Source organism: Humulus lupulus, chromosome 8 (genome assembly GCF_963169125.1).
Source record: "Humulus lupulus chromosome 8, drHumLupu1.1, whole genome shotgun sequence".
Taxonomy (NCBI): domain Eukaryota; kingdom Viridiplantae; phylum Streptophyta; class Magnoliopsida; order Rosales; family Cannabaceae; genus Humulus; species Humulus lupulus.
Genome location: NC_084800.1, coordinates 9,438,088 through 9,510,176, shown reverse-complemented (window position 1 = coordinate 9,510,176; position 72,089 = coordinate 9,438,088). Strand labels below are relative to the sequence as shown.

At 34.4% G+C, this 72,089-nt stretch overlaps 2 protein-coding genes across 2 annotated transcripts; one reads left to right on the top strand and one right to left on the bottom strand.

Moving 5' to 3' along the window:
• The first annotated feature begins 28,730 nt into the window (after window positions 1–28,730).
• On the top strand, window positions 28,731–36,230 carry LOC133794989 (IQ domain-containing protein IQM1-like). The gene is made up of 11 exons (XM_062232442.1): window positions 28,731–29,034; window positions 30,280–30,336; window positions 30,529–30,676; window positions 33,697–33,972; window positions 34,106–34,220; window positions 34,304–34,369; window positions 34,470–34,558; window positions 34,714–34,801; window positions 35,206–35,436; window positions 35,537–35,638; window positions 35,913–36,230. The coding sequence occupies exons 1-11, from the start codon at window positions 28,731–28,733 to the stop codon at window positions 36,150–36,152; spliced, it is 1,716 nt and encodes a 571-aa protein (XP_062088426.1). The 3' UTR covers window positions 36,153–36,230.
• Window positions 36,231–40,552: 4,322 nt separating this feature from the next.
• Window positions 40,553–43,713, bottom strand: LOC133794988 (uncharacterized). Its single transcript, XM_062232441.1, has 4 exons — window positions 43,638–43,713; window positions 41,806–43,171; window positions 40,794–41,391; window positions 40,553–40,684 (listed from the first exon to the last, which is right to left on the bottom strand). The coding sequence occupies exons 1-4, from the start codon at window positions 43,711–43,713 to the stop codon at window positions 40,553–40,555; spliced, it is 2,172 nt and encodes a 723-aa protein (XP_062088425.1).
• Between the last annotated feature and the right edge of the window lie 28,376 nt (window positions 43,714–72,089).

Below are 72,089 nucleotides of genomic sequence, written 5' to 3'. Positions count from 1 at the left end.
AAAAAAATTAAATTTAATATTTGTTAGTTTTAATCATTATTAAAATTAAAAATAAAAAATATGTTTTTAATAATATTTGTTAGTTGTTTTTAATTTTTCTGTATTTTTTTTATTTTTTTTTTCAATTTTTGAATAATTTATGTTTTTTTTATATAAATAATATATTTTAAAATTAAGATTAAAAAAAATTAACATTAACATTATGCAACTAAATTTTAATAAAAATAAAAATTAATTAAATAATTTAAGTAATAATTAAATCCTAAAGTAATTAAATAAATTTTAAACAAATCTTAGAAATTTTGTTTAAATTAATAAAATTATTCAATAAAGCATAACTAAAATATGTAATTTAATAAATACTAAATTAATATGTCAAATTTAAATAATTTTAATAATATTTACACTGAAATATATTATAGTTAGATATCATAAAACAAAATAATTAACTTCAAAGAGCATAAGACATTAAAAAAACATATTTAATTTTATTTGCTTTTTTCTTTGGTAATAAGAAATTATTACCAAAGATATAATAGTGTTATTATCACCTAGTGATAATATTATATTTTTTTAGTGTTCATCACAAGAAGCCTTAGACCCGTTTAGAGAGGGTGAGCCATTGAAGACTCTTACATTTGCCTCTCTCTGAATTAGGACACACACAAATTGATTGTAAGTTTGATGATTAGTGTTCCGTGCAGTGCTACATTCATACAATGTCGATCGACAAGAGCTGGATTAATTTGACAGATCGATTATCCGATGAGTATGAGACTGGTGTGATGGATTTTCTCCAGAGAGCTCGGCAGTGCGTTGACTCAAGGGGATTGGTGAAATGTCCGTGTAGGAGGTGTGTCAACGTTGAATTTCAGACGATTGATGTATTAGAAAATCATCTTTTTGTAAATGGTTTTCTACGGAAATATACCAATTGGCATTGGCATGGAGAGGATGAAATAATACCAATGAGAGCTCGGATAGATCAAAATGATGAAGATGAAATGATGGATGTTCTCAATGATCTTATGCAAAATGACAATGACGAACAATCGGAGAATGAGCGCGGTCAAGAGATACCTACAACAGACTACAGGGGTGGGCAACATTATAACGATTTGTTTGCTGAGATCGAGGCTCCATTATTCCCCGGGTGTCAAAATTACACATCATTGAATTTCCTAGTGAAGTCAATGCATTTCAAAGTGTTGGGGAAAATTTCCAACAAAATATTTGATGGAATGCTGGAGTTGTTACATGATGCATTTCCAGCCCCAAATAAGCTTCCAAAATCGCATTATGCAGCGAAAAGGTTGTTGCGGAAACTTGGATTGGGCTACGAGTCAATCCATGTCTGCAAGCATGATTGCGCATTGTTTTGGAAAGAACATGCTGGAAAAAGCAAATGTCCTGTTTGTGGGGAGGATCGATGGGTGGATAAGAACACCAAGGGAAAGAAAGTGCCTCATGAAGTGATGCGTTATTTTCCTTTAACCCCTAGGTTAATGCGAAAATATGCATAGGTTAATGCGAAAATATGCATTGAGGCACATTGCTCAACATATGAGATGGCATCACGAGCAACGTATAAAAGAAGATGGTGTATTGCGTCATCCTGCTGATGGGAATGCTTGGAAGGACTTTGACCGAAATAATCCAACATTTGCAATGGAACCCAGGAATGTGCGGCTTGGATTGGCTGCAGATGGATTCAATCCCTTTGGTAATATGAGTCTTTCTTATAGTATGTGGCCGGTAGTGTTGACGACATATAACTTGCCACCATGGTTGTGCATGAGAGAAACTAATTTCATGTTGAGTTTATTAATTCCGGGACCTCATTCGCCAGGAAAAGATTTTGATGTTTTCTTAAGACCATTGATTGATGAGTTAAAAGAATTATGGGTGACTGGTGTACAGACTCGAGATGCAGTCGATGGCAGTTTCTTCACTCTTCGGGCAGCTTTGATGTGGACTATAAACGATTACCCAGCAAGGAATAGTCTTTCTGGATGGACTGGCCAAGGTTATCATGCTTGCTCTACTTGCAATGTGGCAACACCATCTATTCGTTTACAAAAGAAGGTTGCTTTTTATGGTCATAGACATTTTTTACCAATCAAACATGCCATTAGAAGGGACAAGAAGACATATGGTGTCGTTGAAAAAAGATTACCACTAAAGCCATTAACCATGCAAGAAATGTTCACACAAATGAGTTTTATACTTGATTCTCTTCCTGGTAAGCATGTCAGTTATGGCGGCCAAAAAAGAAAGCGTACAAAAGAGCAAGTTGGTTGGCGGAAAAAAAGTATATTTTTTGAGCTCCCATATTGGACCAACATAATGTTGCGACACAATCTAGATGTTAATGCATGTTGAGAAAAATGTGTGCGACAGTTTAGTAGGCACAGTAGTTGGGCTGGAGAATAAGACCAAAGACACAGTTAGTGCCAGAGTAGACTTGGAGAAGATGAAGATGAGACCAGAGTTACAGCTGAGGAAGTTGAATGGTCGGATACAAAAGCCTGCGGCCAAATTCACTTTCACTGTTGAAGATCGCCAAAAGTTTTGTCGATTTCTTAAATCAGTGAAGTTTCCAGATGGTTTTGGATCTAACCTAAGGAAAAATGTGATTGATAATGACAATAAGATCACTGGTTTGAAATCGCATGATTGTCACATCATTATGCAACGCCTTTTGCCAGTTGGTGTGCATGCATTCCTAGAGAAATCGATGAGTACAACTATTATTGAGTTATGCACTTTCTTGAAGCTCATTTGTGCGAGAACTCTAAAAGTCTCAGATTTAGAAAAAGTCAAAACTTCAATTGTTGAGATTGTTTGCAAGTTAGAAAATATTTTCCCACCTGCTTTTTTCGATATCATGGTCCATCTACTAATACATTTACCGGAAGAAGCAATACTTGGAGGACCGGTTCACATGAGGTGGATGTATCCTTTTGAAAGGTATATGAAAAAATTGAAGAATTATGTCCGTAATAAAGCACGTCCAGAGGGGTCAATAGCAGAAGGATATGTGGTTGATGAGGCATTAACATTTTGATCCATGTACTTGAAAGGTGTTGAGACAAAGTTCAATCGTCCAGACCAAAATGTAGATGTTGGTCAATCACTTAAAAATATGTTGGTCTTTCGATCTCAGGGTCGTCCAATTGGTAAGAAATCATTGACAATTTTGGAAGATGAAGTGAAGAAAATAGCGGATTGGTATATTCAAAACAACTGCAATGAGATCTTGCCATATCTTCGGTAAGTAATTAAAGTAGTTCATCAATTCATTGCATGTTTATTATAACACTTATTAGTAGCTCTTAAATTAGTTGTTTTTGTTTGTTGCAGAGAGCATAGGGAAATTCTACAGACTAGAGGTGTTGAAAACCTAGACCAATTACATAGAGAGGAATTTCCTAATTGGTTTTATAATAAGATTTATCATCTTCGACAAACAGGATCCTTGGAAGTACATGGAGAATTAATCTCTTTAGCAAACGATTCTTCAACTCGTGTTGCGTCGTACCCTGGGTGTGTTGTAAATGGAGTAAGATTTTGGTGTTATGACAGGGACAAGAATCGCAAAACTCAAAATAGTGGAGTCTCTGTAGCGGGTGTCGAAAATAGTACTTATTACGGCCAGTTGGAATAAGTTTTAGTGATGTCATATCTTTCTGGTTGTTCTGTTGTATTATTTAAGTGCAAATGGTTTGACACTAATCGGTCTTGAGGATTAAAGTTTGAGCAAAATATAACGAGTATCAAAACCAGTTCGGAGGCCTTCAAAGATGATAAATTTATCTTAGCAACTCAGGCTAACCAAGTTTTCTACATTGAAGACCTTAAAAATAAATCTCATTGGAAAGTCGTCCAAGAAGTGCATCACAGAAATGTGTGGGACATCCCACTAGTTGAAGAACAAGCAGAGGATGTAGAAGTAGATGTTATGCACGACACTAGGTCCTCTAATTTCCAATTATTCGTTGATCTTGGACCGTTGCCACAAATCAGCTTTGAACGTATGGGGGCTCCATTACAATTTGTTGAGATAGATAATGTTGCAATTGAGGAGGAGAGGGAGGAGGAAATGGAAGAAGAAGAGGAGGAGGAGGAAGAGGAAGTGGAGGAGGAGGAGGAGGAGGAGGAGGAGGTTGAATATGAAGATGATGAAGAGGAAGATGAACACATAGAAACTGATGATGATAGTGAAGATTATTATAGTGATAATTAAGTGGTAATTTTATAATATGTTGAAGTAATTATTTTTAACAATAAATAATTTTATATAGTCATTTTTAACCGATAAATGTAATTTTAATATCGATTAATTTGACAGACATGGCTGATGTTATTGCTCAATCTCACGGGGGTGATGGTGGAGGATGCGATCCTCCACGTGGACCGTCAGATATCCCAACTGATTGTGAACGAAGTCATACTTTACACATTGATATACTCCTTAAAATTTAACAATTAATCCATATTAATTTTAAAATATTGAATTTGCATACAATAGCGCCTCCAAATAAACGTGGACGCCATAAAGGATTGAACACGCGGGAAAAGAGGGAACAGTTGGGGCGTCCTCTCCCTCTCGAGTGGGATGTGCGAGGGAGAACATATAAAGAGATCAGAGAGTACAACTCAAATTTCTCAAGAGAGCTCGGATTACTTGTTTGATAGTACACAGATCCGGACTGTCCTCAATGGTCAAAAGTACCAAATGCCTCGAAAGAAAGAATACTTGCACATTTGGAAGTAAGTAGTTTATGTATTTTTATGTTAATTCTCATTTTATGTTATATATCATATTTACTAATAAATGTTTGTAAATAAGGATGATTTGTTTGATATTGGGCGTACTAGATATGGAGAATGGCATATGCCTGGGATCTTGAGAGGCATTAATACTTTGTGTGCTAAAAAGTATTCTGACTGGAAGTACGATATTAAAGAGCATTTAACGATTAATGGGCCACAAAATCGTTATGGTCGTTGCACGGATACGCAGTGGCAAAAAGCTATTGAATTTTTCCGACGCCCAGAAATTACGGTATTAATTTCTTGCTAAACTTAACTATCTTAATTAAATATATTACTAACGATAACTTTTTGCAGAAACGTTCTGTGGTCAACAAGGAAAATAGAAGGAAACTGAAAGAGCTTAGCTATGGAGGTTCTCAGTCAATCCCAGCCCTGCGCTATAAAAAAGTTAGTTAATAATTATTTTTTAGTTTATTTTTCTTATTTATGTTTAATTATTAATTTTATAAAAATATATGTACGTGACAGCGCAATTTAGAGACTGGGCAACTTGAGTCCATCCCGGATAGCTGGATGGATACTCACCATAAATCAGGCACACGGTGGGTGACAGAGACAGCAAAAAATACTTGGGTACGTTAAGTTTTTTTAAACATTTTTCAAAATTTTAATTGTTTCAAAATTTTAATTACATTATACATTGTATCATAGGAGGAATTGCGTGCATACCGCGACACACAGCAGACACAGGCAACTGATACTGAGAGTTCCACACCAGTTTCGAGTGCGCCTGAAGATGAAGACATATCTTTGGTACAAACTGTCTTTGGAAAACGACGGGGCCACCAGAAAGGATATGGACGTATCCTTAACATAAGGGACCGAACTCCATTTGATTTTCGTCCTTCACAAACTAGAGATGAAGATTTGTCCGAGATGAGAGAGCGTCTTCGACAGTTAGAGGAGCACGTCCGGACTCATTGTATCACCCCGGGATCTCAATCTGCCCCACCACCACCCGATGATCCCGATGTTGGAGCACCGACTCAGTATGACTTATGTATGAATTTTATTACAATTGACTATTACATTATCATGTTTAACACAACTCTTTATTTTGATTCAGCGAACATACTCTTATGTTTTTATTTATATGTTTAATATAAGTGTTTTAATGTTATTCTATTTTTTTATATTTAATTCAAATTAAATAAATAAATAAATATTACAAATATAAAAAAAAATTCGGGAAAAGTCTATACCGAGGACATTGTCCTCGGTATATACCAGCAAGATGTCGGTATATACCAGTACGATGACAAATTGGGGTTGGTTGTACCGAGGACATTTGTCACTTTCTACCGAGGACATTGTCCTCGGTAAAACCTATACTGAGAACATTTTTAATGTCGTCGGTAGAAGTTTTGTTTTACCGACGCGGCTGTACCGATAACTTTCTACTGACGACATTGTCTCGGTAGAGGGTATACCGAGGACATTTCGGCTTATACCGAGGACATTTGTTCTCGGTATAGGCCTTGTTTTTTGTAGTGATGTATAAGTATTATATATAGAGAGAGAAAGATACACACTAAGTGATTGGATATTTGTATGCAAAAGAGATTGGGGCTGAACCTCAAATAAGATTGTGCTACTCAGTACTCGGTACGACAATACTCTAGAAATAATCATATACGTACAGTCAGGGCCGGCCCTGGGCATAGGCGGGCTAGGCCCGTGCCTAGGGTCCACCCCTACCCAGGGCCCAAAAATTGGAATGTATTTATATTACTAAATATTAGTTTAATTTTATTTAAAATTACTTAAAAATATTACATATACAAAAGGGCCCATTTTTTTTCAAATTTATTAAAACCGTCTTAGGCCCACTTTTTTTCAGGGCCGGCCCTGCGTACAGTCAAGCATATGCACTAGCTTTTTTTTTTTTCTTAAATGAAACACACCTTCGTATATTAAAACAAAGGATGGGAACCACGGAGGGGTCTACCTTTGGAAAACAAAGGGCCTATTGGGTATTGTTTTATATTTTTGTTTTTAAAATTGTGTTTTCAGAAATAAGAACAGAAAACAGTTTTTGTAGTTTTCAAGAAACAATAGGTGTTTGGTTAATGTTTTCTAAAAATAATTTTTTAGTTTTATTTATTTTTTAAAAAATCTTCAGTAAAAAATTAATAAATATATTTACAAAAAGAATTCTTTTTTAAAAATTTGTAATAAATAATGAGAAACAGTAATGTGAACGAAAAAATGATGAAAAATAATGAGAAAGAAAGTAAGGATATAAATTTTGAGGAAGAAAAATTGAGAAGAGAGAAATTAATGCATGAAAAAAATGAGAGAAAAAGTGATGAGAGAGAAAATGGTAAGAGAAAAAATGAAAAGAGAGAAAATGAGGATATAAGAAGAGATAAGAGAGAAAATAATGAGATAATAAGTGATGAGAGAGAAAATAAGGAGATTAAAAGTGATGTTAGAGAAAGTGATAAGATAAAAAGTGAGAAGAGATAAATTAATGAGACTGAAAGTGATGTGAGATGATGATAATAATATAAAAAAGGCTATGTGAGAAAAAAAATTTGAGAACAATTGAAAACAATTTTTTGTTGTTCTCAAAATTTTCAGTTTTTTGTTAATTTATTTTTAAAAATTATTTTATGAAAACAATACCAAACACCCTATTTGTTTTCAGAAAACAACTTTTAACTTTTAAAAACAAAAAAACATTTTTTTAGTTAACGAGCTAAACACCCTCAAAATTATTATGACTAGAAACTAGCATTTTTGTCAAACTCTCTGCTAAAGTATTGTCTGATCTACTAACATAATCAAAACAACAAACCTTAAATCAACATGTTAATTTTAAAACCTCCAATAAAATCTCCACAGATATGCCCGTTACTTCGGAGGACAAAATCACTTGTCAAAAGCTTGCAACTCTCTTAGCCAACCTTGCTCCAAAACCCAACTTAATGCCATATGAATAAGCATACACACTTTCCAATTTATTATGGAAAATTTGATTTTGGATGCATAATAGGGGTGATATGTCAAAATAGTATCTAGCTAAAAAAAACATCACATTTTTATCTTAGTATTCCCTTTCATACCAGAAATGCCCCTCACATAAGTTTCCCCATTTTTTCTCCTATTTTTTTCTCCCTCTCTACCTCTCACGTTTTCCTTCTCTATCTATCTCTAAGCTCTCATGCACAAAGGCAGCCACCATTATCTTAATCTATTCTAATTTTCAATGTCATTTTGTATTTCAGATTTAGGAGCAAGTTGTGAATCTTTTAAAGCCAAGAAACTTTATTTTGGTTTCTCTTTTGAATCTAGGGGCAAAGATCGTATGGGTAATATATTTGTTATATGTAGTGAGGAAACTTGTTTATCTACATTGCTTGTGCTATTTCAAACAGATCTGTGTATGCCTTCATGTTTTATTGTAATTTTACACTGTCGGAATAGATTTTCGTTCCTTTCTTGGTTTTTTTCTGGGTTTTTTGTCTGCCTCGATAAGACTCGATGATCATCGATGGACTTCGATAAAACCATCATATGTTTATGTCAATTGGCTACCTCGATATGCCTCGATGAGACTCGATGGACCTCGATAAAACCCTCATATGCTTAGCACTACAACAAAAAGGTTTTTTACAGGCAAAAATACTACCGGCGGAGAAAGTCCGCCGGTAATAATACCATCGTTACCGGCGGAAAACGAAGTCCGCCGGCATTAATCAGTTTTTTATTTTTATTTTTTAAAATTATTTAATTATTACCGGCAGACAAACCGCCGGTAATAATCAGAATTTATTATCGCGGCAAAACTACCGCCCAATTAATATTTCGGTTATTACCGGCGGGCTCCGCCGGTAATAATAATTAAATATAACTGTTATATATTATTGCTGGCGGAATTATTATTGCCGGCGGAGAGGTCCGCCAATAATAATCTATATATTTCTGCAACCCGATTCCCCTCCCCCATTTCCTTCTCCTCCATTTTTTTTTCTTCCAATTCTCTCCTGCATCCGCCGAGTGCTCTCTGCTCGTGGTGTTTTCCGGCGTTCCAGAAGCTATTCCGGTGGCCGGCAACTGCAATAGCGAAGGGGGTACGTCTATATATTGTTCTGTTATAGTTTTATATAAAGAAAATGATTATGTTATTGTTTATATAAAAAAAAACTCCATTTTCTTTTATTATTATTTTTTTAGCCATTCGGATTCCTCTCTGCCCATCTCAGTGGACTCCGCTCTTCCTAAGTTTTTTCCGGCATTCGGCAATTTCGGTGACCGGCAATTAATGTTAGTAATGTTATTGTTATATTAGTAATATATGTTATTTTATAATAATATTGTTAGGTTATTAGGTTAATATGTTAGTAATATTGTTAATGTAAATCTATACAAAAAATGATTATATAGTAATATATGTTATTTTATAATAATATTTTGTTTGATAGATTGATAATATATTGTTTTTTTTATTGTTAAGTTGTTAGAATATTAAAATATTGTTAGATATTATTAATGGATAATTTTTTATTATTGTTAAATTGTTATTATATTGTTAGAATGTTATAATGTATTTTTGTTATAGTTTAATTAAAATTATTTTAATATTGTGAAGTTTAGATTTTAATAAATTTGTTATTAATTATTAAAAAAAAATAGTTTAATGGTAGAGAAATAAAATATTAATAAATAATATAATAAATATTAAATTATAGAAAAAAGTTATTTTAATAACTTAGATAGTAATTGATATGAGAATACTAAAAATTAAATAATTAAAAATTTATTTATTAAAAAGTAATTATTAAATAATATATATAAACAATTATTAAGTAATTATATAAAAGAGTAGTTATAGGATTAATTAAATAAAAATAATTTCTATTAATTACATATTAATTATTAAGTTTTTAAAATAGTTATAATTAAATATGTTAAATAAATAAATAAATAATTTATTAATTAATTAATTTATTATTAATTAATAATTAATTAAATAATTAGGAAAGATTTAAATTAATAATATGATAAATAATTAAATGAATATTAAATAAATAAATAAATAATTAAGTATTAATTAAATAATTAATTTTTTAGTAAAGGAAAAATTAGATAATAGATAATTAATTAATTAAATAATTAATTAAGTATAAATTAAATAATTAGTAAACATTAGATAATAATAATTTATTTAAATAAAGGAAAAATTAGATAATGTTGACACCGTTTTTCGTCAACAGTGAAAGAAGAGCACATAAACAACAAACAGTGATGGTCAATATAAATATGATAATACAAAACGCGATTTTTACGTGGCTCAGCAGTTAAATCTGCCTAGTCCACGAGTCTTTGTTATTAAACTCAAGATTATCTCTGAAAATTCTTCAAGTATGAATTCTTCAGAGTTTTCTCTCAAGATTCAGAGATTCGGTCCTTTACAATGGTGCATGTCCTCTCTATTTATAGAGAAGATTTCATAATACTATCCCACACATTTTGGGTAGTTACTCTTTCTATGCAAATAAATCAAATGGCCTTTGTTGACGCCGTTTTTCGTCAACAGATAAAAGAAGAGCACAAAAACAATGGATGACGATGGCCAAATGGAACAAACAAATCAAACACACGATTTTTTACGTGGTTCAGCAGTTAATTCTGCCTAGTCCACGAGTCTCTGTTATTAATCTTAAGATTATCTCTGAACAATTCTTTAGCATGAATTCTCCAGAGTTTTCTCTCAAGGATCAGAATTTCGGTCCCTTACAATGGTGCATGGCTTCTCTATTTATAGAGAAGGATGCAGAATACTATCCCACATATTTTGGGTAGTTACTCTTTTGTGAATAAAATAAATGGCTTTAAATGCCTTTAATCAGATAAAAAAGGAAACGTCCCTGAAGACCAGGGGACGCATAACTGACTAAATAATATCCCACGATTCTTGGGGATTTACATCAATAAATGAGGATTACATCTCATGTCTACAATACTTGTAGATATTCAAGGTGGTTATAGCATATCTCCAAGGCTTCAGCATCTCAGGTTTCATGTCATTGTGCGAGCCACTGACATCTCCTGAGCTAACATTGCTTTCGAGGTAGTACATCGAGCTCAAGACCCATGCTCCGAAGTTCCTGAAGATGAAGGTGTTCTCGGAGCTACCTTTCGAGATCGAGATCATTTCGAGGTCATCGCATTCGAGATCATATATCATACTTTGCATGCTCGATTTACCATCCTAGAGCTTACCCTAACCCTCACGAGATCATTTAATGCGAACTCAGCTTTCGAGGTCATACTTACTATGGCTCGAAATCTGGGTATAACATCTTGCCCCCTCAAAAGTATTTGTTCGAATCCTAAGAGAAGGAAACTTTTGAACTACTTTCTCTGGGAACCGTACCGTCATACGCTCTTGAAAACGGACACGTGCCAGATGGGTATTGCTCACTTTAGGTACTTGAGTACCTTGGGAACACGCCCACGATCGTCCGTCTGACAACTTTTCGGCGCCATCTTGTCATTGATCCTCATCCGTTTGATCTAGTGAAAATTCCATTCGACGCTCCTGATTAATTCCATTTTCCCTCCTATATATACAAGACCCCCTCTTCGTCTTCTTCTTTACGTTTGTTCATCGTAAACCAGAAAGAAAAAGAAAAACAAGAAAACCAGAGACTTTCTCAAGAAGCTTCCGTCCCGTGCATGTTTTCTCGACCCAAGAAACAAAGAAATCCTGGTCTGTTCGAGTCAGTGAGTTCTTTCTTGCAACCTCTCCTCCAATCGACGATTTCGCTGCAATCACCATCACTGTGTAAGTATGCCATTTTTGTTTTCAGCTTTTTACCCATACTATTCTTGTTGTGTATGCTAGTTTACGTTCTTAGAATGATGCGATAGGAAGTTTTGAACCAATGGGCTTTTATGCCTTCTAGATTTTCATTTTGGATGTTCGTCTCTGGTTTGTACCCAGTTTTGTCGTTTGAACGAAGTCTCAAATTTCTGGGTTTTGAAAATTTTAGGCCATATTTCTTGTATATTAAGTTTTCGGGTAAAAACCCTTGTTCTTGACAATTGCACGAAACCCAAAAATGCCCTTTCCTGGCTAACCACCACCTTTCTTTCCCTTGAATTTCAGGATTTTCAAAAAATCATCCACGCTCCTTTTCTTTCCTGTGGAACACACGCTCTGACTCTTTAGTAAGGGTCTTAATACTTAGTTTCTTGTCTTTAAATCTCTGAGTTCATCCCATCGAGCTCATGATTCTTGCATGCATGACCCTCACCATTTTTTCTTTCTCGTTAGATGTCACAGAATCTGGAAAGACGGTGGGGGTCATTACGAGCAATCCCTTACGAGCCCAAATCTTCGAGCCCGGAATCGATCTTTGCCCGGAACCAACGTCGGATTAAAGAATACGAGATCGCACGCGAGCAAGAAGACATTCGAGCCCACTATCGTCGCCAGATAGACGAGGTTATTGAAAAGAAGAGAAGAGTTCTTCGGGAAGCCATCTATCCGGAGCCCAGCCCAGGACCTAGGCCAGTTCCCCTCGACCCTGCGTTAAAAGTCACGGTTGCATACCAACCAGGGGAACTCCAGTTTTCCTTAATGGCGGAGCCTTCGTCTTCGCAGCCTAGGAGGGAGACGTTTGAAGCCGAGTTCTACCAGAGCTCGGTTACCACCAGCGATCAAATAACTGATATCTTGGCCCTCCATGGCCTTAGTTCGTTGGACACACTGAAGTGTCGAGCTCCGACTAGGCATGAACGGAGCTGTTTCGCCCCTGGGGGCCGCGATTCCAGTGTAAAATATGCGGCTTGGAGCCAAGAACATATAAGGGCAGGAGCTTTACTGCCCCTGAAGTCCTTTTTCAGAGACTTCATTGATTTCGTTGGGCTGGCTCCATTCCAACTCAACACCAATTCATACAGGGTGCTGTCTGCCCTGAGGTCCTTGTTCCACGAGCTGGAGTGGACAGGGCCTTCACCCCAAGAGATTTTATATCTCTTTTGTTTGAAGAGTAATCCCTCCCGAGCTCGGGGAGGAGATGGTTTTTACTATCTTTCGAGCTACCCCAAAGAGACGAAGATCTTTGAAGATCTTCCGAACCACCCTCCTGACTTCAAGAAGGATTTTTTCTGGACAGACGGTCTGTCCCCGTCTCGACATCGTTCGTTTAGGCGGATTCGTAAGTATTCTCGTTACCTTCTATTTTTGAGCTCGGAATTTTAGCCTTTAAATCCATATTTTGTTGAAGTGTATCTCGCCTTTCAGCTAACTTCCAGCGTCCCACCCCTGACAAGACAATGAAGGGGCACAGAGAGACCTTGCTCCGGCTCCCTTACGGCAGGAGATCTCTCTCATTTCTACTACATGAGGACAAGCTACGAGCTTGTGGGTTGTTGGGATAGGGCCAGTCAACCTCTGACTGGTCGAGTAAAAAATATGAACGCTAGGAGGAAGTGCCACTGCCCACAGCCATCCTTCCTCCAAGGAGAGAAAGGAGGGCACCTCTCCCAATTCGCTCGAGAAGTCTGCGGTCGGGGAACGAGGCCAATGACGAAGCCTCGAGTTCGGACTCAGATGGAGGTAAAACCCTTCCTACTTCGCGAATGTGGTCCCCCACTTTATTAAAACACAGGCCCAATAGACTAGTCTCGTGCCCACAGGATAGATACCACTTCTACATATGGAGTTGGGTAGACGACTGTGTCCATAGGTTTGATAGTGGGCTCGAGAAATAAGATACCATGTACACCACAGACGAGGTGTGGAATGGGATAGCGGTGTAGTACAGGACCAATGACTATAGGGACCTCTCGAGGTTATCCCCTACTTATAGGGAAGGCACTCCCCCCGCCTCTTCTGAAGACGGAGGAATTTCATGGTCCCCAAGCTCGAGCTCGGGGGAGAGTTCCAGTTAGGTTTTTTCTTCAACTGGTTTCCATCTTTTTTCAAAGTTATTATTATTGTTTAACTCACTGTCATTGTGCAGGTCCATGAATCCCGACCTCGACGCCGTGCTTTTTAGCGACGGGGGAGCTGGCGCCCAAAATAGTAAACGCCCGAGGATACCAAAGAGATCCGACCGACCGTCCAAGGTACCTAAACATCGCGAGACGACTCCCACGACCCAGACCACTGCGAACACCTCCAAGTAACCAACTGCCCAGATTGATGGGTCAGGCCCGACTGCATCCATCTCGCTACTTCCCACCGAAACCCAGTTAACAGTTGTTCGGCCCTCGAAGAAACCTTCTACCTCAACGGTTCAGCTGCCAACGGCTCGAACCCACACTGATGAGTATGTACTTGATGGTGCCGCTGGGACAGAAGGGGCTTTACTCAGCTCGGACGTCCTTTCTCGGGTAGGTCAGAGCTTTTCTGGCTTCGGCGCCGACCACTGGGATCTCGTGCGCAAGACTTCGGACTGCAACACTCTTTATGAGAAGAGTATCGAACTCACCGCCGCGGTAGCCTTCTCAACTCTATTTTAAGTATTTATGCCTTAATTCACAATTCTGATTCGTTCTTTGTTTTTCAGGCCCTTGTTGTTTCAGTACAGCTCAACTATAAACTGACCAACGAGGTGCAAACGAGCTTGACTCTGGCTCAGAAGTCGAAGGATCTCGAGCTTAAGATGATTGACGAGCTCAAAGACTCGAAGTCTGAACTTGAAAAACTGAAGACCAGTCTCGAAGAGTTGGAAAAGTCAAATGCTGAGCTCGAGAAGGCCAATGCCAAGCTCGAAGAGGAGAAATCTGCTACCCTCGACCTCATGGAGAGCGAGAAGGTCCGCCTCCTGAACGATTCTAAGGAGCAGAAGGAGAAAGCGGTTGACCAGGCCATGTACAAGCTTTGGGCCGACAATGCTGACCTCGACACCAGCTTCCTGGGTCCTCTCGAAGCCACATATGTTGAGCGGTGGAATGCCCATCTCGAGGCAAGTGTAGCTGCTCGAGAGGCAGCCCAGCAGGATAGCCATGCTATTCATCCTGGAGGGTCTGGTGATACTGATGCTGAGAGCGCCAAGGATACTCCTTTTCCTTAAATCCGATCTCGGAGAAATCAGTCATCGGGAAGAAATCAGTTATCGGGGCTGCGTCCCCTTATTTCTGTAACTATTTAAATTTGTGCCCACGGGGCTGACACAATTTCTTTAACTATTCCTTTTATATGCTTTACATTTCTTGGCTCGAAATATTTTGCATATTCTTATATTGATGAGCTAGTTATGTTTATTTAATTCATACAAACACATTTTGGATTTAGGCTCGAAATTCGATGCATTCATGCATAGTTTATTCGAATTATCCGCTTCCGACCTCGTTATTTATCAAGGTCGGATATTACTTTAACCATGAACTAAAAAGTACTTGTATGGTATGTAATATGAATGATTTGGTTATCTTTTTAGTCACTTTTCCTCATCCTCAGTATTTTGGCTCCGAGGTTAAGAGTTCGAAACTATTTTTCTAAGATATTCCAGCCTCGATTTTGACTTATCTCGCAATAGGTTTAGGCTCCCATTTATCATCGATCGATAATTTGGCTGGTTTGTTCCAAACCTGTTAAGCTTGCACATCTGGTTAACACCAAACGTTTTAGGTTTTTGGTAGTTCGGTTATGTCCGAACTATCCCAGCCCGCGTACTTGGTTATTTCCAAATACTTAATGTTTTTGATAACTCGGTTAAGTCCGAACTATCTAAGCTCGTTCGGTTAAGTCCGAACTATCTAAGCTCGTGTATTTGGTTATATCCAAATACTTAATGTTTTTGATAACTCGGTTAAGTCCGAACTATCTAAGCTCGTTCGGTTAAGTCCGAACTATCTAAGCTCGTGTATTTGGTTATATCCAAATACTTTATATATTTTTGTCCGAACTATCTAAGCTCGTTCGGTTAAGTCCGAACTATCTAAGCTCGTGTATTTGGTTATATCCAAATACTTTATATATTTTTATTTTTTATTTTTTAAGCTGGTGGTATGTATACCAATGATGCCCCCTTAATATCCTATGAGTGTGACCATAGGTTATTAAATTAAGAGAGATTGCAAAAATAAAAATAAATTACATGTGAAACAAAGTAGACCCTTTATTTGATGAAATGCAAAAATAAATTAATATAAATAGAAAATCATGGTTACAGGCGACACTTTTTACACTATTGATAATATGGTCTAAGGTATTCGCCATTCCATGCTCGAGGTATCAGGCTCCCATCTAATCTCGCAAGTTTGTATACGCCAGGTCGGATGACTGATTCTATCTGGTATGGTCCTTCCCAGTTCGGCCCGAGCACCCCAGCTGCTGGATCTCGGGTTGCCAAGAATACTCGTCGCAAAATCAGGTCTTCCACTCCGAACTTTCGATCTCGAACCCTCTTATTGAAATATCTCGTGGTTCGTTGCTGGTAAGTAGCATTTCTCAGCTGAGCCTCTTCTCTTTTTTCTTCAATCAAGTCTAGGGTTTCCTCGAGCTGAGTATGATTGGAACTTTGATCGTAAATCTGAGTTTGGATCGTCGTAATTTCGACCTCGATGGGCAACATCGCCTCGCAGCCGTACGCTAGAGAGAACGGAGTATGTCCTGTCGATGTCCGAGCTGTAGTTCTATATCCCCAAAGGACTTGGGGTAATTCCTCGGGCCATCGTCCCTTTGCCTCCTCCAACTTTTTCTTTAGAGAACTCTTGAGAGTTTTGTTAACGGCCTCGACCTGACCATTCGCCTGAGGGTGAGCCACTGACGAAAAACTCTTTATTATACCGTTCTTGTTACAAAAGTTGGTGAATAAGTCGTAATCGAACTGGGTTCCGTTATCAGATACGATCTTTCTTGGTACTCCATATCGGCATACGATGTTCTTTATCACGAAATCAAGGATCTTTTTCGAAGTTATGGTCGCCAATGGCTCAGCCTCCGTCCACTTTGTGAAGTAATCAACGGCGACCACAGCATATTTAACTCCGCCTTTGCCAGTTGGGAGTGATCCTATGAGGTCGATGCCCCATATCGCGAAAGGCCATGGGGATGCCATCATGGTCAGTTCGGAAGGTGGAGCTCGGGGTATCGTGGCGAATCTCTGACATTTGCCGCACTTTTTCACGTACTCGAAGGAGTCCGTTTTAATGGTTGGCCAGAAATATCCTTGGCGTATAATCTTCTTGGATAGGCTATGCCCCCCGGTATGGTCTCCGCAGAACCCTTCATGAATTTCTTCAATGATCTTCTTAGCCTCGGGAGGAGTTACACATCTAAGCAGCGGCATGGAGTACCCTCTTCTGTATAACTTTCCATCCAAAATGGTGTAACGAGGAAGTTGATACATCAACCTTTGAGCTTGATTTCGATCTCTCGGAAGAATCCCATTTTCGAGATAATCGACTATCGGACTCATCCAGGTTGGTTCTGTTTCAATCATACACATATCTTCCTCGTCTGGCTCAGTAATGCTGGGTGCTGATAGGTGTTCTACGGGTATAACATTCAGCTCTTCATTTTCGGCGGAAGTGGCGAGCCGAGCTAAGGCATCTACATTTGAGTTTTGTTCTCGGGGAACCTGTTCGATTGCATAAAACTCGAAATACTCCAATGCAGATTTTGCCTTCTCCAGATAAGCTGCCATTTTTGTGCCACGAGCCTGGTATTCTCCCAAGATTTGATTAACCACGAGCTGGGATTCGTTGTAGCAATGTATAGCTTTGGCCTTGATCTCTTTTGCTATTCGTAGTCCCGCAAGTAGAGCCTCATACTCAGCTTCATTATTAAATGCCTTGAAGCCAAATCTTAAAGCAGAGTGAAATTTGCTCCCTGCAGGAGTGATCAGAATAACTCCTGCCCCCGCTCCATTTTCATTTGACGAGTCGTCGACGTAGAGTTTCCACAGCTCGTGGGCCGTGGTTATTACCTCATCGTCGGCTATTCCAGTGCACTCCACTATAAAGTCTGCCAAGGCTTGTGCCTTAATGGTCGTTCTCGGATGGTAGGTGATCTCGAACTGTCCGAGCTCAACAGCCCATTTAAGGAGTCGACCAGACGCCTCTGGTTTAGACAAGACTTGCCTTAGTGGTTGATCTGTTAGTACATGGATAGGATGTGCCTGAAAGTAAGGGCGGAGCTTGCGAGATGAGTAGATTAGACTGAGGGCGAGCTTCTCCATCAGTGGGTATCTTGACTCTGCCCCCAGTAATCTTTTACTGATATAGTAGACGGGTTTCTGTACTCTCTCTTCTTCTCGAACGAGCACCGCGCTTATCGCGTGTTCGGTAGTTGAGAGGTATAGGAATAGCACTTCTCCCGTCTCAGGCTTCGATAGGATGGGCGGTTCAGCTAAGTGCTTTTTGAGCTCTTGAAAGGCTAGCTCGCACTCGTCTGTCCATTCAAACTTCTTACTTCCTTTCAATAAGTTGAAGAATGGGAGACCGCGGTCCGTTGACTTCGAGATGAACCTGCTCAGAGCTGCCATCCTGCCAGTCAAGCTTTGAACATCTTTATGCTTCCGAGGCGAAGGCATATCGATCAGGGCCTTTATTTTGTCGGGATTAGCCTCGATCCCACGAGAGTTGACAATGAAACCCAGAAATTTTCCTGAAGACACCCCAAAAGTGCACTTCTGAGGATTCAACTTCATGTTGTACTTTCTGAGCACGCCAAAGCACTCTTCGAGGTCATCAACATGGTTCTTGTTAAGTTGACACTTTACAAGCATGTCATCAACATAAACTTCCATGTTGTTCCCTATTTGCTATGAGAACATCATGTTTACGAGCTGCTGGTACGTGGCTCCGGCATTCTTGAGTCCGAATGGCATGACATTGTAGCAGTAGAGCCCTTTATCTGTGATGAAGCTCGTATGCTCTTGGTCGGGGGCGTGCATGGGAATCTGGTTATATCCAGAATAGGCATCCATGAACGACATCAGGCCATGCCCCGCCGTGGCATCCACGAGCTGGTCAATTCTTGGCAGCGGAAAACAGTCTTTCGGGCAGGCCTTGTTGAGGTCCGAGTAGTCAATGAAGGTTCTCCACGTCCCATTGGGCTTCGGGACCAACACTGGATTGGCTACCCAGTCAGGGTAAAAAGCGTCCCTGATGAAATTGTTTGCTTTCAGCCTGTCAACTTCCTCCTTTAGTGCTTTCTTTCTATCCTCGTCCAGCTGTCTTCGCTTTTGTTGCTTCGGGGGAAAGCTTTTGTCTATATTCAATTCATGGCTCGCAACATTTGGGCTTATCCCCACCATGTCTGAGTGTGACCATGCGAAGACATCCTGGTTTTTCTTGAGGAAGCAAATTAATTGCTATTTAACTTCGTCTTGGAGGTGTTTTTCGACCTTTACCTTCTTCGAGGGTTCAGCATCGTCGAGCTGAACTTCTTCGAGCTCTTCCAATGGTTCGAGGTCAACCTTCTCCTCGATCCTTGGATCGATTTCCTCGTCAATTTCTAAAACCGTCACATCCTTATTTTGTATGATAACGAGCGCTTGAGCGCTCGCTTGTTTCTTTCCTCTCAAAGAGATACTGTAACACTCTCTCCCTGCCAATTGATCTCCTTTCAATGTTCCGACCCCGCTCGGAGTTGGGAATTTAAGGGCTAGGTGCCTTACAGATGAAACTGCCCCCAGCCTGACCAGGGCGGGTCTCTCGAGCAGTGCATTGTAGGCAGATGGTAACTCTACTACCACGAACTCCATCATCTTGGTCACCGAGACTGGATAGTCTCCCAAGGTCACAGGGAGTTCGATGGACCCCATACAGGCGGTTCCTTCTCCAGAAAAGCCGTACAAAGTGGTTGCACAAGCCTTCAGGTCGCGAAGGGAGAGTCCCATTTTCTCTAGTGTTGCTTTATAAAGAATGTTAACTGAGCTCCCATTGTCTATGAGAACTCGGCGCACTCTTTTGTTGGAAAGCTGCAGGGTGATGACTAGTGGATCGTGATGAGGGAACTGGACATGGGAGGCATCTTCCTCGGTGAAGGTTATCGGTTGAGTTTCAACCCTTTGGCTTTTTGGTGCCCTTGGTTCGGGTTCATAAGGAGACCCGTCCCCCGTCTTCAACTCATTCACGTATCGCTTTTGAGCATTTCTACCCCCTCCTGCGAGATGAGGTCCTCCCGAGATGGTTATTACATCCTCTCCATCAATCGGTGGGGGCCTGTCATCTTCCCGAGACCGGGTGTTATTATTCTGTGCCGCCGGAGGCGCGACTATTCTCTGGCTTGCAGTGGTCTGTCCAGTATTCTGGTTTTTGACATACTGCCTGAAATAACCTCTCGAGATCAACCCTTCGATCTCGTCCTTCAGCTGTCGGCACTCATCAGTTGTGTGTCCGGTATCTCTATGAAACCGGCAATACTTACTAGAATCCCTCTTGGACTTTTGATTCCTCATTGGGTCCGGACGCCTGAAGGGGACCTGGTTTTCATTAGCCAGGTATATGTTTTCCCGAGACTCGTTGAGCTCGGTGTGCACTTTATATACGGAGAAATACCTTTCTCCTTTCTTCTTCTTTCCTCCATCAGCCTCGGGGTTATTCCCCTCGCTCTTTTTCCTCTTGGAGGGATTCTCTGAGGTAGGCTGTGGAGCTGCTGGGTCAGCCGAGGTTGAGGCGGAGTTAATGTTTATCGTTGTAGTTTCGGTCTGTGAGGTCGCCTTGAGCGTTGACCTCGCCTCCTCTACATTGACAAATCTCTGCGCCCGTCTGTTAAACTCGGTTATCGACCTCACCGGTTTCCCTTGCATGTCATCCCAAAGGGCACTCCCGGGTAAAACACCAGCTCGGATAGCCATTAGGTGCCCACTGTCATCCACATCTCGAGCTCGGGCGACCTCAAGATTAAATCTTGTCAGATAGCTTTTCAGTGTTTCGCCCGGCTGTTGTCGGACGTTGGTCAAAGTGGATGCCTCTGGTCTGACTCCCATCATAGCCCGGAACTGCTTCTTGAAGTCCCTAGACAATTGATCCCATGAGGTTATCGAGTGTCTCTTGTACTTCTCGAACCAACTCTTGGCAGGTCCGGCCAATGATGTTGGAAACAACATGCACCTGAGCTCGTAACCCACGTTACTAGCTCTCATAATAGTGTTGAATGTGCTCAGGTGGCTACATGGGTCGGTTTTTCCCTCAAACGCTGGGACGTGAGGGATCCGGAACCCTTGGGGAAACTGAGTGTTAGAAATATTGGGAGCAAACGGCTCGAGCTCCTCATGAGAGTCCTCATATCGACCGTTCCCTCGTTCATTCTTTAAAAGCCTAAAGGCTTTTTCGAGCTGATCAATCCTCTCTTGGACTGGGTCCTTAGGCGGTGTCTGGAATTGCCAGTCATTGATTATGATCCCAGGCTCGCGTCTCCGTGAGGGATCTCTACGCCCGTTTAGGTGATTCCTTAGGTCCGGATTCGTTTGATCTCCCTTCCCCCTGCTCTGATTCAGATGATTCCGCAGGTCGGGACGGGTCTTTCGGCTTCCAGTATTTTTACGACCTCGGTCGCATTTACTGACGGACCTGGTTTCTCCGGACTCGTCACTGGTGAAACTTATTGATCGGTCATTTCGAGATGGGTTCTTCCCATGTTGCCTTGTCTCCGCAGTGCGAGACCGGGACGTCTGACTTCTCTCAGATTGTGCGCCTCTCCGCTCCTGGAAAGTCTCCCTGTGTTCTTGCCTATCCCCCGTACGCCCTTGATCCTGATTCTGAACAGGTTGAGCGTTTCTGCGGGGAGGTGAAGGATATCTTACGGGAGATGGAGGGAACCGTATAGGTGACGATGGCTGCCTCCCTTGCTTCGGCCTAGAGGGTCCAGAATTTGCCCGAGATGGGCCAGTCGCGTTCGGTGCGCTACCAGGAACCTGAGTCCGAGCCTCGATAGGAGCTCGGTTATTCTCAGTCCCTGCAGGTGCTTCCGCAGGTGGGTTAGGCGTGACCCGAGCTCGGGTACCCCTCTGGGGCCTAGGAGGAGCGGATTGCTCTGCTGGTGCCGGAGGTTGAGTCGGCCTCCTCGTGGCAGCATCTTTTCGTGGTCTTCCACGGGGCCTCCGGGGAGAAACATGCACGTCCCTTGGAGGAGGGACTTGGTTTTCGCGCGAAGGCGGGGGCTGAGCCACCTGCGCCTCCGCGGCTATCCTAGTCAACTCCTCATTACGTTTGTTGGCTTCTGCCAACAACTGTTTCAGCTGCCGATTCTCCAATTCTACAATAGGGACATAACGCTCAGGATTGTAGTACATGTCCTCATCCCTTGGTTGTGGAGGTGGTCCCCGGGAATTAGAGGACCCACTTCTTTCATCAGACTCCGGGTTCTCCATTGGTTGTTTTCCAGGACGTCTTGGGTAATTTTCTTCAGGAGTGTTCTGATTGTTTGCAGCCATGAATCTCTCAGGGATGAATGCTTAAGGCTCTCAATGAAAGCACCAAACTGTTGACGCCGTTTTTCATCAACAGATAAAAGAAGAGCACAAAAACAATGGATGATGATGGCCAAATGGAACAAACAAATCAAACACACGATTTTTTACGTGGTTCAGCAGTTAATTCTGCCTAGTCCACGAGTCTCTGTTATTAATCTTAAGATTATCTCTGAACAATTCTTTAGCATGAATTCTCCAGAGTTTTCTCTCAAGGATCAGAATTTCGGTCCCTTACAATGGTGCATGGCTTCTCTATTTATAGAGAAGGATGCAGAATACTATCCCACATATTTTGGGTAGTTACTCTTTTGTGAATAAAATAAATGGCTTTAAATGCCTTTAATCAGATAAAAAAGGAAACGTCCCTGAAGACCAGGGGACGCATAACTGACTAAATAATATCCCACGATTCTTGGGGATTTACATCAATAAATGAGGATTACATCTCATGTCTACAATACTTGTAGATATTCAAGGTGGTTATAGCGTATCTCCAAGGTTTCAGCATCTCAGGTTTCATGTCATTGTGCGAGCCACTGACATCTCCCGAGCTAACATTGCTTTCGAGGTAGTACATCGAGCTCAAGACCCATGCTCCGAAGTTCCTGAAGATGAAGGTGTTCTCGGAGCTACCTTTCGAGATCGAGATCATTTCGAGGTCATCACATTCGAGATCATATATCATACTTTGCATGCTCGATTTACCATCCTAGAGCTTACCCTAACCCTCACGAGATCATTTAATGCGAACTCAGCTTTCGAGGTCATACTTACTATGGCTCGAAATCTGGGTATAACAGCCTTAAATGCCTGTAATCCGATATAAAAGGAAACGCCCCCTGAAGACCAGGGGGTGTATAACTAATCAAATAATATCCCATGATTTTAGGGGATTTACAGTAATAAATGTAGACCACGTCTCTTACAGACGACACTTTAAGATATTCAAGGTTATTATCATATATCACCTAGGCCTTATTCTCCCAGGTCTCACATCAGCTTTCGAGCTAATAACATCTCCCGAGGTTACAAGGCTTTCGAGATCGTACGCGCGTCAAGCTCGGAACCCATGATCCGAGGTCATCCCTGAGGACAGATGCATCTCGGGAGCTACTCTTCGAGATCGTGTGGATTTCGAGGCCACCATATTCGAAGTCGTCTCAACTTTGCAGGCTCGATGTCTAGTCTTGAAACATACTTCAGACTTTACGAGTTCATTCGTTGCGAATCCAGCTTTCGAGGTCACATTTATCATGGCTCGAAATCTGGGTATAACAGATAATAATTAACTAATTAATTAAATAATAAGTAAACATTTAAATTAATAATATGATTAATAAATTGATAAATAAATAATTAAGTATTAATTAAATAATTAATTTTTTAGTAAAGGAAAAATTAGATAATAGATAACTAATTAATTAATTAATTAAGTATAAATTAAATAATTAGTAAACATTAGATAATAATAATTGATTTAAATAAAGGAAAAATTAGATAATAATTAAATAATAAGTAAACATTTAAATTAATAATATGATAAATAAATAAACATTTAAGTATTAATTAAATAATTAATTTTTTAGTAAAGGAAAAATTAGATGATAGATAACTAATTAATTAAATAAATAAATAATCAATTAATTAAGTATAAATTAAATAATTAGTAAACATTAGATAATAATAATTTATTAAATAAAGGAAAAATTAGATAATAATTAACTAATTAATTAAATAATAAGTAAACATTTAAATTAATAATATGATAAATAATTAAATAAATAAACAATTAAGTATTAATTAAATAATTAATTTTTTAGTAAAGGAAAAATTAGATGATAGATAACTAATTAATTAAGTATTAATTAAATAATTAATTTTTTAGTAAAGGAAAAATTAGATAATAAATAACTAATTAATTAAATAATTAATTATTTACTAATTAAATAAATAATTTTAGAATAAATTAGATAAAATAGAATAAAATAGCATAAAATATTATGATAAACATAAAATAGCATAAAATTATTAAATGTGTTATAATATAATATAAAATTATTAAATGTTTTATAATATAATATAACAAATATATTATAAAAACATTATAAAGTAGCATAAAACTATTAAATGTTTTATAATATAATATAACTGTTAGCCAAGATTTTCGGCAACTCTATTAATAACTAATATTTACTGATAATTATAATGAAAGCAGAATATTAACACGGGGTTTTTACGTGGTTGGGGCGTTAACTAGCCTTCGTCCACGAGTCTATATTATTAGAGCTTGAAGAACCTTTTACAATTGAGTTTTCCCTCTATATTTTGACAGAGTTCCTGTCTTTTTGGTGAAAGGAGACCCCTTTTACAGTGTTCTGTAGCTTATATTTATAGGCTTATGGGAACACCGGGTCTAGGCCGGGTCCGACCCAGGCCCATCGGAGAAATGGATATATGTGGCCTTTCTAGTGGAGGCCCAATACAAAAGGTGCAAAATACATGAATTCCAAGCCAGCTAAGGCCCAACAGGTTGACCTTAGAGCTACGTCTCGCCCGACAAAACGACGCTTTTGGTCTGGTCACTTCGAGTCACAAGGCAGATTCAGGAGACAAGACCAGTCAGAGTACTTGGCTGCGCACACCTGACACATCGGCGTGCAATCCCGAGGTGGCCTTTTCTGCAGGTGAAAAGTGGGGACAACGCCCACGTGGAGTGAGGCGGCTTCAGGGTCCTGGACGCTTGGCCCCTTCAACCGGGGGTGAGGTGATCCGGGTCCGTTTACCCTTGTCCCGCTTCGTTTACCATAGGCCCGGACCGTATCAGGGTCTGGGATCGGGACGCGTAGGCCGCGGGGGTCCGAACGCTCTGTACACCGCCCGGACTATCGTCGTGGAGGACGGACCCAGAGGGACATTCCGGACCCCTCCAATGGGCCCAGACATGAATCCCCGGTCCATACCCTTCCCCTTGGACACTCTCCATACCAAGAGGCCTTGGGCCGAGCCTGCGTGCTTACATGGCCCCTGATAATGGGCCTAGACGAAGGCCCCGAGCCCATGCAGGAATTAGGGATAACAGTTTGTTAGGCACAATTTTGGATAATGATAAATCCAAGGACACCACTAATGCAAGACATGATTTGAAAAAATTTGGAGTAAGGGAATCGTTGTGGATATATGAAGATGACAGCGGAAAGTTAATGAAGCCTCATGCCTCTTATGTTCTCACATCTGATCAAAGAATGCAGTTTTGTAAATTTATTCGAGATGTGAAATTTCCAGATAATTTTTGTTCCAATTTAAAGAAGAAAGTAAATGCTGATTTAACAAATATCAGCGGTTTAAAGTCCCACGACAGTCATGTAATAATGGAACGATTACTATCAGTGGGTGTTCGCAAGTTTCTTTCAAAGAGTATATCGACTACCATTTTTGAGTTATGTAACTTTTTCAGGCAAATTTGTGCAAGAACTATAAAGGTTGGCGATATGGAGGAAGCACAAAAAGATCTTATTCTAATATTATGTAAAATGGAACTCATATTTCCTCCAGCCTTTTTGATATAATGGTGCATTTGATTTTACATTTGCCTAAAGAAGCAATTCTGGGTGGACCAGTATTTATGCGTTGGATGTATCCTTTTGAAAGATACATGAAAAAATTAAAGAATTACGTTGGAAATAAAGCTCGTCCTGAAGGGTCGATAGCCGAGGGTTATGTTGCAGATGAGGCTTTGACATTTTGTTCGATGTATTTCAAAGGTGTTGAAACAAGATTTAATCGTCTTGATCGCAATGAAGATGAGGTGACACCAATAAATCTTTTTGTATTTCAATCGCAATGTCGACCTATAACAAAAGAAACTCTAAAGCCTCTTGATCGTGCGACTTGTGAACAAGCAGAGTGGTACATATACAACAATTCACCTGAAATTCAGAAATATTTGGAGTAAGTTTCTTCCCAAAAGTTGCTTTTATTTCATTGAAAATGCTTTCAACTGATTCAAAATTTTTGTTCTTATTTATAGTGAACACTTAGAAGAAATCAAACAGAAATATCAGGATGGAGATCATAACATTTTACATAAGAAATATTTTCAGCGATGGTTTCACAAGAAGGTGAACAAAAAACCTACCCTATATTCTTTCATCCTTTTAAGTATTGTTTTCAATTCTCTAATAATTTTATTTATTCTTTTAGATATACGACTTACAAAAGCTTGGATCGTTAGAGAATGGTGACGAGTTGCTAGCTTTAGCATCTGGATCAGATCATTTAGGAGCTTATTACGAAGGTTGTATAGTGAATGGTGTTCGATTTATGTCAACCAAACGAGATTTAAAGAGGAGCACTCAAAACAGTGGAGTATTTGTTGCTGGAACGGAAGATTTTAACTATTATGGAATACTTGAAGAAGTATTAAAGTTAACATTTATTGGCTCATATTCTGTGACATTGTTCAAGTGTAAGTGGTTTAATACAGATCCAAGAAGGAAAAAAATAATTATAGAGAATAATATTACTAGTATAAACACTAGCGGGGAATGGTACAAGGATGACCCATATATACTTGCAAATCAAGCGAAGCAAGTATTTTATCTCGATGATTTACTTAGAGGAAATCAGTGGAAAATTGCTGAGGGTGTAAACCATCGACAAATTTGGGACGTCGAGAATTGTGAAGCTAATTCAGACGTTGATGTGGTACATGATATTAGCTCATCAAATTTTGTGTTGACTGTGGATCTCGACGAGTTGGTTATGCTACCTACTCAAAATTCGATTGACATTAGTACAGTACAAAATTTAAATGTTAATCAAGAGGATCACGAGTTAGGCGATGAAGAAGCAGATGAAGAATTAGATGAAGAAGATGAGTTATTAATTGATTTTTGTGAAGATGATGTTAATGCTAATTTAGTTAATGATGAAAGTGATAGTGATTATTAGTTTTATGTAATGATTACCTTTGTAACAAACACAACAATTTGAATTTGATTTGTATTTTCCAATTTATGTTGATATTGATTTTGTTTAATGTTATTTCATTACTTAATTAAATTTGATGGTATTAAATCTTAAATTTGATATCTATTCTTATTATTAAATCTTAAATATTTATGAATACAAGAGAAATGTCAGCTGATATATTATCATATCACGGTGGAGATGGTGGTGGTGAAGACCCCACAGATCCTAGCAGGATACCCTCAACTTGCGAGTCAGGTTAATATCTAAATTTTAGTTATGTGATATATTTTAATCGTAATCTGTTTAAATGTTTAAGATTTACTAATATTTTTATTTTTATGTATTAAACAAATTAATAGATCGACCTGCAAGAAGGAGGGGACGTGGCCCTGCTAGTAATATTAATATTGAAAAACGAAGGCGGGATGCTGGCAAACCACTTGAATTGCAACTTGATCCAGCGACAGACAAAGTGGTTGGTACTGAGCACCAAGCTTTTGTTCGTCAATTGAGTACTGAAGTTACATTACTATTGCCGGGACATTATTTAGATTTTAAAGATGTTCCTCAGCAATATAAAGACCAGGTCGTTCAAAAGATTAAGGTAAAAAAAAATATCTAATTTTTTTATATTATACATTTTAGTCTATAAAAATGTAAACTAACAATTTTTTTTTTAGTATTACTATAATATCGATGGGCATCCAGAACCTGAAAGAGTTATGGGAACTCTGTATACGGAGATGCGCAAAAGATATTCAGAGAGAAAGAATATTAGGCATACTCATTTCCTAAAATATTATTCTGGAAATCCGAATGATTTGGATAGTGCTCTCAATGCTATTTCTGACTTGTGCTCGAAGGAGAGCTAGAAAGAAATCGTCGATTTGTTTGTGAGCCCAAAGTTTATAGCGCGATCTACGCAGAACAAGAAAAATAGAAAGGAAATGAAGTATTTGTCGACGCAAGGCTCTAAATCAATGGCAGCGATCCGTAACGAATATGTAAGTAAAATACTTAACTTTATTTGATATTATTTTATTATTAATTAAACTAACACTATTATTTTGTAGGATGAACCTGATGAGCATGCTATTGATGCTTGGAGAGTTACTCATATAAAAAAATCTACGAAGACTTGGGTTAGCGAAACTTGCAAAGAACTACATGTAAGTTAAAGTTTTTTTCTTTCTTTATTGATCTTAAATTATAGTAATATTAGTTTTTTAACATTTTCTTTTGGCAGGAACAAATGACCCAAGAGATGCAGAGGCAAAATATTCAAAGTAGTCGGTCAGGTTCTGAATCTGCTTCTAGTGAAGGTTCTACTGCTAAATCAATACAATATCAGGTTAGGGATAAAGTTCTTGGCTCGAGGTCTGATTATCAAAGAGGAGTGGGATACAGGCCTAAAGGCAAAGGGAAGAAATCAGCATCTAGCTCCACAAGTTGAAGTCCAAGCCAAACTCAGTCACAAGTTCCTACTAATGTGACTTCAGAGATGATGGGAGTTTGGTTGAGATGTGGGTTAAGATGTGTGATAAGGTTGAGTCAGGAAATTTTCAGACTGATTCTTCCCTCTATGACCCACGCTATGAAAGTTTATTGCAGCAGTTCTTACCTTCTCAACAACAAGGTAGTACATCTAATCAAAGCCCGGGGACGTCGTCGATGCCACAACAACCACAACAAAATTCTCCAAACATATCTGGTGGTTCCTCTCAGTCGCCACTTTTTAATTATATGTTTGGACTTTCTTCCCAGTCTCCTCAGACACAACCTATGGGAAGTCAGTTTGGAGGATTACCGCAGCAGCAGCAACAACAACCTATGTATGGTCAATTTGGGTCGTTCATGTAGCAGCAGCCGGTATATCCTCATTATGGAGGATCAACACAGCAGCCCGTTTATAATCAGCAGTACTACACTTCTCCGAATCAACAACAGCAGCAGTCTCCTTTGATTCGCCCACAACCTCGGCCATATTATCCTTCGCCGCCAGTACCACAGTCTCATGAAGGTTTGAGTCGAAGCGCGAATGTTGAAGATTTTTTAAATGAATCTTTTGATGAAGACAATAATAATTAGTTTAGGTTTTATTATTTATTATTAAATTTAAGTGTATGTTTTTTTTATTTTGAAAAGACAATTTTAGTATTTTAAAGTTGTATTTTTAATTTAGATATTAATTTAAATAATATTGATTTTATTTCTAAATTTTATTAATGTTTTTTTAATTATAAGTTTAGTTATTTAATATTAATTCAATATAATTTATAAAAATTAATTATTTTTTTTAAATATGTTTTACAATTACCGGCGGATTATTACCGGCGGAAACCGCCGGTAATAATGTGTCAGACATGAATTCTGACCAAATTATTGCCGGCGGGCTCTGCCGATAATAATCTTATTACCGGCGGGAGGCTAGTTCCGCCAGCAATAACGACCTTTACCGACCAGTTTTACCGGCAGAGCCCGCTAGTAAAAAGTATTGCCGGCGGCTTTCCTGACTATTGCCGGCGGTTTTCTCCGCCGGTAATAACCGTTTTTGTTGTAGTGTAGGGAAATTGGCAACCTCGATATGACTCGATGGACCTTGATAGAGGCATATAACTTAATGTATGTAGTATGTGCCTCGATGGGTTCATAAAAAAAAAAAATTGGGTAGTCTGCCTTAATGTACCTCTATTGTACTCAATAGACCTCAATAGGCTGACCTTGATAGGCCTCGACGTATCTCGATAGAAATCGATTTTTTGCTGTTTTATGTTATAGTTTTCATTTTTTACCTATTTTTTTGTTATTTCGATACAGCTTCGACTGTTTCCATATTTTTTTGCATTCAATGATGTTTGGGAACTGGAAAATAGGGATTGGATTTTCAGGATGCTGAAAATCAAGTTTTGCCTTTCGAGAAGGGTGTGACGTATGAGCAACTGCTTGACATTCTGTACGATGAGCTTGAAGTGGATAATTGTGTGTATGACTTGAAAATTGAGGTCCTGTACACAGGCCTCTCACAATTTGTCACCTACAATTATAAAAAATGATAGGCATGTGCGTTTATTCATTGGGTTAGCATCTAAATCTGTGGAGAAGTTGATTCCTCTACGTGTGACATTGGTTAAGAAGGGAGGTATAAGAAATGCATCGGCCTCTCCTAGTATTAATAAAGAAGTTCGATTTGAAGATAACATTTCTCCCCCCATGTCATGGTTTCAAAGGAACTCAAAGTGAGGTTGGGACATTTGTTCCCGAGACCAATCAAGACGTTATATAGTTCATGATGATATTCCTGTTAGAGATTCGCCATATTTTCATGACACAGCGGAGTACGATCCCTATGGCTACAATCTTTTTGTCAACGACGATCCCGTTGTTAATGCAACATATGTTGTTGGGCCAGATATTATGGCAGATTTGCCAACACATAGTTCAGATGCTATGGTAGTTGAGGAGCGCAGAATAGAAGATCGGCAAACACATGGGACCAGCAGTAGTTGTCCAGGTCCAAGTAGAACCGATGATAGTTTTAGATGAAGTTATCCATTGGACTTAGGTGAAGATCGTAGAACATGGAGAGCTCCCATGTTCACCAAAGAGAATATAGGCCTCACATAAACATCATTCCTTAACTAGCAAAGCTTCGGGAGAATTACACCTTGGCAAGTTCTTTCAGAACAAGCTTGAATTGAAAACCAAATCATCCATATTTGCGATGAAGAATAATTTTGAGTTTATGGTGAAGAAATCTAGTACTGATGTGTGGTTGGAAATTGAGGGGAAAGAAAAAAATGTGATTTGAAATGTTCGAGATTACTGTATACAACAAAGTACACACTTGCTCACAAGAAATTCGAGATAAAGACCACCGTCAAGCATCACCGCGGGTTGTCGATCACCTAATAAAGAGGAAATTTGCTACCGATGGTACTCGGTACATGGCAAACAACATAAGTGAGGACATAAAGCACCATTTTGGGGTCTAAATGAACTATGAGAAGTCATGGAAATACAGAGAAAAACTCTTATGTATGTGAGAGGGACACCTGAGGAATCATACTCCAAGTTACCTGGATACCTGTGTTAGTTGGAGCATAAGAACTCATGTACAATTAATGATTTTGTAGCAGAAGATGATCGTTTCTTGTGTTGCTTCTTTTCCCTCTATGTTTGTAGGTGTGGATTCCAGTATTATTGTCCTATTATTTGTGTGGATGACATATTTTCTAAGAATAAGTATGGTGGCCACATACTCTATGTTATTACGTTGGAAGCAAACAACTAGTTATTTTCAATTGCATTTGCATTGGTAGAAAGTGAGAACCATAACTCTTAGACTTATTTCATGAGAAAATTGAATGAATACGTAAAAACTTTGATCATGGAGATGGGTGGGATCCACTGAAAATTAAAGTCAGTCGGAACGCTTTTACAGGAATGAATAACATTTTTGTTGTGTAAAATATGATAAAAAACACGTGTCCTTTTTTATATTAATGTAGACTGTTCGAAAGGAGGAACTTGTTCCCTCTTTACTATGCAACATCTTTTCTTTTCAGCACAGTATTGAGTAACGATACTGAAAGCGACGAGTTTAATTTATCAACACAAATACATTGTATTCATCCATTTTCAAAAATAAAATTAATTATAAATATATATAGGTGCACGGTTACTATATATATATATATATACTAGATACAATTCCTTAATTTTATTTATATATATATATAGGTGTACGTATATTTCCTTAATTTTATTTATAAAATTTATTAATTATAGAATTTATTAATTATTTTTATTAAATTTATATTAATATCATATAAATTTTAAATAAATATTATATTTTAATTAAATAATTTATTTATTTTTGTTTAAGTTTATGTAGTTCTAATTTTTTTAATTTGAGAGTGACAACAAGATATTATATATTATATATTTAAAATAATATTAAATATTATACATGGATTTTAAATATAAGAGGGCGTTTGGCTCCTTAACTAAAAAACAGTTTTTTGTTTTTTAAAGCTAAAAACTGTTTTTTGAAAACAAGTTGGAGTGTTTGTCGTTGTTTTCATAAAACAATTTTTAAAAACAAAGTTACAAAAAAAAGAAAATTTTGAGAACAACAAAAAGTTGTTTTATGTTGTTCTCAAATTTTTTTGTCTATATTTTTTTTTTCACATAATTTTTTTAATTATTATTATCTAACATAATTTATTGTCACATCATTTTATCTCTCATTAGTTTCTCCATCTTCACTTTCTCTCACATCATTTTATCTCTCATCACTTTTTCTCTCCTTATTTTCTCTCTCATCACTTTCTCTCTCCTTACATTTTCTCTCTTCACTTTCTCTCTTGCTATTTTCTTTTTCATAATTTTCTATCTCCTTATTTTCTCTTGCATCATTTACTATATCCTCACTTTCTCTCTCATCACTTAATATTTTCTTATTTTTTTTCTCATCATTTTTTCTCTCTCGTCATTTCCTCTCTCTCTACTCACTTCTCTCTCTTCACTTTCTTTCTCATTACATTCTCTCTTATTTTTTCTTGCATCGATCAATTTCTCTTTTCTCAATTTCTATTTCTTCAAATTTTCTCTCCTTACTTTCTCACTCCTTATTTTTCATCATTTTTCTTTCAAATTATTTTATCTCATTATTTATTACAAACTTTTAAAAGATTTTTATCTTTGTAAATATATTTGTTAATTTTTTATTTAAAATTAAAAAAAACTAAAAAATTATTTTTAGAAAACATTAACCAAACATCTCTTGTTTTTTTAAAACTATAAAAACTGGTTTTTGTTCTCAATTCTGATAACACAACTTTGAAAACAGAAAACATGCTAATTTAAAAAAAAAAAACAATTTATTGTTAATTTTTTTAATTTGAGAGTGACAACAATTTAAGTGTTTACAAACTACTATTAAATATAAGAATATTCTGTTAAATATAATAATATTCCGTTAAAGTTAACATTATAAAACCGTTAAAACTAAGAATTTCCGTTAACTACACACTTATCGTATAGAAGAGATATATATAAATTTGAGGGTGTCATTGATAGGGAAATGAAATTTGAGGGAGGCATATATAAAGTAAAAAAAATGGAAATTTATTGTTGAAATTTTAGAAGTATTAGCAAAAAAAATATATTTATATATAAACACATATATGCATTTGAAGGTATATCTTCTTTTTTGCTAACACGTGTCTTTCTTGTCCAGCACACTTACAGATTTTTTAACGTCTCTATAAAAAGAAGCAGGGACATATATATGATATGATGGTATTATTATATATGTCTCACATAATCACTGTTGTAAATGAGATAGAGAGAAGACCACACTATACTTATATTGCAGGTCAGATATAGATACCTTAATATATTCTATCTCTTTAGCTTCTGTACTTAGGATTTGCTTTGCTTATTAATGCATGCATATTGTATTTATATGCACATATATTCTTTGATTTCAGTACAGATACAGACAGATGCCAAGTATTCAATCGAGTCGCGGAAGCTCTGGAAAATATGGGAGTTGTTATGTTAATAGTGTCAAAGAAGTATTACAAACCAAGAATAATTGTACGAATAATGTTTTAACTAATGATGATTATGATGGAAAATGCTTTTCTCCAAGAGCAAGTACAGATGAGGCGGCCATGGATGCAGCTGCAACGAAGGTGCGGAAAGTTTACAAGAGCTACAGAACAAGAAGAAGCCTTGCAGATTGTGCTGTCGTTGTTGAGGAATCATGGTTGGGTTTTGCTTCTTCGTTGCATGTCGATCATTTTTACATATTTGTTATATATATATATATATATATGTATATATGAACTAATTTGAGTTATTCTCTTATTTGTTTAAATATTATTAATTGGTTATTGAAGGTGCAAGGCATTAGAATTTGCTGCTCTTAGGAGGAGTTCTGTGTCATTTTTCGACTCAAATAGGTCAGAAACTGCAATTTCTAGATGGTCAAGAGCTAGGATAAGGGCTGCCAAGGTCATAATCTTTCTTCTATACATATATATATATATATTAATTGTGAATAACATTATTTGGTTGTACGTAATACGTATACGTAGGTTGGAAAAGGTTTGAGCGAGTACGAGAAGGCTCAGAAATTAGCCCTAAAACACTGGCTTGAAGCTGTACGTAAGCCCTACATTTGATTTTCCAATGTTATTTTAATTTATGATTGTTTTTGTTAACTAATCACAATTATATATATCCAAAATTTTTCGCGAACAGATTGATCCACGTCATCGTTACGGACACAATCTACACATATATTATGGTGTTTGGTTTCAAAGCAAGAGCTCTCAACCTTTCTTCTACTGGTAAAAAAATCATAAAAATTCATTCTGCATCTTTTTCATGTTTATAACTTTTTTATTTGGGATCTGCATTTTAATAAATTATATAAACAAAAATAGTAAAATCCCATAATTAAAGTGCTTATTACTTTTCTTATCCGTGAAAACTACTAATGAAGGTTGGACGTAGGAGATGGGAAAGAAATCACTCTTGAGAAATGTCCAAGAACTGTTCTTAATCTTCAGTGCATAAAATACCTCGGACCAGTAAGAATTTTTTTTTTTTTTTAAACTAACTATTATTTTTAGTAAGTTTTATATATAGATGGAATATTTTTACAAACTAGTCTCTTCTTAAATGATGATATATTTGTATACTATATATATTATGTTAATAAAGTTCTACAGGAAAAACATTCTTTATACAATACACGATATGTACGTACATGTACGATAATAATATGAAAATATATGTATATATATAATCATAAATTTATGTACCATTTAATTTTGTCACTTGATCAATACATTATATCTTACCTTATTCAATCAATGGTACAAACATATATATATATATATATTAAATTTATGCGTCCTTTGCCTAACAAATTTTGTCAAAATCAGAAACAAATAGAAGGATTGATATAGTTAAATTATTATTTGTTTTGCAGACAGAGAGAAAAGCCTATGAAGTGGTTGTGGAAAGTGGAAAGCTTCTCTACATGGAAAATGGATGCCACGTGGAGACTCCTAAGGGCACCAAGTGGATATTTGTGCTGAGCACATCAAGAAAATTGTACGTGGCAGAGAAGATTAAGGGCACATTCCAACACTCTAGCTTTCTAGCCGGTGGTGCCACCATTGCAGCTGGAAGATTGGTTACCCATGATGGGATTCTTGAGGTATATAATATATAATTAATACATATATATCTATGTATTCATCACATAAATATATACTTTTTGGGCATGATCTTTTAATTAATTAAGCTACTTTTTTCAGGGTATATGGCCTTATAGTGGTCATTATTGCCCAACAGAGGAGAATTTCAAGGAGTTTATTAACTTCTTAGAGCAACATCATGTGGACTTAACAAATGTCAAAGTAAATATATGTAAATTTATAGTCTCAACTTTAGTTATTACATGTATATATTTAAAGAGTAATGTTATATGGATCAAAATATGCACACAAGCATTATAAGTAGTGATGTGACACTATTTTTTAAAACAGTAAATCTCAATTTTGATAAATGTGGTTGATTAAACTAATCTGTCAAATCTCACTATGTGTAATATTTATGTGCATATTTTTGTACACATATCATTACTCATATTTAATTATACTCATCTCAACCCACCTATTTGGTTTGATGCAGAAATATCCTATGGATGAAGACGTTCAACCAAGTAAAAAAAATCTGAAGAGTTCAACAGAGTCTGAAAGTGGCACTAGCCCAAGTCTCGAAGCCCTAAATGATCCAAATCGTGTTGAAGAAAATTTAAAACACACCGGTGACACTAGAATGGGTATGGGTTTATCTTCATGCAAATGGTCCACCAGGACTAGCCTCGTATTAGCTGCGCATGAGAGAGTACCCTTCACAGTTCCAATTTGAAGCTTTTGAACATGTCACTTTATCACCAAGGACTAGGCCCAATTTACTCCTATTCCTTTCCATTCTTGTAGCTAGAAATTACATTAAATATAGGTTTTATTTTTACTAGTTTGAAAAGTTTAGAGATTTTAAATTTGTGCATTTTTTATGGCTTTTTCTAATTTTCTTTTAACATTTGTATGAGTTCTTTTCCTCATATTTTGGTCATATTACTTACCGATTACGAATGTCAAATGAGTTATTTTAAAAGTTGATGTAGTAGCAAGCGGTTATCACTATCAAAATAGTAGTTTCTTTGTTGTGGTAGTAATAACCGGTTACTACTATTAAATTAGACTTTATATTTTTAGTGATGTGGTAGTAACCAGTTACCACTATCAAAATAGCATATTACGCTAATAACAATCAGATTTAACACTTGAATAGAAAGCAAGTTATTTAAGTTAAATTGATCTCAGTGGATGATAACTGATTAACTTAGCCAGAATTGAAGAAAAAAAAGGTTTGAAAAACAAAATCTGATCCTTAAACAACCAAGAAGAAGATCAATCATGTTAACTCGTTACTTTGCAAAATCTAGGAAGAAAAAAAAAACAAATGTGAAAAATATAATCAAATCTAAAAACAACCAAGAAGAGAAGAAGAAGCAGAGACAAGGAAAAGTTATTGTTGTTGTTGGCGTCGTTAGGAGTTGGATGACGTTCACTACAGGAAAAAGGGATATTAGCGACGACTTTTTTTGTCGCGGGGATTTGTCGTCGCTGGAGGCTCCAGCGACGACATGGTCGTCGCTAGTTGTAGTCGCTAGAACCCGGTCGCTAATTGGTTTTTATTAGCGACGATTCCAGAATTGTCGTCGCTAGAGCCTCTAGCGACGACCAATGTTGTCGCTAGAACCTGTTAAAATTCGTCGCTGGATGGCTTCTTATTTCCGTATTTTCGTTTTCTCTAGCGACAACTTCTTCCCGAAGTCATCGCTAGAGCCCTCAGATGTCGTCGCTAGAGATTTTACTTTTTTTTTTATTTGCTTTTTTTTCTATAATTATTACATATTTGATTTGAATTTTTTTTATTGAAACATAAATAAATCTAATGGAATTTAATAATCATAAAATTTTATAAATATAATGTTCCAATAAAAAAAAGTAAGTCTAAATAAAGTAGAATGTGATATATAATATTTTCCTAAAGTCATATTACATAAAGTATAAAGTCATAAATAATGTTCTCCAGCATCCTATTAAGTAGGAGGTGTCGGATCCTGACCATCACCTGGCTGAGAAGATCTAGAACCTGAGGCTCCACCAAGTCTAGCCATGTACTCCTCAACGATTCGGAGACGTTGGACCACATCCCGCATCTCTTGTGCAGTAGGGGGTGGTGACGGTGGTTGAAGTGTGTCAGTCACTTCACGTTTCGCACTCGAGCGAATCCTACGACTGATAACTCTATGATTTAGAGTTATTTTTATTAACTTTGAACTTGAATTTTGGGTGAAAAGAGTAATGAGTGTGATGTTATTTGTAAGTTTGTTTAGTTTTTACCTTTCTTTTCTAGTTAGTGTGTCAATTCAAGAGTCTTGTGATTTGTTGGTAGTAATTGTAAATATTTATGTAAATATGTGTGTTTTGTTATCTAGGAAAGGAACCTTAAACTCGCCAAGGGAATCAAAAGAAAAAGGGGATAGAAAGTTGGAATTGCTGCTCGAATGTTGTAGGCCAAAATGTTAGCAAATCTGGAAAATGAAGACTGACGTGGACAAAAGCCAGCTGCATTTATTTACTGATCTCAGCGCCTATGTGGCACCCATTTAAAGAATTAAGTCAGCTGGCTGAGGTGGCAAGGAGTAATGGACCAAAGATGGAAATGGGCTTTCTAATTAGGGTAAGGTGAAAAGGAAAGTACCCTAAGAAGAAGAGGACAGCCGAAATAGAAGGGGGGAGGACACAGTACGTTGATGACTATCATTTTCAGCAAGAAGAGTACAGAGAAAAACAGAGAGATACACAGAAGGGAAAGATCAAAGAAGCTCACGGCTAGGAAGGAAGAGGGTTTTGGCACAAGACTTTACTACTCTCTCTTTCTTCTACATTCCCTCTTTTGTAGTGTATACTCTTATTTAGATTAATCTGTGAACTGTTGTTACCATGGATGGACTATTTTTACATGGGATTGTAATTTTCAGTTTAGACATGAACTAATCATTTTGAGATTTGGATGGCTATGAACCTTATGTTATGACTTATTAATGAAATGCATGAGTTTAGTAACTTGCCTTTGTTCATTCAAGTGAGATGAATGTTAAATGATTGTTAATTACTGGCCATGACTAACAATTTAATTAGCTAGATCTGATTTTGGGAAGAATCTATCTAGTGGAGTTAACTTGAATGATACAAGAGGAATACCATGTTTAGGTAGTTCTTAGTGAGTGAAATAGGAATATTTTACTACCTTGTATAACCTGAGATTTGGTATGTAATTGCTTGTTTTACAACCTGGTTTAATATAGGAATGTATTGAATTACGTTGTGGAATTACCTTAGTGGGTTTTGGAAAAATCTCACTGGCTTATTTAGAAATCTGTTAAATCTATGCATAATTGCTGAACGATTGCTATAACAACTGGGTAGATCAACATAGGGGGAAATAGCCATTGAGATCCATTAGTCCATAGACACTTTTCTCGAATTAAATTTTGCTGACATCTTAGCTACATTTTAATTAGAATTAATTGCAACCATTTAATTTCAGATCCATATTACATTCATTCTCATAATTCCTTTTTCTTTTACTTTTAAATTGTTAATTAGTTGGTTTTGCATTTGCATAATTTGAAATCTCTGTGGAGACGATACTCACTTACTACTATATTACTCGTTGCCGACTGTGTATACTTGCACATTTTAACGACCAAGTCCTGTTTGATGGCCCCGACGGCGTCCAAAGACTGTCTCAACAAGGGCAATGTCGTCCGCCTTAGTTGTGGCAGTACTCGCACTGGAAGTGGTCGTAGAAGATTGTGTCTGCTCAGTTTGACGTACCTCCAGCAACTTTTCCTGTATTATTGAATTTTTAATACAACTATTGCAAATTTACAAAGTAAGAAAAATATAAAAGATATACAATTACTTACATAGTTATCACGCGCTACTTGACTGACCCAACCTCTCCCTTCTTTATATTTAGTATCCATCCAAGTTTCTGGAACGCCTGAGAGATGGCCAGTTTGCATATTGCGCTAATATACAAAAATTATTTAGAAATTTAATAAAAATATATGAATTTTTTTTAAAATTTAATAAGAAAAAATACCTTCTTATAACGAAGAGCTGGCGTAGACTGCGATCCTTGGAAGCTATTTTGTTTTTGTTTTGCTCGATTCGTAGCATTAATCTCAGAGCGCCTCTACAAAATGACATTGTGTTAATTATATATATGTTATATTAACAAAACTAAATTAAAAAGAAATTTTACCTTCACTTCAGGTCGATCAAAATAATCAAGCGCCTTCTTCCATTTTTCTTCTACCAAACCATCAGGAGCATGTCTCCGACCATGCTTCTTTATGTGAGTAGATATATCATTCTTCCATTCTGAGTAACGATCAGCGCAAGATCGTTGAATGCCGAGAAGAATGCCACTTCGGTGTTCTGCCCCATACCGAGTGAGACCAATATCGAATAAATCATCCTAAATTAAAATAAATTAAGTTAATTAGTCAAATTTAACATTAAATTCAACAAAATACAAAAGATAAGAAATAAATTACCTGTAGACGAGGAATATTCGATCCCTAACTTCCTTTGGTACTTTATCCCATCGATCATAGTCGGGATCGACATATTGTCGAATGAGAAGGCCGATCTCCCGAGACAAATGGTGAGAATATTCACCAATTTCCTTGTACGTCTTTCCTCGAACATCCCACTCAAGGGGTAATGGTCTACCTAAGGCAGCCCTAGCCTCTCGGGTTGATATCCCTTTGTTGATGCCACACCTTTTTATTGCAGGCACTATTATTTTACAATTGCATAATATTAAATTATACATCTATAGTTATAAGGTTAATTTATGAATAAAAACAGTAGATAGTGCATGAATTACCTCTCTCACAGTCAGCCTCTATATGTGTTGGATCTCGAGGAGGATCTGCCCCGCCATCACCTCCGTGATGTCGCATTACCGCAGAAGACATATCTAATAAATTTAAATATAATGATATATATATATATATGTGTGCATATAATAAAATGTTGACAAATAAAGATAAACATAAATAATATGGTTATCCATAAATAATAAGTGCAAACAATCTTTGAATGTAAAAATTACAACTTAATCATCACTATAATATTCATTATCACTATCATTCTCATTTTCTTCTACATTATCTTCTTCTAAGTCCATCTCCTCCTCTTCCTCTTCCTCTTCCTCTTCCTCTTCCTTTTCATCGACCATCTCCTCTTCCTCTTCATCGACCATTTCCTCTTCCTCTTCCTCTTCATCTTCCTCTTGATCAACAGGAGTATCTACATTGACAATAGATGGCGGTTGATCTCTACGACAAAAATTGATTTCTGGCAACGGACCAAGATCGACAAACAATTGGAAATCAGATGATATTGTGTCATGCCTAACATCTATTTCAATGGGATCCAACTGTTCATCAGCTGCTGAGGTGTCCCACACATTTCTATGATGAACTTCTTCAACAATTTTCCAATCCCGGTCATTTTTCAAATCATCAAGATAGAAAATTTGTTTTGCCTGAGTTGCCAAGATAAACTTGTCATCTTTGTACCACTCGAACTTAGTAAATATACTAGTTATATTATTTTCATGCTTCATCCTACTCTTGGTAGGATCTGTATCAAACCATTTACACTTGAATAATACAACAGAACAACCAGCAAGGTATGACACCACTATAACCTCTTCTAATTGCCCATAGAAATTTTTGTTGTCTACTCCGGGTACTAAGACACCACTGTTTTGAGTTTTCAAATTTTTATCTTTATCATAGCACAAAAATCGAACTCCATTGACAATACACCCAGTGTATGAAGAAACAAGATTAGAGGAGCCGCTTGCTAAGGAGAATAACTCTTCAGAAGCTTCTGCAGATCCCGCTTGTCGAAGATTGTAAAGCTTATTGTAAAACCACATGGGGAACTCCTTTTTCTGTAATTGATCTAGGTTTTCAGCACCACTAGATAAAAGGATCTGCTTGTGCTCTCTTCACATATAAAATATGAAAGACTTAAAAAAATTGAAAGATAAATGGAAGAGTAGATAAATACATTGTTACTGTGATCAAAGTACTTATTGAATATATGGGAGAATCTCAATGCAATTGTTGAGAATGTACCACTCAGCAGTTTTTTTAAGTTCATCGTCCAAAGTTGTTAATGTCTTCTTACCGATCGGACGACCTTGAGATTGAAACACAGACAACTTCTTTGGTGATGGAATTGCATCAACATTTCTATCTGGATGATTAAACCTTGTTTCCACCCCTTTGAAGTACATAGAACAGAATGTCAATGCTTCATCGACAACATAACCCTCAGCTATAGACCCCTCAGGACGAGCTTTATTACGCACATAATGTTTCAATTTTTTCATGTATCTCTCAAAGGGATACATCCACCTCATGTGTACTGGACCTCCATCTATTGCTTCTTGAGGCAAATGTATCATTAGGTGAACCATAACATCAAAAAACGCTGGCGGAAAAATGATTTCTAGTCTGCAAAGAATTTCAACAATTGATGTTTTCACTTTCTCCAAATCAGAAACAATAAGAGTTCTAGCACAAATAATCTTGAAGAAAGTGCACAAGTCAATAATGGTCTTGGCAATAGGTTTTTCTAGAAATGAATGAACACCAATTGGCAAAAGACGTTGCAATATGACATGACAATCGTGGGATTTCAACCCAGTAATCTTATTGTCATTTTCAATCACATTCTTCCTTAGATTAGATGCAAACCCATCTGGAAATTTGACTGATTTCAAAAATCGACAAAACTTATGCCGATTTTCAGGAATAAATGTGTATTTCCTTGCCAGCTTTTCCATTCGACCATTTACCATTCCCAAATGCAATTCTGGCCTTATCTTCATCTTCTCCAAATCTACTCTAGCGTTAATTGTATCTTTGATCTTATTTTCCAACCCGACTATTGTGCCAACTAAGCTGTCGCATACATTTTTCTCAACATGCATGACGTCTAGGTTGTGTCGCAACTTCATATTGGCCCAATATGGGAGCTCAAAGAAAATGCTTTTTTTACGCCAACCAACTTGCTCTTTTGTGCGTTTCCTTTTTTGTCCACCGTAGCTAACATGCTTACCAGGAAGAGATTCAGGCATAAAATTCATTTGTGTGAAAATAGCTTCAGTGCTAAATTCCTCTGGAGGTGGTCTTTTCTCAACTGAACCATATAACTTCTTCTTTTTTCTAATTTGGTGTCCCATTGGTAAAAAATGTCTGTGACCGTAAAATGCAACCTTATTTTGCAAACGAACTGATGGTGTTGATACATTGCAAGTAGGACAAGCAGTGTAACCTTGACCACTCCATCCAGAAAGACTACTCCTCGCTAGAAAATCATTTATAGTCCACAATAAAGCTGCTCGAAGCTTAAAAAAACTACCATCAACAACATCGCGAGTCTGAACACCGTTCACCCATAATTCCTTCAACTCATCAACCAATGGCCTTAAGAAAACATCAAAATCTTTTCCATGTGAATGTGGACCAGGAATTAATAAAGTCAACATAAAGTTAGTCTCTTTCATGCATAACCACGGTGGCAAGTTGTAAGTCGTTAACACAACCGGCCACATGCTATAAGACAAACTCATATTTCTAAAAGGATTGAATCCATCAGCAGCCAATCCAAGACGCACATTCCTAGGTTCCATTGCAAACGCTGGATTGCTACGGTCAAAATCCTTCCATGCTTTCCCATCTGCAGGATGACGCATGATACCATCTTCTTTAACACGCCCTTCATGATGCTATCTCATATGTTAAGAAATGTGCATTGATGCGTATTTTCGCATCAACCGAGGGGTCAATGGAAAATAACGCATAACTTTTTGGGCCACTTTCTTCCCCTTGGTATTTTTATCCACCCAACGATCCTCCCAACAAATTGGACACTTGTGTTTTCCTACATTTTCCTTCCAAAACAATGCACAATCATGCTTACAACACATGGATTGACTCGTAACCCAAACCCAATTTCCTCATCAACCTCTTCGCCGTATAATGTGACTTTGGTATCTTATTTGGAGATGGGAATGCATCTTCTAACAACTCCAAGATTCCATCAAAAAATTTGTTAGAAATTTTTCCCAACACTTTGAAATGCATCAACTTAGCTGCGAAATTTAAAGATGTGTATTTTTCACACCCTGGGAATAACGGAGACTCCATCTCGACAAATAAGTCATTATAGTATTGGCTAGTACCTCTGCATTCTGATGCTGGTGGTATCTCATCATCTTCACAATTGTTAGGTTGTGCTATATCATTAAGAACATCCATCATCTCATCCTCGTGACATTGGTGGACCACTCTATTGGTCGGTATTATTTCCTCCTCTCCATGTCAGTACCAATTTGTATAACTTCGTAGAAAACCATTCTCAAAAAGATGACTTTCTAGCACACCAATCGTTTGCAATTCGATATTAAGACATTTGTTATAAGGACACTTCACTAGTCCCCTTGTATCCACAAATTGTTGAGCTCTCTCAACAAATGCAAACGCTCCAGCAACATACTCATCAAAAAATTTATTTGAATTATTAATCCAAGTCTTGTCGATCGACATTCTATAGGACACTGCACAGTGTAAGAAATTATTATTTGAATTATTAATTATTACACTGCACAGTGTAAGAAATTATTATTTGAATTATTATTTTTTCAATGAATTATCATGTTTTACAAATAAATCATCAATAACTTATTAGATTAAAGTTTATTAATTAATAAATTAAGTGAGTAATTAATAATCAATTTAATTTCAATTTTATATATAATTTAGTAATTACTTTTATTTGATTTAATTATTTGTTTTATTATACTTATTTTATTAATTATTACCTTTATTGGTTATTAAATTTAGTAAAAAATTTATAAGTTTATGCATATCGACCATTTATAAAATATTTATGAAAGAAAAAACCACAAAATGAATAACATAAATCTTATGATTATTATTTATTGTATAATTTTATTGATTCACTCATTATTACTTTTTTCTTTCTATTTTTTTTAATGAACGCAAATTGCTTGCTCAGAGTTGATGTATGGTACATATATACATAAATTTCCCTAAAAAAACACACACATGTACCATACATCTTAATTAGAAATATATCATATTTTTTCTTGGGTAAACCTGACTCCATATTTCTTGAGGAAAAATAGTTGCATCAAGAAAATGGATAGACTATTACAAAAGGATGGGAAGTAATTAAAGAAAAATAACATCACAAAGAACAACAAATATACATATTATTATGAAAAACTCAAAACTTGTAAAAATAGTAAGACTTCTTTTTATTGATAAAAAACAAATATACTATTTTAAATAGGACTAAATATGTGTAAATATCAATCTAGTTATAGGTAGCTATAGCTTAAACATATTGTATTAATTACATGGAATTGGATTAACCTCCACTTGACTCTATATTGGGTTCTATTAGAACAATATATATTTTTCTACATACATTAAAGTTTTACAAAAATTCAGTTGAAACATGTATTCTCTTCAACTTATAGCACATAATGAAAAAAAAAACCAAAATAAACAATCCTAAATACAGAGAATAAACACATTTGAAGAGTAAATACCTCAATAAATCAATCAAAATCCAAAGTCTTTCGTTAAAGAAAATCCTGCAAAACCAAGCTCCTGCTCAAATTACAATCCACAATTAATCTTGAAAATTAAAAATGCAGTGGTTAGTCAACAGAATACAAATTAATAAAAAGAAGAGTAATGCAGTAGTGATTTATTATGTGGTTTGGATATAAAGACACATCAAATACAACAATATCAACAAGTGCATATGAGCCATACCACAACTAGAGGCAAAACAAACTTTCACATTTCATTGAAAAAAATAAACTTAATATAAATATATATATATATTATAGGATACCTGTGAGAAATAGTTGCATTAAGAAAATGGATAACACATAAAAACACTACATTAAGAAAAAGAGCAATAAATAAATTTCATATTATAAAATCAACCATCAAATAACCATTTTACAAAAAACTGCTAAGAATTTAACTTTGCAGTTGACAAAATGTGACAATGTGGAACATGACTAGTCATGCCAAATGCAAAAATGAGACATTAGTCGGTACCTATATATAGTGTTCAGTTCTATATATATGTTATAGACAATGAATACAATATATAGACTCAAGCATTTGAGAGAGAGCAACAAAAATTAATTTTCCTCAACTTTCCTCTCCAAAACTGAGAATAATAAAATTTCACATTTATTTACAATTTTTTCCTTACTCCTTTTATAAATTTCTCCCCCACTTTTTATTGAACCCCAAACACCAAAAAAATAAACTCCACTTTTTTTTTTTTCGTTTCTATTTCCTTTTTTTTCTTTTTTCTGAAGTGATCCCCATCTCTCAATAGAGACAATGACATACAATTCATTAATTAGAAGTAAAATAACAAACTAACTAGCAGAGGAAGAAACTAGCACCAGTCCAATGAAAACAAACAACAAAACAGTCTAAAAAAACAAATAAGCAGCTCAAAACAGACCCAAAAAAACAAACAGAAAAATGAAAACCTCCACACAGGCCAACTACACTCCAACCATTAATTGTCTTTACGGCGGCTGTTGCTAATGATAGTCCTACAATTGGCCAACCAAGCTCTACTGGTTCACTTCTCCGACAAGCCCAAGTTGAATTGACCATCATGTATATATATATATATATTAATGTAAGTACTAAACTATACTTGTCCCCCCTTTTTTTTTTTTTTTGGAGTAACAAAAATGAACTTTTATAGAGTCCCTCTCTCTTATATATTCAATCTCAATAAAATTATATTAGGGTCTTAAATAAAAATAATTACAAATTTTAATTGTTAAAAGATCCCTATCTAATATTTTGATTATAAAACTTAATTTTTTTTAAACTCATTACTAATTATAATTAAATTTATTTTTAAAATAAAATAAATCTTAATTAGTGTTTTATAAAAAAAAAAACAACTTCTGTTAATTGCAGCATTTAGCTGAAACAAAAGTATATTGTTTAAAGTTAATTGCAACACCAATTTATAGCAAAATCCATATAGTGCATAATATAAGAAGAGGGTTTATATGTATGTACCCAGTGGTCCTTGGAATCCAAGGAAAAACTTCAGCAAATGCCTGAGAGTGGTCCCTGAAATTTCAACAAATGCCAGCAAGATTCAAAACATTTAACAGAAAACACAGAGCAAAAAGTAAAAGCATATATTTTTTAATCCTGATATTAACACAAAACAGAACAAGCAAGAGCACAAAACCAGCAAGTAAAACTTAAAGCAAACAGAAAAGCAACAGAAAAGTAAAACAAGGATAAATACCAACCTGATGAGGAAGATCAAATTGTGCCAATATAACTTATGTAGACTTTAGAGTCTTATCTGCAATAGAATGAGTAAACCCAATAAAAACTCCATAAACAGCAATATCGGAGCTATGAAATAAAACAAACAAAACAACACATATTTTTCTGAGTCTCTAATTTTTCTGAAAGAAAAAATAATAATAAAAGGGTTTGGGTTTACTCACTTGGATTCTTGGGATTGCACGTTCTGATTCCCCAGACTTGGTTGTTGAGAATAAATAACGAACGGTGAGTTTCTTACAGAGCCGAAAACATTACCCAAACAAGTCTAAAACAGGACATATACATACAAAACAGAGAGGGAGTCGAGAGATACTTCACTGTCACAAAAGAATATAAATATATATATATATAAATTAACTGAACAATACTAATAATAAAAAACTAAATACTTATATATATATATATGTACCGTAGATGGAGATTCTCCGATGGAGCTTGGAGGAACCGTACGTCTCCAGCGGAGCTTGGAAGAGCCACAGATGGAGCTTGGAGGATGCTCGAGAGGATGGGCTTTTGTGCGATTGGGGTTCTCACGGTTTGGGGTTTGAGGTCTGAGAGAAGAGAGAGAGGAGTTTGGGTCTGAGAGGAGAGAGTGGGGTCTAAGATTTGGGGTCTGAGATTTGGGGTCTGAGAGGAGAAGGGAGAGCTGAATCTGTTTTGGGGTTTGGGGGTTTCGGTTTGGGTCTGAAAATAAAGGGAGAGAGAGAGACAAAAGTTAAGATAAAGGAGGGAAATAAATTGGGTTTCGCGCGAACAGGTGCCGCGTATATGAAATAACCTCTAGGGACGATTTTTTTCATGTCGTCGCTAGAGGTGTAGTCGCTACATACTGTTATTCTTGTAGTGGTTGGGGGGACTTGGTGGGACTCAGAGTGAGAGACCAGGTATTCTGTGATTATGTTTATGGTAATTTCTTCTTTAATATTTTATTAAGTTGCTATATTTTTAACTTTTTTTTTTCATAACTTACCATATTTTGTGACATAATTTTTTTGTCCATAAATATAGAAACTAATTTTAATTGAGGAAATTACACCAAATATGAGATTTTTTTTATAAACTTTGAAAAATATGGCAGTTTTTTTTTAAAAGTATTTTATGGCATATTTTTTTGTTTGTATTTGTTAAACTTTATTTGTATACAATATTTTATCTTTTATACTTTTTCAGTACCTATTTGATCGAGATTATTTTTATAATTTTAATCTATTTGTGTTAATTTTTATCATTTATATTTGATAAAATATTTTTTTTTACATAATTCTCATTTCTTCTTCTTTTCTTCCATTTTTTATCTTCTTCAATCAATATTTTATATACAGTAACTGGTTACCACTATCAAAACAATTTTGAATTTTTTTTGTGTGATAATAATCATATGCAACTGTCCATTTTTTTAGTGATGTGTGGTAACCAGTTACAACTATAAAAATCAGTTTTATTATTTAAGTAGTGTTGTAGTAACTGGTCATAACTATAAAAATAATTTTTATTTTTTTAAGTAATGTACCATTATTAAAATATCAACTGAATTGTAACTGGTTACTTAGTGAGATTTGGAAGAAAAAAATATTATATGAAAAAAATAAACTAAATTGATCGTGAAGGTAACTGATTACAACTAGGTCTGAAAAAAAATGAAAAAAAACAGAGACAATTGCGATGGTAACCGATTACTTAGCCAGACTTGGAAAAAAATAAGATTCAAACAAAAAATCTAAACTAATCATAATCGTAACTGGTTACAACGAGGTTTGAAAAAAAAATCAAATCTAAAAAAAAGAACCAATTGTCATGGTACCTAGTTACTTAGTGAGGTGTGAAAGCAAAATCAAATCTAAACAAAAGAATCTAAATAAATCGTTATTGTAACTGGTTACAGCTAGGTCTAAAAAAAATAAGATATGAATAAAATGAATTAGGTGTCATGGCACCTGGTTACTTAAACAGATTTGGAAGAAAAAAAAACCAAGAAAAATCAAATATGAAGTACAAAATCAGGTGTGAAGAAGAAGAATAAAACCATATTTGAAGAAAGAAAAAAAAAATAAGAAGAAAGATAGAAGAAGAAGAAGAAGAAGAAGAAAGAAATGAGAAGAAGAAAAAGAAGATGTGTATATATATTCATATTTTGCAGAAATGACAAGAAATATCTTTTGATTTTGATTCAACTCTCCAAGTCTTGGACTATTGGAATCATCAACTTGAAGCTATACTCAAATATGGATATAAGGTGTAATATTTCTTTGAAGAACATGTATTCTTTTCACAAATGTATTGTGAGGGAGATAAAAGAAAATAAAGGAGAGTTGTTTAGAAATTGGACCGATATTCTCTTTCCTGACACGTTTCACCTTCAATTTCTTGGATTGGACCTGAACAATTTCAAGCTCCACGCATGAGGAGGAAGAGGAAGAAGAAGAAGAACAAGACAAAGAAGGCGACCTCTTCATACCTTTCTCTCTCTTACTTTTCCTCTCATTTTCCCAGAAAATTAAACAAGAGAAAAAGAAAATCAAAGAAAGAAAATAAAATATACTAGTTGAGGAAAGACATGTTGGGTAAGTATATCTTTCAATAATCTCACTTTTTTCTCTGTTAGATTGTACAATAAGAGACTAACAATAGTAGTTAGAAGAAAACAAGAAACTAAGTGGTTTACCCAAACAGAGAGAATAATTAAATTTATGGTAATTTATTTTTTATATTTGATGAAATTATCATATTAAATTTTTTTTTTCCAAAATTTATCATATTTTGTATAATAATTTTTTTCCCATAAATTTAGAAACTATATATATTTTTCTCATATGTACTCATTTTAATTTTATTGTAAACTTCTCAACTCCTAGTACCAGCCCAAAATTCCATCACAAAGAATGTATAATGCCTGCAATATGTGTATAGCTCAGTGATCAAGTCAGCCCAAAGTCACTTAGTGAAAATAGGTTTGCATCACATTGGGTGATTTGCCTTGTGTTTCATGAAAGGTGTTGCGATGTAAATTGTGTGTTATATCATACATATTTTAATATGGATGGAATTTTAGAAGTTATTTTACAATTTAAGTAGTTCGTACTTTATAAATATTATTTTTATTTCAATTTTATCTTTACTTAAACTAATGTAACTTTGTTGATTTTAAAATCAACTATACGTTTATATACAGGGCCGATCTTGATTCAAAATGGGCTCAATACAAAATATGGCATTATTACAAAATATTACATATAAAAATGTATTTTTAAAATTTTGAGTTTTTTTGTATAGAAAAAAAGAGTAAATTACATCAAGTATGAGATTTCTTTTTTTAATTTTGAAAAATATGGCAGTTTTTTTTCTAAAGTTTTTATGGTATATTTTTTATTTTATTGTTGAAAGTGAGAAGCTTCTCTACATACCAAGTGGGTATTTGTGTTGAGCACATCAAAAAAATTGTACGTGGCAAAGAAGATTAAGGACATTTATTCCAACACTAGCTTTCCAGCCGTGGTGCCGCCATTACAGCTGGAAGAGTGGCCTTATAGTGGTCATTATTGCCCAGGAGAATTTCAAGGAGTTTATTATCTTCTTAGGAGCTTTACGAGCAATTCACAGTTTTTATATTAATTAGAAAGTTGAAGAGAGTAATTTAATAGTATAAAAACTTACATCATTGTGTTTGGTTGTGCACTGTAATCTTATCTATGATTCTTAAAAATATCACTTTCTGTGTTTGATTGTGTATATGAATTTGTTAAATTTTTATATTTTCATAAAATTAATATAATAATATATTTTATCAAAATAATTTATAAACAATTTTACTCATTAAATATTTTTCAAAAGAATTAAAAAAAATACATCTATTGAATACTAGAATCAAGTATAATGTTTCAAATTACAAAAATACCATTATTTTATTTTTAATAATATTTCATTTATTATTTTAAACTAAAGTAATGATATAAAGGTTTTACATATCAATTTCTTTAAATAAACAAATATTATTTATCATTTTATAGTTTGATATATGTATATTTGTTTTTATATTATAAGCTTCAAAAATAAAATAAGTTATTAGCTAAAAAATTATTGGTTTAAGATTTTTTTTTAAAATAATAATAATAATTTTGAAGTGTTTCACATTTCTGGGTATCTGAAAAACACTTGTCAGATGAGTTTTACTTGAACCTAGAATCAGGAAAAGTTAAAACCCCTGGAGTATAGATTCCCAGGTTAGAAAAACTCAAACCCAGTACCAAATATGGGAAAATATTCAGATTCTCATTCTCGTGTCCAGATTCCTGCATACCAAACAACCCCTTTAAGAGAAACATCATGTGAACTTAACAAATATCAATGTAAATGTATAAATAAATTTATATTAAAGTTTGAATAAAATTCAAGTATTTATAATTTATATGTATACGAGAGTAGTTTATATATTTATATATAAAAAGAAAAGTAAGTAATATTCTCTCTAATTTATATATATATATATATAATAAAGTACATCTTTGCTATATTTATATATACTAGATATAAACAACGTGCAATATGTATGTTTTGTTTAGTTTTATTTATAAAATTTATTAATTATTTTTATTAAATTTATATTAATGTCATATAAATTTTAAATAAATATCTTATTTTAATTAAATAATTTATTTATTTTTGTTTATGTTTCTTCTAGCTTTTGAATTTGAAAGTGACAACAAAATATTGTATATTATACGTTTAATATAATATTAAATATTATACGTGGATTTTAAATTTAAGTTTCTTGCTAGTTTTTTTTAAAGCAATTTGTTACTAATTGACAATAGATTATATTATATGTTTAATATGATATTATTCTAATAAGTGTATTTAAGTTTAATTAAGTTTTATTTAAGTTAAAAAACATATGATTTTATTATTTTTAAATAATTATCATTGTAAAATATCTAAAAAATATCTTATTTTAATTTGTTTAATTATTTATTATTTTTAAATAATTATCATTGTAAAATATCTCAAAAATATCATATTTTAATTACTTATTTTATTTTATTTAAATTTAGATAGTATTTACAATCTACCGTTAAATATAAGAATATTCTATTAAATATAAAAATATTCTGTTAAAGTTAACATTAAAAAAAATAAAAAACTGTTAAAACTAAGAATTTCCTTATCTACACACTTTTTATAAAGAATAGATAATAAAGTGTATCTTTTTTCCTTTTATAAATATATATATTTATTACACAATTTTCACATGTTTCTTGCATTGAGACACCAATATAAAAGTATTCAAAATAGAATTGAATGACTAGTTTTTTATATATATTCTCTTTTTTTTTTTGTTGCTTACACATTCTCAATGATTGATTATATTTGGGAAATTTTATGTTATATGCATGATAATTTAGTGAAATATTTTAATATGCCAACATAAGTTACTATCCTAAATATATGACAATTTTAATTTTTTAGACAAAAATACCCCTAACATTCAAATACTCATTTTCTCTCTCAATCTAAACTTTCTCTCTCTAACATCTCTTATTCTCTCACTCTCTCTTACATTCTAATCTTGTAGATCTCGAAAAAATACAAAAAAAAAAAAAAATCATCTGAAACCAACATTTGAGTGAAAAAATATGAACTTCTAAAGTTTTCGTCAAATTTCAGTGCAGAGCATCGAAATTGCATCGAAAAAATACCGTTTTGGACAAAAATCAAGTTTTCATGATTGCATCAACACATCATCGAAGCACCATCGATTTTGTATCGAAAAGTCATCGTTTTGGCCAAAAAACAAGTTTTTATGATTGCATCACAAGAGCATCAAAACACCATCGATTTTGTATCGAAAGTGCATCGAAACACCATCTAAAAAACATCTAAATTGCATCAAAACGATGCATTTTCGATGTTCTTGCGATGCAATCATGAAACTTATTTTTGGCAAAAACAATGCTTTTTCGATGCCAAATCGATGGTGTTTCGATGTTCTTGCGATGCAAACATGAAAACTTGTTTTTCGCCAAAACGATGCTTTTACTATGCAAAATCGATGGTGCATCAATGGTGTTTCGATGCAAAATCGATGGTGCATCGATGCTGTTACGATGCAATCATTAAAACTTTATTTTTGGCCAAAACGATGCTTTTTCGATGTAAAATCGATGATGTTTTGATGCTCTTTCGAGGCAATCATAAAAACTTGTTTTTTGGCAAAAACGATGTTTTTTCCATGCAAAATCGATGGTAAACTGATGATATTTCGATGCAAAATCGATGGTGTTTCGATGCAATAATGAAAACTTGATTTTTGGCCAAAGCGAGGCTTTTTCGTTGCAATTTCGATGCAAAATCGATGCTTTGTACTGAAATTTGACGAAAACTTTGGAAGTTCATATTTTTTTTTCACTCAAATGTCTTTTTTAGATGATTTTGTTTTTAAATTTTGATGGTTTTTCGAGATCTACAAGATTAGAATGAGAGAGAAAGAGAGTAAGAAAGTGAGAGAATGAGATATGTTAGAGAGAGAGAGTTCGGATTGAGAAAGAAAATGAGTGTTTGAATGTTAATGATATTTTTGTCTAAAAAATTGAAATTATCATATATTTGGGATGATAATTTATGTTGGTATATTAAAAAATTTCACTAAATTATCATGCATATAATATAAAATTTCCCTTATATTTTACCCAAACTTAATAATAGTCAATCTACAATTCCATTAAAATAATAATCGAAACTAACAATTGATTTCTAGGTGGAATTTGAATTTGAAATTGTATTCTTTTTCTACGAAATCTTGAAATCACGTCATACTCATCGGTTACAATAAAAAAGTTGTAACTGGTTACATTTATTCCCTATTTGAGAGTTTTAATTACTATATCTCTATTAATTTTTTTTGCAGTTTGATTTCAGACTTGTAACCAGTTACCATTCTCACAAAACTACATTAGAAAATAATACAACTTAATTATGCAAAATAATATGACATATTTTATAAATTATAAATTTACATGGGAAATAAAAAGTCATATATTTGAAAAACTAAATCTTGAGTAATTACTAGATCTTGAGTAATTACATATCCTAATAATTACATTATATTTTACAATACGATATTTGTTTGGATATCAAGTGGTAATTATTTATAAATCTCTATTGTCATGTTTGGCAAAACAATTAGTAATTACACAGAAAAATAATACTATGTAGTAAATACTATTTAAAATGAATAGTTTTTAATAATTAGGCAGTGTAATTACAGTTATTTCTTATGAGAATTGGAGAATGTAATTGAGTTTCCTCAATTATACCTCTAATTACATGGTTAGAAAAATACATCAAATGAGTAATTACTCTAAATTATACTCAATTCTAATTACATGGAAGCTTTCCAAATACATCATAATAATATTAAATTCCCATATAAATAGTTAAGTGGCCAAAAAAAGTCATATATAATGTCAATTGGACTTGTTTTATTTGATATATGTTATGTTCGATATATATTTATAACATCAGTTTTTATTTTATTTTTTTATCATCGGTTAGGTCAATCAATCGAAAGTTTTTACATTTTTTGTAAAATTCTTTGGACTCAAGTTTTAAGACTCTTAATTTTGAATTATTTTTATATTGAAAAGCTTTATTATCTAATTTTTCAAGAACTTTCATTTTTTATTTTGCTAACTTGTTTTTTAAGTGGTCTATAATTTTACATGTTTAAGCTAAGAAAAATCATTTTTTGATAAAATATATCTCTGTAATGCCCCAAATTTTCTAATAAGGTTTATGACCTTGATTTGGAGGTCGGGAAGGCCATAATTGATTTATTATGATATTTAATAATTATATGCATGTTTATGTGAATTATATTATTATATGATGGTAAATGCATGCATATGGGTCTACATTTTATTATAAGGACATTTTGGTAATTTGGCCCGTTGAGGGCGTGATTGTGTGTTTTTGTGCATGTGGGTGAATTATAAATAATCCCACATTATATGTGGATCGGTTTGAGCCATTCGGCATGGGACGATCATGGAATGCAAGTTTTTGGTCTAGTCATAACGAGATTAAGTTCGGGGCTCGGAGTGAGTCTCGGGGTAATTTAGTGATTAGAACGTTGCCGGGAATTAGATGGTAACGAGATATGAATTATTGGTATTTGAGAATATTGGGAATAACGGGAATTTGAGGGTGTTAATTATAGTTAACGAGATAGATGGGAATGGACGATTTTACCCTTGGGAGTCTTTAGAAGCCTTTATTTGACCTAGGGGCAAAATGGTCTTTTCACCACTAAGATATATATCAGCCCTTTGAGTTTAGAAGGCTGTGGAATTGTTGAAAACAGAGCATCATCATCCTCATCTCTCTCCATCACTCGTACCTCTATTTCTCTTCTTTTTCTTTTATGATTTTTGACCTCAAATTGAAGAAGCAAGCTAGGAGATCAAAGGTGGGAGCTTAGAAACTTAGTTCATCCATTGAAGGATATCTAAATCAAGCTTGAGGTAAGGAATTCAGCCATGAAAACCTTGTTATACCTTGTTTTTCTAATAAGTTTTTAGTTGAGGATTTTGATGTGTTAATTGGGAATTAATGGAAGTTCTTGAGTTTGGTTGCTTGGGTTTTGATGAGGGTGTGATGTAGATGAGGTTTGGGGGTTGAATTTGATGTTTTGATGATGTTTAGGATTGGTTTGGAGGTTTGGTTTTCAAGGGAAATCGCAGGGGAGAAGACCAGAAAATTTTCTGGTCTGCTGATGGCGCCCCAGCGCTAGGCATGGCAGGTTTTGGGGCTTCTCTGACTTTGGGGCAGCGCCCCAGCGCTAGTGCTTTTTCCAGCAAGCCTATTTTAGGGCTCGGGATGACTTTTAAGGCTCGGGGGTTGGTTCCTTTACCCTGTTTGGGTAGATTGAGAGTCCCGAGAGTGTGGGGTGGATCCCGGGAGTGAGGTTTTAAATTATAAACATTTTTATGATTTATTTTATTGATGGGATTCCATATTTGGTTATGACTAGGTGACCGCTAGATGATCAAAGGATTGATCGTTCTCAAGTGTCGTTCTTTTACTAATTCTTGCTCGAACCTGAGGTAAGAAAACTGCACCTTGTGTATATGTGACATGCATGGTTATTCTTGATGCATGCTGGATGTTTAAATGTGATGCATGTAATGCATGAGAAACATGTGGTTAGGGCATGCTATGAATATTGAGTATGAGATTGTTGAGAGCTTGAGCCTCTGTGTTTATGCATGATCTTAATTGTGCTGGTAATTATTGAGTAAGCATGCTGAATGCCCTGTATTTTGATATTTGACATATGATATAAGTTTGGTGGCATGGTTTACTTGTATATGGTGCTGACTAGTCAGGGATACTGACCTAAAAGTCAGAAGCGGCATAAGGATCCTGAACGCAGGGTCGAATGAAGATTATATTTAATCGATATCAGCGTTGAATGACTCTAAAGCATTAACGCTGGACCGACCCTAAGGTCGATGAATCTTATAAGCGCTTGCCTAGTCTAAGACTAGTTACTAGAGCCAGGGCCTAAGGCCTAGGTGACTGCTTGTCACATGGCTAGGGAATAGAGTTCCATGGTTATGACTCTATGGTCATGAGGAAGGTTATGTTGATGACTAGTTATCATGCACCTATCCTGTTTAAGCTAGTGAAAGACTCACTTATCTATAAAGCCTTGGTGACCCTATCATCACATGGCTATTACAACTGTCACTCTTCTATTTAGGGCTAAAAGCCCTGTATGATTATTATGATCATTGGTTGATGTGTTATACTCAACATTGCGTGGACTCATTTGCCTGCTTGACTTGGGCCATATTAGCTAGGCGTGTGCCTTATGATTTGATGACATGTTATTACCGTTCATGAGCATATTAAGTTTTCTTGATGGGCTTCGGCTCACGGGTGCTATGTGGTGCAGGTAAAGGCAAAAGAAAGTTGGACCATCCTTGAGTTAGAGAGCTTAGGTGGCGATGTGTACATATGCAGCTGCTTGACCACCACGGCCGAGGTTTGAAGAGGAACTAGGGTTTAACCCTATTTTGCCGTTTAGGTTGGTCTGTTGTAAATATTTTATTGTAATAGACTTTTAAATTATATTTTTGGGATCCCAATATATATAATAAACGTTATAATGAAACGTTATATCTTAGCCAAATTTTTTAATCCCTAAACCGCTAATCATACTTAGTTACACGTTTTTGGCCAAATGACTCGATTAGCGAGTTTAGCACTGTTTACAAGGCACACTGTAACGGTCCCTGGAGTTGGGGCGTTACAATCAATCTACCAATGGGTATTTTTTTTCAATCATAACGTGAATAAAGCACTTTTATAAAAAATAAAATATAGAGATGAACACGGTTTGACTTTTTTTTTTGTTTTTTATTTTTGTAATTTTAAAATTTAATGGGAGACTTAATTATTTATTCAAATGGGAGCTTAACATGACTTACTATAAGTTTGACTTTCAAGACAAATGGTGTTAGAAAACAAGAATTAGACATAACATTTTTAAGACTCTTATTTTTGAATTATTTTTATATTGAAAAGCTTTATTATCTAATTTTTCAATAACATTCATTTTTTATTGGGTTTATATATTTTTTGACTTAGTGTTTTGATAAATACTTTTTTGGACTATATATTTTGTAAAATGGTTCAAATAGAACTATAAACTCGATTTTGGTCAAAATTTTCTGAGCTAAAATTACAAATAATTCACCAGACTAACAATTTAAAACAAAAATAAAATTATTTTGCTTAACAACTGTTGTGTTACATTCAATTTTGTCTTAATCAAAATTGAGTTTAGAGGTCTATTTAAACCGTACTACAAAATATAGTACAAATTTTTTTTTGTCAAAACATAGGGTCCAAACAGGTAATGAGACACAACACAGAATCTAAAAAAATATATATAATTTTTTATTTTGCTAAATTGTTTTTTAAGTGGTCTATAATTTTACATGTTTATGCTAAACAAAAATCATTTTTTGATAAATTATATCCCTCTACCAATGTGTATCTTTTTTCAATCATAACGTGAGTAAAGCACTTTTAAAATATATATATATATATATTTATAGAGAGAGAGAGAGAGAGAAGAACACAGTTTGACTTTTTATTTTTTTTTTGTAATTTTAAAATTTAATGGGAGACTTAATTATTTATTCAAATGGGAGCTTAACATGACTTACTATATATAAGTTTGACTTTCAAGACAAATAGTGTTAGAAAACAAGAGTTAGCATAAAATAGAATTTCTTATATATATATAAATATATATATTTCTTCAGTATAAAATAGTGTAAAGATAACATAAATATTTTAATTTTTTTTGGGGTTAACTTTAACGCAAATGTTCAACGGAATATAACTTTAAAAATTATTAAAAATAGATATTTTTTAATTATATTAATATAAATTTAAATATTATAAAATATTATTATTATAATAATATTTAATAATTATATTAATATAAATTTAAATATTATAAAATATCATTATTTTAATAATTTATAATACATCAATTTAACTTTTATTAAATTTAGAAGCTTTTCCTTCTCTGTCTCTCCTTCGGTGTTTCACCGGAGCCATGGCAAAAGGAACGAAGGTAGCCGGAAAAGCTAAATCGAAAGCGAAATCTAAGAAAAATGGTCCTTCATCTTCTGATAGGATCATCAAGACACGCTCCATGGATGCGGTACTGGGTGTGAAAGAGCTGGAAATTGATGAGGAAGCTGATGCCGAGAAGCAGTGGGTTGAGAAAATCTTTTCCCTTGAAGAAACGGAGGAGATTTTCAGAAGACGCAGTGAGATACGCTAGAACTTTTCGGACTGGTTATCTCTATCGAATCGTGTGGCCCAAGATGTGAGCACGGGGGCGAAGACTTCTCCTCCAGTCCTTCGATCTAACATCGTTCAGAACTTGGATTCTCGGTTTGCTGGGTCGATTAAAGAGAAGAATGAAACAGAGGGGAAACAAGAACAGAGCCCTAGATCTAAAGTGAAGATTGATTTTGATGACATCGCGGAGGAAATGAGCTATTGGCAACCTTCTATTGTTTGCTTTGTTATGGGAGTCAATCCGCCTCTTGTTCTTGATGGCTTTGCAAGAAGGATGTGGGAAGAAGCTGTAGTTAAAGTGGGAATGATTGCTCGTGGAGTTTTCATTATACAATTTCAGAACATGGAACAACGAGACAAAGTTCTACAAGGTGGATATGTGTTTTTCGATCGGAAACCAGTGGTCATGAAGCCATGGAATCCGATTGACGATTTCACCAAAGATGACATTACTAGTGTTCCAACTTGGATACAATTAAAGGGATTGGATATCAAGTATTGGGGGGAGAAATCCTTGTTCAAGATTGTTGGGCAAATTGGCACACCTTTGCAAGTCGACAATGTCACAAAGCATCGGGACAGGCTGATGTATCCTAGAGTTCTAATTGAGGTTAGTCTTGCTCAAAAATTCCCTGTTACGGTTTCATTTACAGATGAATTTGATCATGATATTGAGTTAGAGGTGAAGTATGAATGGTTGCCGTTAGTTTGTTACAATTGTTTGGGTTTGGGAATTGAGACCAAAAATTGTAGGAAGAAAATGGATGGGAAGGACACAGTGAAATAACAATGGATTCCCAAGGAACATGTGAATGAGGTGGAGAAGATGGCACCTACAGTGGATGAGGAAGGCTTTCAAAAAGTTGAAAAGAGGAAAAAAGTTATAATTGATGATGTTCTTGCTGCTACAGAAGTGGCCAATCGGTTTGTTGTGTTGGAAAACTAGGAGAAAGAGGTTCTTAACAGTTGTACTAGAGAGGGGGGAGATCCCTCTACTTCCAATGGATAGGATCCTTCGTTGGAACGTTAGAGGGATTAATAGCCAACAAAAGCATCAAGAAATCAAGCATTTGATTTTCTCTAAAAAAGTTGGGCTAGTTAGTCTCCTCGAAACGAAAATAAAGAATAAAAACATGGGTTCTTTATACTCTAGTTTATTTCAAAATTGGTGTTTTACGAATAATAATCCTTGGCTAGACAAAGGGAGAATAGTATTAGCATGGCAACCAAGTTTATTTGACTTAGATATCAGAATATGTTATGCTCAAATGATCCATTGTATTGCTCATTCTAATCAAAGCAAGGACAGGTTTAGTCTTACGATTGTGTATGGTTTTAATGAAGATAGTAAAAGAGTGCAGCTGTGGGAAGATTTGAAAGATATTTCAGCATAAGTGCAGGGACAGTGGCTACTCGTGGGAGACTTCAATGATATCCTGCTCTCAAATGAAAGAGTTGGAAGGAGAAGTACCAAAGCTCTTACCCAAGAATTTAGAGATTGTGTGGATCATTGTCAACTGGAAGACTTAAAACATTCTGGGGCCTTCTTTACCTGGAATAATAAACAACAGCCGGAAGACAGAGTTTTTTCTAAGATTGATCGTGCCTTGGTCAATTCTGCTTGGGTTGATTCTTTCCAACATTCTGAGGCAGTTTTCTTACCTGAAGGTAATTTTGACCATAGTCCCATCTTAGTTTCTTTACACCAAGATGTGGTTTGTGGGAAAAAAAACCTTTTAGGTACTTTAGTATGTGGAAAGATGCTGTGAATTTTGATGAAAATATTTCTAAAAGCTGGCAGGAAGGAGTTGTAGGGGCTGATATGTTCAAACTGACAGTGAAGTTAAAGCAGCTGAAACAGGTGCTTAAGAGTATCAATAAGGAAGGTTTCAATGACCTTCAAAAGAAAGAAATGCTAGCTAAAGAAGTCTTACTGGAATTGCAGGGCAAAGTCAATACTGATCCACTTAACAGTAAACTTCTGCTCGAGGAACAAGCAGCCAGGGAGCAGTATACTAAAATTTACAAGGCCTATTCTCTTTTTTTAGCTCAAAAAGCGAAAACCTCTTGGGCTAAAAATGGAGATGACAACACAGCTATATTTCATGCTTCTTTGAGGGCAAGGAGGACCCGAAATCGAGTATTTTCTATTGAAGATGAACATGGTAACTGGTGTGATACACCAGAAAGTGTTCAAAATGCTTTTTTGCAATACTTTTAGCAGCTGTTAGGCTCTACAATGTCTCAAAGATCTTAGGTGAATCAAAGCATTATTGATCTTGGCCCAAAGATCTCGGACATGCACTTAAATCTTCTCCAAGCATATTTCACAGCTCAAGAAGTAAAAGAGGCAGTATTTTCTATTCCAGGTATGAAGTCTCCAGGTCTTGATGGCTTTGGTAGCAGCTTCTATCAAGACAATTGGAATCTGGTAGGTGCTGAAGTTGAAGCTGCAGTACTTTCTTTCTTGAATTCAGGGAAACTTCTCAAAGAAATCAATGCTACTACTATCACAATTATTCCAAAGAGTAGTTTCCCTCGAAGTGTAAGTGATTTTCGCCCTATTTCCTGCTGCAATGTTATCTATAAAGCTGCATCAAAAATGGTTTGTTCGAGATTGCGGAGAATTCTCCCTGATTTAATTGCTGAAAATCAGGGGGGGTTTGTTCATGGTAGATATATTGCCCACAACATCATGGTGTGTTAAGATTTGGTGAGATTGTATGGGCGGAAAAATTGTAAACCTGGCTGCATGATCAAAATTGACCTAAGGAAAGCATATGATACAATCGATTGGAGCTTCATTGAAGAGATGCTCAAGGCCTTTGGTTTTCCTCAAAGGTTCACTGATTTGGTTATGACTTGCATACGAACTCCCAAATTTTCTTTACTCCTTAATGGATCTCTTCATGGATTCTTTGCAGCAAGGAGAGGTCTTCGACAAGGGGATCCTATCTCCCCCTTGTTGTTTGTTCTTGGTATGGAATACCTGTCTCGGATCTTGACCAAGGTAGGGACATGGCCAGGTTTCAAATATCATGATAGATGTGCAACGCTGAAGTTGAATCACATGTGCTTTGCGGACGACCTCTTGCTTTTCTGCAATGGAGACTACATTTCAATCCTTTTGATGTTAAGAGGTTTGAAATTATTCTCTAATACTTCAGGTCTATTTCCCAATGCTTCTAAGACTGCGGTCTACTGCCATGGCATGCCTGCAACAGAAGTGGAATGGGTTCTTGATGTATCTGGCTATACTCGCAGCTACCTTCCCTTCAGGTATCTCGGTATCCCAATTTGTTCTAAGAAAATTTATGCTGCTGAATGTAAAAGTATTCTAGAGAAAATGACAAGCAGGATTCGGCTATGGAGTACCAGGAACCTCTCTTACATGGGGAGAGTTACATTGATTAACTCAGTATTAATTTCAATACATTCTTATTGGGCTCAGATCATGATTCTACCAAAAAAATTGCTTAGAGATGTTGAAGCAATCTGTAGAGCTTTCCTTTGGAAAGGAACCTCGGATACTCATGGTCATGGCTTAATTGCTTGGGAAAATCTTTGTTTATCAAAAGCTGCAGGTGGCTTAGGCTTTAGAAGAATTCATGATTGGAATGAGGCTGCCATAGGGAAATAGGTTTGGGCTATTGCCAAGAAAAAAGATAACCTATTTGTCAAATGGATAAATAGTGTTTACTTAGTGAACAGAAACTGGTGGGATTATGTTTGTCCTATGGATTGCAGCTGGTATTGGAAACGTATAGTTGCTGTGAAAGAAAGATTCAAAGCCAAAATTTCGCTTGGATCTTTTTTATCTCAGAACTATAGCATCAAAAATGCTTTAGAGCTGATGGTTGTTCCTGAAATTAAAGTGCCTTGGAGCAAGTTTGTTTGGGATAGACATATTACTCCTAAACATAGATTCATTATGTGGTTAGTCATGTGGGAGAGTGGGAGAGATTACATACAAAGAATCGAATAGTTAAATACAATCCGACTCTTGATCAGGCCTATCTGCTTTGTGGGGAAGCAAATGAAAACATCGAGCATCTCTTCTTCAAGTGTATATATAGCAAGAAATGTCTAACTGCCATTAAAAGTTGGCTCAACTGGAATGCACAGTCAACTAACCTGGTTAGTCTGCTGAAATGGATTTCTCATGCCAAGTTCTCGAGAATACACAAGAGCATGTTGCTGTCCATCCTTGCCGCTACTGTCTATAATATTTGGAGGGTAAGGAATGATGTTCTATGGAACCAGAAGCTTTGGCACATCCATCACACAGTGAGAAAGATTCAAAATGAGTGTAAATTGCGATTAATTAGTGTATTACCATGTAAAGCTTCAAGTAAAGATAGAGAGTTTCTTTATAGCTTATAGCTGAATGTTGCACAGAGGATTGTTTTGTATAGGAGCTAAGTGTTGTTCTTGGGCGATCCTGTTGGTTTTTTGAGCCAAGTTGGTTTCCTTATTTGTTGGGAATTCTTGGTGTTTTTGTACATGATAGTTTGAGCAATACAATGATCTTATTCATAAAAAAAAAAAAAAAACTTTTATTAAATTTTTTATTATTTATATTTATAAAGAAAATAATTTTTTTAATTATATAACGTAACTTAACTAAATATATAATCATATTAAATAACAACAAATATTATAAATACATTATATATAGGTGACATGTGTATACAAATAATATGACTATGTAACTACAAAAGAAATTAGAATAACATTTATATTCCATCAAGAATAAACATGCTTCTTCTCCAATTATAAATATGTGATTTGAATAATATCATGAATGTTTTATACATTAAATATTATAGTTTATGATGTAAAATGATATCATATATATATTTTTTGAAAAAATCATAAACAATGTTTAAGTTTAATTTTTCTCTTCATACGTTATGTCATTTATTTATATATAATATTACTTATTTATTTAAAATTTATATGTTTGTCACGTAAATTTATTAAAAATAATTAATAAATTTTATAAATAAAACTAAAGAATATGCATTATACGTAATTTGTGACTAGTATACAAAAGAAAATTTGGAGCTAATGTTCCAAAACTTTTTTTTTCGGTGAAAGTACAAAAACGTTACATTTTCTTTCATTTTGGTACCAACCCATAAATTTGATTCTCAACAAAGGCTGTCGACACTCAGACAATGCTTTTGAAACAAGCATACGGTCAAGCATAGCATACATACTTGTCGAAAATCTTGTACTGCCAATAAGGACTAGTGTGAGAGGAAGTTGACTCAACCTCTCAAAAGACCAAGTCGTCGTTGCCAATATAAGCATACACACTTGCTTATTTTATTTTATTTATTTATTTATTTTAAACTCACTTGCTTATTTATTATTATTAGTATCACAAAAATTGGGACTAATCTAAAAATAAAATAGGACCAGTGGGAGTGGCTCCTCGCGGAGTCAAACTCTTAAAATAAAACACGACACGACCAAGTTGTTGACATTTTTCAATGTTTTTCAACTATTTTCAACACATAAATTTCACTTCACAACAATCTTCTTCACATAGAGAGTAGAGACCACATTCCAAAGCTACCCCACACCCCAAAACAAATGCCTAGAGATGTGTGTAGGCCCCAGTCTATCCCTCGACACCGAGATTAAAGGCCCAATTTCTTTCAACTTTTGTAAGAATTTTTTCTTAAATACATATCATTTTTTAAAAAACTAAGTAATTAAGTTTTTAAAAATATAATTTTTAAAGTTTCATAATTTTAAAAACGACCTTATGGCATCAATTTAAAATAAATATATATTAAATAAAAACAATATATATAAGAACAACTAAATATTAATTCAAAATAAATCTAAAAAAAATGTGAGATAGAATATAAAATTTTTATTAAAATTGTAAAATTAAAAAAAAAGTTTGTTTGTAAAATTATAATTTAAAAAAAAAATCACATTTTCATACTCTTTCCGTCCGAGAAATTAGCATGCGTGGCCCATAAATACGTAAACATTTTACATCATTCATTCTTTGCCTAAGCCACATGTCCTCTCTTGCCAAGTGACACATAAATTATTTGTCATAAATTAAATGACATTTTTATTGTGAATATATGTGTCTAATATTCTATTAAATATTATAATTTAATAATAAAAATATATATTTTAGTGATTTTACTAAAATTATTTTTTAACGTAAAAAAATGAGGAATTTAGTGACATTTTTTGCTTCAGTTTTAGTCACACTGAAATATCTTGTACTTGTCACTAATGTCAATAAAGCTATGTCACTAAAGATATGAAATAATGACATTTTAAAGTGTCAATAATTTAATACTTTTGACTTTCTTCTTTCTTGAAAATAAATGGTTTTTCTTCACACCTTGAAGAAGATATGAGTATTGAGATTGGAGGCCTGTTCAGGTTCTTTGCCTAAGTATTTTTGCAATAATTACTGTACTCATTTTTTTCATTCTACGGTTCTTTTTTTCTTTTAATTTTTCCACCAATATTCTTATGTATTCTGGGTTTATTAGCATTATCTGGAAGAATTGAAAATATGTCTTTAATTAATCACATACCCCCGAACAGCAATACATTTTTTTTAAGTTGAAGAATAAGATGATATAGTTATTTGGAAATGCAAATTTGGAATTTTTTTCATTCCTTGGGCATGAGTTCATCACATGGATGTATTCCATTTTTTCCTTCAATAATATTAGCTTAAATTACTCATCTCGATATTTGATTTTTTTTCCTTCCAATTCAAATTTTTGAGAAGCAGGAGGGAAAAGTTGTCTAAATAATGTTCTCTGCAAATTATTTTAGCACCACAAATTTAAGGCTAAAAATTCTGTTAATGCCTTAAAAGGGCGGAGATATATGAGATTCATTTATTACACGGGGTTTTATTAATTTGATATAATATGGATGCATAATTATCTCATCTATTTTACAACAAAGTTTGTGTGATATATGATTTTTTTTTTAGAGGCATAGGCCTAGCAAAGAAAACTTTCATGAGAAATGAAATAAAACGCCCAGAGTTTAAGGCGGGGTGACAGGCACCAGTACACAATGGCAAATCCCAAAGGTCATAAAACTGGACAGAAGTAATTAAGTCTACCACAAAACAAACTAAGCCAAACGAAGGGTCAAATTAAGAAGATTACATCCTGTCAGGGAAATAGGAACACGACCAGATACAAAATAAGCCAACCATAGATTTTATTAAACTCAAAACACCTTGCTGAATATAAGAGAGGGGCCGAAAATATATAGGCCGAACAGATCCAAGAGCTTAAAACCAACCCATTACATATAACACCTTAATCTAAAACAAAATCATTTTATACGGTATATTAAATTAATTACAAAATTATAGTTTTTTTCGAGGGTATATATGCTTACCTTTGTAATTTCAATCTAAATTATAATTATGTATTTATATTTATACTCACACTTTCACAATATAAAATAATATATATAAATTATTTTCTCTCACTTATCTCTTTTAGATTTGTACATGTTAATTTATTTTTTTGTCTTTTTGTGTCAATTTTTAATGAAAATTCAAGCTTAACAAATAATATAATAATAAAAGTGATAACATCATAGCTACTATCTTCACTGAAGTAGATTAATTTATTTTTATTTAAAAAGAATGTATTTATTAATATTAAAATAAATATTTATACAAGTTACAATATGTTGTTAATTAAAATTAATATTAATAATTATATGTTACAATATACCGTTAAAGATAATCACAATATTATTATTCTTTATAAAAATATTATATATATTTTTTAAATCATAGCTAGTCAAGTCTCAACACTCAATGTTAAACCAAAATCATAATATAATCCAAGTTTCAAGTTTTGTTACAAAAATATATTTAAAGTTAAAAAATTAGTTTTGTAAATCTTTGTAATAATCATGTTAAATAAATTTATAAATATTTATGTAAATGTGAGTTACAAAAATAAACTTTTTAGTTGTGAAATTAGTTTTGTAAATTGTTGTTACAAAAATGCAAAACTTGTTTAAAAAAAATATTGTATTTCACCACTACATTCAATAAAGTGTTTTATAAATAATGAATATCTTAAATTTGTATTTTAAAGTTGTATAGCATAAATATGATGGTTCATGTAATTTTTTGAAAAAAATATAATATTTTTATGTATCACTACAAGAAACCAGTTCTTTGCCGGCGCAATTCCGAATTGCGCCGGCAAAAATCAAACCCTTTGCCGGCGCAAATTAACGCCGGTAAAGATGACTTTTGCCGGCGCAATTCAGGGTTGTGCCGGCAAAAGTAATGCCAGAGTTTTCAAAATAAACATACAAACTTTTGCTGGCGCATTTCACCTAACGCGCCGGCAAAAGTCAACGTGTTTTTAAATTTTCACACGTTTGAAATAAGGTAGGTGGGCTTACTTTTGCCGGCGCGTTTCGTTGCGCCGGCAAAAGTGCAAAAACGCGCCGGCAAAAGTCGAGATAATTAAAACGACGTCGTTTTATTTTAGGGTTTACTTAAACACTTTTGCCGGCGAAGTTTTAGACTTTTGCCGGCGCAACGAAACGCGCCGGCAAAAGTTATAACGATATACCCAGCCGCCCGAGCCTCCTTCTTCCCCATTTCAGTTTTACAGTTTCGAAACCAAGCTTCTCTCTCTCTCTCTCTCCTCTGTGATAATAACTCCGACCACCGTGAGCCATAATCCCACCGTGGCTTCTCTCTCAAGGTTAGTGAAGCTTATCTCTCAGGGCTAGTATTCGGTATTTTTAACATTTTTGGATTTTTTTCTCTATATTTTGTTTTGTAATTGTATTTTTTTTGTTATTCTCTCCCTAATATAAACAGGTGTGTAGCTCCTCTCGGTAAAATAAGGCTAAAATGTTAGTTTATATATATATATGTTTATATATATGTTTCGGTTTATATATATATATTTATTTCGTTATATATATATTTATATTTATCAGTTTATATATATATGTATATATTTATATATATCAATTATTTATATATATATCAGTATATGTATATGTTTTTATATCCGAGTATATGTATATATTTATATATCTGAATATATATATTTATATATATGCATATGATATATGTTTATGTATATGTGTAAATGTGTTTATATATATGTTTATGTATATGTGTAAATGTGTGTGTATATATGTTTATTTAATGTTAATTTTTTTTAGAAAATTGATTAATATAAATGTATGTGTGTGATATTTGGTATTATAGTTATATTTTTCTTTTAAAAAAATAAATAAATATGTGTAGTTTTATAAAAATGAGATTAATAATGAAAAATAAAATACGATTTTAGTATTTATTAAAAAAATTTGATTGGAGTATGTATATTTTTTAATTTTAATGCTTAATATGTATATTAAAAAATAGATTAGATTATGTATATTAAAAAATATATATATTATATTTTTTATATTAAATATTATTTGTTTATAAATATTTATTAAATACATTGTTTTGATGTTACTGATATAAAATGATATAAAAATATTTGATATATGTTATTAATCTTGGTTTATGTTGTGCATGTTATGAGAATGTTCTGTATATTGCTCTGGGAATATTCTGGTTATATATGTGTTTAATTTGTAGGTTTTTCAATTTTTGGGATAGTTTGAAATATAGTCGTTATGTGCCCAAATTTTGTTGGAGTTAGTAAAATTAATAAAAGTTTAATAATTAATTAAATAAAAATTTAAGTATAATTAAAAATTCATCAGAAAAATAATTTTTAACTATATTTTAAATAAAATAAAATTACCAATCATAATAATTAATAATTAATTTTAACATTAATATTAGATGTTTTGTAATTGAAAAAGTTAAAAATATAAATGATTTAATAAAATATAAATATAACAAAATTATTATTGATTAAGTAAATAATCCAATACAAATTGAAGAATTTAATAAAAAATTACAAAATGGAGATTAATGTATAATTAAATTAATTTTAAATTAAAAGTAATAAATAAGTAAATGTTAAAGTAGACTAGTCAACGGACACGTGACAGTACATGATTGATCTACATTGTTATTATTCTTAAAATAATTTTTAATTTATAATTTAATTTAACAAAAAAGTAAAATTTACATTTTTTTAAAAAAAATTCAAATTTTTTGTTTTTTTAATTTAAATTCAAAAATTCAAAAATTCAACTTAAGATTAAGTATGAAAAATACATGTTTTTTTAAATTTAATTTTATATTGTTAATATCATCAAATTTTTTAATTTATTATTATTATTATTATTATTATTATTATTAAAATCTTCCTATTTATCATTTTGTCTACTTGTTTGCAATTAAAGATTAAGTAATTTTGTTTAAAATCTAAGCAATAATTTAAGATTAAATATTTTTTTTACTTAATCCTAAATAATTGATTAAAAGCAGCAAATTTGATTTTTTTTTTTGTAAAAAATGAAAAAAAAAATTTATTTTTTGTTACCTTTAAATTGGAAAACAATAAATTGGATTTTTTTAAAAAAATAAAAATATAAAATGATTTTTTTTATGAAAAATTATTTAAAATAATATTAATAATGTGTACCAATCATGTGGTGTCACGTGTCATGTAAGTGTTAGTAAGTTGTAAGTTTGAGTAATTTAGCCGCAAATATCTCTATAAATAATTATTTTTGCCAGGGATAGGATATTATTATCAGTTAGTGATAATTAGGGAGACAAACAGTCATGAAATACTTTGACTATCATTTCCCTCATTTTAAGACAATTATTAATATTTTCTTAATTATTTCGCTTAAAGATGGCGAGCGACAGGAGCTGGATGAGTGCGAGGAATCGTTGGTCTCTGGAGTATAGAAATGGTGTTAAGGAGTTCTTCGATATCGCCAAAAATCAGTTGAACGATCGGGGTTTGGTTCGCTGTCCGTGCAATAAATAATAGTGATGCACCTAGTGGATGCCTTGGGGATAGACAATGTATTCATGTACTGCTACTCATTTTTTCAAAATGTTTGATGAAATATTTTGAAAAAGTGTGTAGTCGCACATGTCTGCTTACTATCTCCAAGGGATCTACTAGGTCGGAATAGGGTAGGTTGGGAAAGACAATAAGTAATAAAATGTTAATTCAATAACAAAAAATAATAGTGATGCACCTAGTGGATGCCTTGGGGATAGACAATGTATTCATGTACTGCTCCTCATTTTTTAAAATGTTTGAGAAACATTTTAAAAAACTGAGGAGAAGTACATGACTCCTTACTATCTCCAAGGGATCCACTAGGTCGGAATAGGCTAGGTTTGGAAATACCATAATGAATAAATGTTAATTTTATAACAAAAAACAACAGACATACATAATTTGAATTATTTAATTAATGAATATTTTAATGTAGAATGGCCGAAACAAGTAATGACACAGGTGGTGGCTCCAAGAGAGGCAGGGGAGCTTATTACGGTGCCAATATCGAGAAGGAGCTGGCCATCAAAAAAGTTACTCATTTGAAAGTAGAGTTTGATAAAGAAACTGGAAAAGCTATTCAAAAGTACGACAAGTGGTTCAACAATTCCATGGCTCGTTATTTGCGTAGCACCGTACCCCCAACTACACTAGCTTGGGAACAAGTAAAACCAGCTGATATCGAAGTTATTCGAAAGAGACTATCTGTAAGCATTCTTTAAACCTTTAATAACTCATTATTAAATATTTTGTCTATCTTCATAATATTTTAACAAATTCCAATTTTAATTGTGATTTTAGGAAAAATTCATTTATCCAGAAGACAATCCAGTAATCAACGATGCCATGGTAAGACAAATGCAAAAACATCTGACTGATTGGCGCCACACGATGAAGAAACACTGGGTAGATGTTGGAGGAGAGGTGGACAATGAGAGAGCGAAGTCAAAACCTTTTGTGTCGATCACTTCTTCTGATTGGGCAGTTCTGTGTGATTTTTGGGCTTCTGATTCTCACCAGGTATGCCGTACATTTTACATTAATTTTTAATTATAAAATTACAATTTAGATTAATGAGTACTGTTTTCTTTTTGAAGCGTATATCGAAGAAAAATAAAGAAGCTCGAGCTAAAATGACCATACCAGGAGGACACGGTTCCAAATCCATCGTTGCCCATGTTTATGATCACGTAAATTATAATAACTTATATCCTTACATTTACGAAAATATTATAAATGTCACAATGTTTAAATAATTTGCTTTTTTAGATGGACCCATCTACTGGCCAGCTCCCGAGCATGATTGACACATTCGAGCACCTGCACAAGAAGAAGGATAAGTGGATTAGTGATGCAGCGGCGACAAAACATGTAAGTTGCATAACCTTAACTAATTTATGATCATTTAACTTTAGAAAAGTTTAGTAAATAATTAATAAATATTAATTATTAATTGGTTGTTGTCAATTAGTAATTATTTATTAATTATTAATTAAATTTTTAACAATGAAATCTTTATAATCTATGTGCCAATATTTTTATGATTAATGATTGTGGACTAAGATAAAAAAAAAGAATGTAACTAATGTTGTCCTCGTATCAGGGAGCTTGCGGGCTAAAGTAAATTTGGTCATGAAAATCCATATCTGAATGAAAAACATGCAAATGTAGTTGATGTATATGTTTGGAGACGTAAATTCCCCATTAATGGAATTAACTGCACCTACCGTATATATCAATAATATCTTCATGATTTTCATTCAGATATGGATTTTCATGACTAAATTTACTTTAGCCCACTTGCTCCCTGATACGGGAACAAAATTAATTACATTCTTTTTCAATCACTGGTCTGCAGTCATTAATGATAGGATGTTGGCAGATAGATAATAAAGTTATATTTTATATGTTGTTATATTAAAAATTTATAAGTTAGGTTTTCAAATAATGTTATAATGGAATTTGAAATACGTGCTTTTTATTGTGCAGAATGAGATGACCGAACGTCGAGCATCGCAAAGTACGGCCCCTGCATCATCTGCTGCTTCTTGTGTCGGCGATAATGTCGACGGTCATTTCCCGCCTGATATGGATATTGTCACGGATGTCCTTGGACCCCGCTCGCGTTATAAGAAAGGGTTTGGGGGGTTGCCTAGGTTGAAGGCAATTGGCGCAAAGAGGGCAGCATCTTCGTCAACTTCTCAAATGTCCGGGCAATTGCCACCTGAAGTGGACACCATTTTGCAGCAAAATCAGGACATTATGCTAGAAAATCAGAACCTAAAGAAGCATACGACTAAACTTGAGAGTCGTCAACGGCGTCAAGATCTCCTGCTCAGTGCTTTGTTGAAGCAGGTTGGTCAATTGGCTCCTGGTTTTACTGTTGACTTA

Coding starts and splice junctions, on each gene's coding strand:
- LOC133794989 (XM_062232442.1), top strand. CDS start 28,731: ATGTGTGATAAGGTTGAGTCAGGAAATTTTCAGACTGATTCTTCCCTC. Junction 34,370..34,469: donor TAAAACACTGGCTTGAAGCT/GTACGTAAGCCC, acceptor TTTCGCGAACAG/ATTGATCCACGTCATCGTTA. Junction 34,559..34,713: donor TCTCAACCTTTCTTCTACTG/GTAAAAAAATCA, acceptor CTACTAATGAAG/GTTGGACGTAGGAGATGGGA.
- LOC133794988 (XM_062232441.1), bottom strand. CDS start 43,713: ATGGATGTTCTTAATGATATAGCACAACCTAACAATTGTGAAGATGAT. Junction 43,172..43,637: donor ACCAGCATCAGAATGCAGAG/GTACTAGCCAAT, acceptor AGCATCATGAAG/GGCGTGTTAAAGAAGATGGT. Junction 41,392..41,805: donor GGAGGTCCAGTACACATGAG/GTGGATGTATCC, acceptor TTATATGTGAAG/AGAGCACAAGCAGATCCTTT.